The 71,750-nt window shown below is 39.1% G+C and overlaps 3 protein-coding genes and 1 non-coding gene across 8 annotated transcripts; 3 read left to right on the plus strand and 1 right to left on the minus strand.

Annotated features, from left to right (window-relative positions):
* Positions 1–14,487: 14,487 nt before the first annotated feature.
* On the plus strand, positions 14,488–30,935 carry LOC131320990 (uncharacterized). Of its 4 annotated transcripts, none has more exons than XR_009198428.1 (16): positions 14,489–14,797; positions 19,679–19,724; positions 19,816–19,985; positions 20,165–20,282; positions 20,393–20,475; positions 21,522–21,581; positions 21,778–22,035; positions 23,117–23,213; positions 25,610–25,660; positions 25,826–25,906; positions 26,244–26,315; positions 26,776–26,838; positions 28,562–28,714; positions 29,737–29,828; positions 30,095–30,152; positions 30,244–30,297. XR_009198428.1 is itself a non-coding variant. In XM_058351953.1 (16 exons), the coding sequence occupies exons 1-16, from the start codon at positions 14,697–14,699 to the stop codon at positions 30,477–30,479; spliced, it is 1,542 nt and encodes a 513-aa protein (XP_058207936.1). In that variant the 5' UTR covers positions 14,491–14,696; the 3' UTR covers positions 30,480–30,935. The 4 variants fall into 4 exon arrangements, 3 of the variants coding, with proteins under 3 accessions (XP_058207939.1, XP_058207938.1, XP_058207936.1); XM_058351953.1 differs by lacking the exon at positions 29,737–29,828 and adding an exon at positions 30,402–30,935 and having other exon boundaries at positions 14,491–14,797; positions 30,244–30,296; XM_058351956.1 differs by lacking the exons at positions 28,562–28,714; positions 29,737–29,828 and adding an exon at positions 30,402–30,935 and having other exon boundaries at positions 14,488–14,797; positions 30,244–30,296.
* On the plus strand, positions 23,917–24,021 carry LOC131321474 (small nucleolar RNA snoR100). The gene has a single exon (XR_009198519.1). It is a non-coding gene; the product is annotated as a small nucleolar RNA snoR100 (small nucleolar RNA).
* Positions 30,936–37,248: 6,313 nt separating the features above from the next.
* On the plus strand, positions 37,249–43,128 carry LOC131320992 (thioredoxin-like 3-3). Of its 2 annotated transcripts, none has more exons than XM_058351958.1 (5): positions 37,249–37,431; positions 37,777–37,945; positions 38,765–39,743; positions 40,453–40,478; positions 42,766–43,128. In XM_058351958.1, exons 3-5 carry the CDS (start codon positions 39,597–39,599, stop codon positions 42,983–42,985), a joined length of 393 nt encoding a protein of 130 aa, XP_058207941.1. In that variant the 5' UTR covers positions 37,249–37,431; positions 37,777–37,945; positions 38,765–39,596; the 3' UTR covers positions 42,986–43,128. The 2 variants fall into 2 exon arrangements, with proteins under 2 accessions (XP_058207941.1, XP_058207942.1); XM_058351959.1 differs by having other exon boundaries at positions 37,290–37,431; positions 37,833–37,945.
* Positions 43,129–43,477: 349 nt separating this feature from the next.
* Positions 43,478–47,243, minus strand: LOC131320991 (S-adenosylmethionine synthase 3). The gene is made up of 2 exons (XM_058351957.1): positions 47,013–47,243; positions 43,478–44,970 (listed from the first exon to the last, which is right to left on the minus strand). The coding sequence occupies exon 2, from the start codon at positions 44,966–44,968 to the stop codon at positions 43,796–43,798; it is 1,173 nt and encodes a 390-aa protein (XP_058207940.1). The 5' UTR covers positions 44,969–44,970; positions 47,013–47,243; the 3' UTR covers positions 43,478–43,795.
* Positions 47,244–71,750: the final 24,507 nt, after the last annotated feature.

Genomic DNA, 71,750 nt, shown 5'->3' on the forward strand with positions numbered 1-71,750 from the left:
GCAGACCCCACTTGGCGGGGCAACATAGTGCTATCCTTAATTTTGAGGGGGCAACACGCACCCTAGATCCGTCTAAATAACGGTATTGAGACACGCAACGATAGTGGCATGTGGTACCAGGAATAAGGGTCATCATTTAGCCCAAAGCCAGCCCGGCCTGCTCGGCTTTTACCTAGCCCGAGCCCGTAAAACGGGCGGGCTAGCCCGGCCCGTAGTTTGTAATAGGCGGGCTCGGGCCTATGAATTTTTACTCGGCCCGCCCGTAGGCCCGGCCCATGAGCCCGCCCAAAAGCCCGTCAACTGGCCCACCTATTAGCCCAAAATCCCACAAAACCCTTTCTTTTTTCCCGTGGTTTAGTTTTGCCCAAGTAAATTTAAGCTCGCCTGGTTTTTGGCCTGCCGGCCTGACAATTGGGCTAGCCCGTGGGCCGAGCGTGGACTTCAATTTATTGTAGATAGCCCAGCCCGTCCGGCCCGCCAAAAAGAAAAGCCCGATCGGCCCGGCCCATGAGCGGGCTTAGGCAGCGACTTGGCAGGCTGGCCCGGCCCGGCCCGGCCCAACCTGATGATGACCCTTAACCAGGAGTATGAAACGATTTGTAGCGAAAATCTATTGTAGCGATTGTAAAATTTTAAAATCATTTTTGACAAAGTTCATTTAAAGCGCCTTTTCACCCGGTAACAGTCGAGTATTAGCCATAAACCGGTCTATGAATGGAAACGGACCGATAGACTAAGAGAACCGGCTGATACCCTGCCACGATATATTTGGTGCAACAGTACGGAAAAGCCCAAAAGACCGTTATTTATGAGAAATTTTTCGGTGACGGTGGGTATATCCCACGTGGTATCCGCTCGGCATATCCGGGCCGTTCAATACACTTTTAAACAGCTCGGATTGAAACTCTCTCTCCTCTCACCCCAACCCTTTCTCTCTCATTTTCTCTCTTCAAATCCGAGTCGTCAAAAAACGCAATGTATGGCTCAAATGCGCTGAGCGGCCAGACACCATGTGGTACCCACCCAGCACTGAAAAAATTTCCGTTATCTATACGCTATCTAGGTCATGGCTGCCATTAAAAACCTTGACATGCAGTACTATGGGTGTAAATAAGATTTAGGAGTTTGATAGCAAAATTGTGGACAAAATAGAAAGTACTAAATTTAATGGTTTTCATCTCAGCTACTTTCTTCTTCTTTTTTCCCCTCTTTATGAGAAAAGCTGTGTAATAGTTTTGGTTGCATGGGCAGAAAAGCTAAAGAAGGTGAGATGCGCAAGGGGTAGATGTGTATCTATTTAATAGTACCGGCTATGTTTCGCCGGGGCCCAGCCGAGTTTGGTTGAGTTCATCGGAGAAGGTTCTGGGTGCCAGACGGGTACCACACACATGGGTATTCTGTCGGCGATTTCAGCCGTCCAAATGTATTTTGGATGGTCTAGATTTTAGAGAGAGAAAGAGAGGAAAAAGAATGGTCGGGTGAGAGGAGAAAGAGAGAGAACAAATCTAGGCCGTCCAAAACACGTTTGGACGCCTGAGATTACTGATGGGTACCGCCACGTGGTACCCACTCAACATTCAAAAATTTCTCAGTTCATCGAGTTGGTGGTTATAAAAAATAGTTGGATAAGATACTTATGGATGTATAATCGAAGCACATTTATTCGCATAATTCATTTTTGAAATCAAATATGACGTTTTTTTTCCCTGACGTGATATAAATGATGAGAATCATGAAATTATCAATGTAGCATCAGTTTAATTTTTTTATTGGCGATTCGCGCGATGAATCGAATGAAATGAATGGCTTGTAGAAGCTTTATTTTTATGTGATGATGATGACAATAGACAAGATCATGTACACCTGAAAGTCCCAACTCCCTTTATCATTGTATATATTGTATGCACAACTTGGTAAAAATTCTACAATTATAAATCTTGAGACTCAGGATTGAGGCACCATGGCTTCTTGGGACAGTATAATCCTGTGCTAGCTAGGTTTATACATGTGATGACACGATCAGAATCCTCCGCCTGTTGGTTGCAGTTTTTGTCCAATCACCTATCCTCGGGTCATCTAGTTTTGATACTTGTGTCACAGAGATAATTTGAACCTCTCATCTCTTAGACCAAGCAAAGAAGTAATCCATGAAAAAAAAAAAAAAAAACTTGAAAACTATTCACACTTTACAAGAAAAAGGACGGACCAAAGTGATCTCACTGATCTGAAAGATAAACCATATTTTACGTCGCAAAAGTATGCATCAACATAGCTATGGTTGTCTGGTCAAACCGATTTACACACAAAGTCAGTACTTCTTTGCTCGGTCTATGAGATGAACATTTTAGTAGATCATATTCGACGGTCCAATACAGGCTTACCAAAAAACCAGAGGAGATGGAGAATAGGTGATTGGATGGGATTCACGGAAGCAGCTGGATCGATATACTGATTGGCAAAATGAAAATGCATTATTAGTACAAAAACAGAGATACTACTATTAACGCATGATTCATGCCTTTTGCTGCTTGCTAATAAGGGCCCCTGAATTGTATCACTGAAAGCAACATGCATTTCTTTTGCAGTTCCATCTTTGAAATTTACCCCCAAGTAAGGTGTTTTTTCACCTCGACACCTTTCTGTAGTTCGTGTGTCAGATTCAGGCCATATGGGTTAGATTCTTGTTCAATTTCGCCAATCAAGATCTGAGCACTCATCAATATTGCATTTCAACTTTCAAACAATCCGGACACACAAAATTGTGTCCGGAATCGTTCAATGTATGTGGGTATATTACGTGCATTCAACGGCTTCGAACTCAATTGTATCCGGAGTTTCGTTTGAAGTCGTGTCCGTATATAGCATTGCGCGTAAAGTGATGGGGTAGGTCTTGTGGTACGCAAAATACTTTTTAATTTTCTTAGGCTTGCTTTTAATATAAGCAGACAAGACAAGATCACATTATTTAGCCTTTCTGAAATGGACTATTGTGAGGATAAGAAATGTGACAGATACGTACGTACTTTACAATAAGTCATGACTGATGAGACTCTGAAATATTTCGGTACTGTGCGTATAATTTTGATGATGCAATTAGTATTGATGTTATGGGTGGGGACATGGCGTGGGTTCAAATGACAGAAATCAATTCCTAAAAAATAAAATAACAGATTCAACTAGTATTAAGTATGAGGTGTAGAAATTATCCCTGTTATATTTTCAATACTTCGGTTTGGGTTTTGGGGTCGGTCTATATACTGAGTTTGGCAAGTAGGCGGTGGAATTTGGCTCCAAGATTAGTCGATGTGTGTAAGCTAGCTTTAGCCCGGACACCTGAATTATCGAAAAACGATTCATCAGAATTACTTGACACATTTCTCAGCTGCAAGCGATAACTGGCTATAATTCATAAGATCCAATCCAGTCAGTTCCTTTCACCGAATTTCACAGAAAACAAAAACAAAAAGCAAAAAATGACAATAAAAGTATCTTTTAGTTGGATGTAGAAAGAAAACTCTGATGTTCTTTTCCAACAGTATGTACATATGGACGAATTACAAGAGATTTTTTGGGCCAAAGCATTATGGTCAAACTTTTGGAACATTATATAAAATTTGATTGTTATGGTTGATATTGATCCTTGAATAGGACAAGTACGACGACAGCAACAACAACAGAATTCATCTAATCTTTAATTATTGGGGAGCATTGGAGATAGACTTAATATTTGGCAATACATGTATAAAGTGGCCCCATGTACCTCCAAGAACCGAGGAGCAAAAAAGACGTTTTGCTGCTGAATCATGTCCCCAAATTAAAGCCGAAAGACATTAGAAAAGACAGGTCTAGAGATCCAAATCAAGTTATGTTCACATTGCTTCTTTTATTGATAGTTCAGAGCATCGGAAAACACAACGAAGAGGACAAGTACGAATTGGGCTTAAAAATAGATCCCATTTTAAAGTCTCGTGGAGCAAACCCCTTATTGAAGTCCAATATGTTATGGGGGCGACTATTCGCAGCCCCGTATTTCCTCCCTTAGCCCACTACATTTTGGTAAATAGTTGTTGAAAATCATACATAACATTTCGGTAAATAGTTGTTGAAAACAAGATTATATTTCGGTAACTACATGTCAAAAATATGTTCAACCTTCTGTAAACAACTGCCGAATATACATTTTCGGTAAATAGCAGTTGAAAAAAATATTATATTTTGGTAATTGTATGCTGAAAATGTATTTTAATTTATGTAACTAATTGTCGAGTATAATTGAAAATTTTTAACGGGCTAAGGAAAAAAATACGGGGCTGCGAATAGCCGCCCCCTATGTTATAGAGCAAATTGAAGAAGGCGAAAGTACATAAACACACCCTCAACTATCACTTTTTTCACAGAGACCCTCTCACATTTAAAATAGCCCATACAGACCCCCTCAACTAATCTCCGTTACCCAAGTGACACCCTCTCGTCTCAAAACCATTTGTGATGAACCCCCTCATCCATAAATCAGACAAAAATACCCTTGTTACATTACATACATACACCCTATATAACCCTTCTCTTTCTCCCCTCTACAAATAACCTCCAATCAAAACCCAAAACTAGCACAAGTAATCTCTCCTCCTCCTTCTTAACCACGGGTAATCTCTCCCTCTTCATCTAAGTTATTCTCTCTCTATACCCTCACCGACTAACCACTGGTTTCGTCCCACTCTGGTGACCTTTTCTCTCTCCTCCAATACATACTCTCTCTGTCTCTGTCTCTCTAAAGAACCCAAACAAATTACAAAAAAAGGAGATGGAAAAAGCAACGCAGCAGTCGCCATGGCAGCTGCCGATTGCCACTACCATTCTCCTCCACTTCTCTTCTTCCACACCTCTCTCTTTCCCCTCTTCTTCTTCCCTTCTCAGCAAAAGAATCACCGCGGCACCTGCAGCCTCGGCGCCATGGTTTTCACGCTACTTTTTGTGGAATCCAATCTTTTATGGATGAAATAAGTGAAGATGCAATTTTAGGGTTATATACAGAAGGTTCTCTTTTAAAATGATTGATGTAAGGAAAAAAGAAATTGTATAAAATGAAAAAAATGATTAGAACAATGATTGATAGAATAAGGGTATAATCTAAATGTTACGGGTCTCCGTGGAATAAAGTGATACTTGATAAAGTGTTTATGTACTTTTGCCTTTTAAAAAAGGGTATCTTAGTCATTTCCTCCATTCCGTTAATGGAGTTATCATTTTTTGTCGTTTCCAGTAGTTGAGGGGGTCTGTATGAGCGATTTTAAATGTGAGAAAATTTCTATGGGAAGAAGTGATAGTTGAGGGAGTGTTTATGGACTTTCGCCATTGAAGAAAGTTTTCAAGCTAGATAGAAGAAAATCTATGCATCATGTGTAAAATTACGAAATATTTACAAATTACCGATGTCCAATGAACCCGACGATGTGAATATTTATGTCGAAGTACTTGACCTGAGGTGGGTCTTTTTTTGCTGCATAATATTAGGTCTCCAAGTTTTGAAAATGGTTCATTGAAAAGCTCCACTTACAAGTTCGTGAGCTCCACGTGAATACACCCAATACTTAAGGGAAATTTTATTTATTTTTTTAAATCGGCACCGAATACTTAAGTTTCGGGGGGTATATATGGAATTCAACGTCACGTGACACAAGTAAAACCTATGCCCCTTGAGTTATAGGACTGACGCCCTTTGAGTAGCTGGCACACTTCATTACTCTATTTTCCAGTGATCTTATTTTTTCCAGCTTGTTATAATTGTGTTTTCCTGAGTAAAAAACATTGCATATAGGAGTATTAAACATTTGAACCTATATACATTTCTTTTTTTTTGGTAAGTTAAGATTTCTTAAAAAAAAAACAAAAGAACATGGATCACCGGGGCATACCCCTGAAACATTGCATAATACATTTGAACCTATATACATGTTTTAAATTTTTTTTTTTTTTGGGTAAGTAACCTATATACATGTTATTGTCGTCATAAATGAAATCTTAGAATTAAATTGTAACTGTTGTGCGGAAGTGTAAACAAACTTAGAAATGGACGTGATTAATTGCTTTGTAATTGAACAAACCACAGAAGAGAAAGAGAGAGAGAGAGAGAGAGAGCAATCACAAAGAACACAGAGATATACGTGGTTTGGTAATAAATATCTACTCCACGGGCAGTCAGACGATCGAGGGTTTCACTATACGGAAGTAACCGGAAACCCAAAGGGCTACAGATGAGATCTCTCAGAGTTCCTCTATTTGCCTCTCACAGAAAAGCTGCTGTGAATGCAATACAATAAGCAAAAAACCCTAAAATATGCTTATATACTAATCTGTCCTAACCACGCTGGTCCGGACAAAGTGTGCGCTGGTCCAGACCAAAAAATCAACAAGCACCAGAAACGTAGAACACGTGCTGGTCGGAACCACCAAGGCCTTGGTCCAGACCATGGATGCCAAGAAGTCCACAACGAGCCAAAAACTACAGTAACCACTTCTTTTTTAGACCAAAACGTGAATGATTCGAGGGATTGTTGTACTGTTCACTAGTGTTGTGTCGGCCATACCAGAGAGAGAGAGAGAGAGAGAGAGAGAGAGAGAGAGAGAGAGGGCCCAGCTAAATAAGCCGACGAAGAATAAGGGAGCCTATCGGGGGGGGGAGGGCCGTCCATTCGTGTTGGTGCCTTTAATAATTGTTGTCTATATTAGATTTTGTATTCAAATCATATGATCATATTTATGATGGATCTTGGCAGCTACAACAAATATATATGTCTTCAGTGGTTTTGCACACATTAAAAAGTGCTTAAATAAATAAATAAACAAGTGCTTAGATCATATATAATATTCCATTCCACAAAATGACGATTATGATTTGATGGCCTATGTCGAGAAATATTCTACCTACAATGTACTCTTTAGTAGGAGTAATTATTTAGGGTCTTTTAAATTTTACTATTGTTACATTAATTCAAGCTTGTTCTTCTTTACTCGATTATGGAAATGCTCATATAATGTCAACAGAGTAGGAATTTCACTACACGTAACATATATTGTTTTCCATTTATACATTTCGATGCACTTTTCATAGACGTTCATGCATTTTTACATTCACCGCCTGCCCTAAGTGCAGTATTACATGTTTCATACTTTATTAATTACCTCTGTGTGTGTGTGTGTGTGTATATATATATATATATATATATATATCTACTTCCAGTAAGGATCACTTTAACTTAATAAAATGCGGACCTCCCTTTCCCGATCGAAAGTCGATAATCCGAGCCACTCAATGTGTTCAGAACGTGATTTTAAAGGTACTCGCGGGAAATCAAAAAAAAAAAAAGACCGGGAAGGGCTTCATCCGAGCAGTTTTTGTTTATTTTTTTATCGAACAGTTCAAATAAAAACTGCTCGGATGAAACTCTTCCCGTTCATTTTTTTTGCCGATTTCTCGCAAGTACTCTTAAATCACGTTCTGTATACATTTAGCGGCTTAGATCATCGAAGTTCAATCGAGAAATGGAAAGGTCCTTATTTTAACTAAAATAAGAACATCTTCATTTGAAAATGACTGTATGTATGTGTGTGTGTGTATATATATAGTCCCCTTATTCTAAGAACTACCTTAACTTAATAAAATAAGGATCTTCCTTTCCTGATAGAATTTTGATGATCCAAGCCGCTTAATGTGTTCAGAATGTAATTTTAATGATACCCGCGAGAAATCAGCAAAAAAAATGACCGGAAAGGCTTCATCCGAATAGTTTTTGTTTGTTTTTTATCGAACGGTTCAAATAAAAACCACTCGGATGAAGCCCTTTCCGGTTATTTTTTTGACTGATTTCTCGCGGGTACTCTTAAAATCACGTTCTGAATACATTGAGCGGCTCGAATTATTGTAATTCGAACGGTAGATTGGAGAAATGGAGAGGTTCTTATTTTAACTAAATTAAGAACCTCCTCATTTAAAAATGACTATATATATATAATAACATGTCATGACATATGGAAGAGGATAATGATATTCACAACCCACTTTCTTTTTAAATGAAATAGTATTTTCCAATGAAAGCAACAAAATGGGAATTTGGTGGAACAAGAGGGAAGGAAAAGTTTTTTTAGTACTAGTAGTTGGGAGATGACACAAGGAAATATTAAATGGGTATGGTGACTTCTGTGAAGTACCTTAAATTTTGGTTTTGAATAAAAGCTTTGGATCGATAGTCAATAATCAATAGATGGACTCTTCTACAACTTCGAAATGATTGAATATGAAGTGAGAGAGAGAGCTAGAGAGAGAGAGAGAGAGAGAGAGAGAGAGAGGGGGGGTTCTGCCGACACTAAAATAGGCCCCCAAAGCCAAAGCGACGGTGGATCAGAGGTAAAAGTTGTGAGAAAGTGAAGGTTATGTGTCGATATTTATTCAATATTTAACTTCAAAAGATTACCGTGGCTCATGAGAAGAAGAGAAGGGAAGGGAGCATTTTGCATGGAGAAAGGCCAATCCAAGTTGCTATTCAAAAAATGGAAAGGAGAATCAAAAGGATATATAAACAGGAAAAGAAAAAAAGAAAAAGCTTCTTCAAGAGTACTTTAGAATTAAGGCTGACAAGTTATTGGACAGGGATAGAAAGATTCCCTCTTCTTCTCTATCTTCCGATGATATTCGGAACAGAAATTCCATTTTGAAAAAATTTGTTGAATTGGAGGAAGAGCGTTTAACGGAAAGGATTCATGCCCTCGACGTTTTGGAGGAAGATGATTTATTTTTCAGAGGAAGTTAATGATTTCGAGGAAGGTGGTTCACTTTCGTTGGCATTTTAATTCCATCGTTTTAGAGGTTTTTTCAGTTTTGTTTCATTTGGGTTGTTTCTCCGTATTTCTTGGTGTTGTTTAGGTTGTTTTGGGAGTTTTCGTTGCTAGTTTGTTTCGGGCGCTTTGTCTCTTTGTGTTGTGTTTTCAGTTGTTTTTTGCCTTCTATGGGTTTTGGTTCTCGGATAGCGTTTTTTCGACGGTGTGCTCATGATCCGTTTAATCTTTGTAATCTCTTCAAAGATTAATAAAATCTTTTTGCTTAGAAAAAAACAAAAAAACAAAACTGGCGGTGGTTTTTTTTGAATACAGTACTTTCGGTCCCTTTCGGAGATGTGTTATGAAATACTAGTAAACCAGACAAGGCCTTTAATTCATGAGTTGCCCTTGGAATCAAGGACGGTGGTCCAACTAATGGGAAACAAATAAGAACAAAGATTTTCATCTCTTTCTTTTGTAGCTAACATTCCTCATTTGACGAACCCTGGCCTTCACCAGAAAGAGTTATGTAACTGTACAACATATATTGGTAGGATAATAGAAGGGGGAAAAAAAAAAAAAAAACATCGGTAGGATGTGCTTCACTAGCATATTCACAGTAAGTGAAATAACGCACTTAATTTCTTGCTATCGTACCCCTTTGCTATAAAAAGTGAGAACGTGAGGGGTATTGGTTACGACTACTGCAAATTATGTCTTCTTTGATCTCCGAAGTTCTTCGATCTATTCAGCACAATTATAAGTAACTTTGAAAATAGAAGTATACGAAATACAGAGTAGTTGTTTAGAAGCTTGATATTTTTAATTTGACTTCTTTTTTTTTTTTATAATAAGATTTTACCTTAAGTTCAGTGTATCGAATCATATATGGAAAACAATGTGGTGTCTAGTTTATCTACATTTACTTTTATACTCTTGCTAGTGTCTTACCAGTTCGATGCACGGCTACTGGAAAAAATATATGAGCTAGTGCTTTTTTCTTGCTGTCTTGTACATCAGTGTGTCGGCATATATGGCTCTTAGAATTTAAAATTAGGAAAATTTCACAATAATAAAAAAAAAGATATAAAGAAAGACGATATGTTCATGCAAAATAAAGACTTTTTTTTGTATGTTATTGATGAACTTAGTTTCATTTTTAAGCAACTATTACGAGTATATATTTTACATCTCGTCAGAAGCGTTGAATAATTTTGAATAAAAAGATGAAAAATTGAGAAAATTCCATGCAGGAGAGAGAGTTAAGGACAGAGCTTCCTTTTATTTTAGGTAATTTTTTTTATGTCATTGATGAACTTAGTTTCATTTTCAAGCAACTAAGTACCAGTATATATTTTACATTTCGTAAAAAGCGCAAAATAAAGAATAAAAAGATGAAAATTTGAGAAAATTTCATGTAGGAGAGAGAGTTAAGAATTGAGCTTCAATTCCTTTTACTTTAAATAACTCCATTCTTATAGTATATAGTAAGATAAGATAGATTTCTTTTTCGTGCTAACTTTTAAGTTACGACGATATTATTGTAATAAGTGTTAATTCAACCCATCCTTTCCCATACTTTTGCAACTCTTTGAATCTGACTTTAGTAACCCTTTTGTGCAAACGAGTTTCAATCCGACTTTTGTACCCCTTTTGTGTTGACGAATCGATCTAGCTAGTGGGTGTTGCAAACGAGTTTCAATCCGACTTTAGTACCCCTTTTGTGTTGACGAGTCGATCTAGTTAGTGGGTGTGCTGCTAGCCTAGATTTAATTTCTACCAACTGTTAACGACATCTTTCTTTTTCTTTATTATCCAATTTTTATCATTATTCGATCATATATACGAGTTCCACCCACGATCATAGTGTTATGATCTTACATCTTTTTCTATATCTCGCCATTCATGAAGATCAATAAATCAAATTTTGATCAATGGAATGTCTGAATATTTCTTGCATATTACTGCACTAACTTTGCCCTTTTAGTCCACATTGTTGGATAACTTTCTCAATGGACATTCTGTAACTTTCTCTTGGATAAGAATGTGCCCTGAACTAGCATTCATTTTATTTTTGTTTGGGCCTTGTAGGAGCAGAAAATAAGGTTAGGTTACCCTGGTGGGCTGAAAAAAGGAACCCACTGGATCTGAAAAAACCTGTCCAAGTTCTAACATGAACAAATCCATGTAATTCTGGCCTACAGTAAGATCTGCATTTGGAATTGAGGGAGAGAGAGAGAGAGAGCGCGCGCGGGGTGCAGACGTCGAGGAACTCTCGTTCTATATACTATCCGTCCGTGTTTTAAAAAGATTGTCCGATTTGCAAAACGAGTACTTAAAAATAATACATTTTTATCGAAAAAATTTAAACTTTTTACTACTCTAGTTAGTACTAAATATCAATGAGTTTTTTTAATTTATCACAAAGTGTTTGCATTTTTCTTGATAACAATGCATTTTTATTAAGTTTTCGGTTTGTAGACTGTACAATCTTTTTGAGACGGAGGGAGTGTAATTTTAATCTATTATGGAAGTCATACTATTTTTCACGTAAAAGAGTATAAAACATTTTGATGCCTAGTTACAATTTTTCCGTACCATTTTAGAGAATTTCTTGAAAAATGTAAAAATTAGTGCAAAAAAAGTTTCAAAAAATTACGAATGGAAGCGCTTTATCTTTTTATTCAAAAAAATAAACACGCTCAAGCTCGAGTTTTTGGCTCGGTTAGTAAACGAGCCGAGTGGAGGCTCGACTCGATTGAATTCAGCTCATTTAGTAAATAGCTAAGCTCAGCTCGTCAAGGGCTCGGCTTGTTAAGGCTCAAGTCGAGCTTGTGCTCAAACTTTTGACTCGTTTAGCAAACGAGCGGAGCCCTTCATGGAAGTAATGAGGCAGAAGGTAGTCATGTTGGTTCCAACTTCCAAGTCAGCCAAACAAATACTAAAAATGAGCTAACCATTTTCGTTTTTTTCATGATAAAAGCGTGATATGGAATCCGCCAAACTGAAATTTCTCTGAAATTGAAGAAGTCATTGAAGAAAAGTACACAAATCAGTTAGCCATAGGAAGGAAAAAACCAGTTGATGGATAAAAAGACTGCTGATCTAAGTCAATTCAAATTTGTGATTGTGGTCTAAAATTCTCTGAATAATTTTCTCAGCATCTTATCCTTATATTCCTTGTTCTTTTTCTTCACGGAAGTTTATTCGTTCTCTCGCTAGGAATGCCGATAAGAGTCTTTTACAATTGGTGCAAACTTAACTTTCAGAATCTAAAACATTATGGATTTTCACTATCAAGGGATCTTCTCCTCAAATACTATAATTTTCATCTACCCATCATCATAATAAGTATAGCAAATTATGTTGAATACATTCAATCCAGAAACACCACCACCAACACTTGCATGCGGTGTTTGAAACCTAATAACATGTGTGACACAATTATGTTAAATGGTTTCCAATTGGCCCCAAGAAACGACTATTTCGGGTTACTAACGATCAGGCAAACCCCTTGTAATCCTAGAGTTTTTAGCCGGTAGTGGAAATTAAGCTTGCGAGCATGAGGGAAACGAAGCAAAGTTGGATGTTTAGCCTAAATTTTGAAGCAAAGTATGATGTTTCGTAAACGCCCTTACCGATATTAGATGTAGTTCATTTTCTACAAGGGCCCTAAACGTAATATTTTGGACAAAATGAGCGGGTTCAATCATTTTTGTGGCCCCGAAACGGATCCAAAAATTGCGCTGTCGTTTGATGCACTCATAGCAGCTCTCATGTTAATATTAACAATCCTTAAATGAATAATCAAAAGATTAAATAGCAAATTTTGATTATTCAATTTTGGTTACGCCATACAAAGTCTGATTATTCAAACATGCTAGTATTAACATACAAAGATACCCTTACACACACAGCATGTCCAAGAACGTTAACTACCAAAACATTTTTCTGCAGATATTCTCAACAGAAAGTCTACTCACACAGCAGATCTGTGCACAGATTGTGCACAGATTTTGTTGTGGGTCCCACTACGGGTCCCACACAAATCATCCAAACCGTTCATTAAATGTAAAACATTTTTTCAAATGTCCCCGTAAAAAATAAGCTCAATCCAATACCTATAGGTGCTCGATCCAACCATATAACTTTTCATTATCCGAAAATCTGAATGAAAAGTTAAATGGTTGGATGAAGCACCTATTGGTATCGGATTGAGCTTATTTTTTACGGGGACCCTTGAAAAAATGTTTTACATTTAATGAACGGTTCGGATGATTTGTGTGGGACCCGTGGTGGGCCCCACAACAAAATCTATGCACAATCTGTGCACAGATCTGCTGTGCATGTAGCAGGACTCTATTCTCAATATCAATATCAATATAATAATGAAAAGAAAGATAACCAATCAGTGGCACACAAAGAGCACAAATTTATACCCCCAATTGCACGAACCCGTCTACGGGAACCCACAAGAAGTGCACAAATGCTATGTGCGGCCCATTTTCGTATTCCACCCAAATGATCCAAATCATTCATTAATTTTGAGATATTTGTTCAAGGGGACCAGTGAGAATAAAGCTCCATCAAATTACTCAAATTGCTTAATCCATATCAATCTATCATTCAAGATATCAAATTCTGAATGAAAATTTGGTTCATTAAATCAAGCACTTGCAACTATTTTATTGGGTTGATTTCCATTAGAGGGCTACTTGAAAAAATATTTCAAAATTAATAAACGATTTAAATCATTTGTGCAAAACACAAACAAAAATGCTACAGGGACCGATTGTGGGGGGACCGAATTCGGACCGACGGCCGCCGGCGGGCCGTCTCCGGCCACCGGACGGCCGATCCGAGCCGTCCAAAAATTTTAAAAAAAAAAACCGAGGGGCCCTACGCGGGAATCAACGTCATCCGAGGTGTGTAGGGTGCTTGATCGGAGCACCCCTTTTCGTGTGTATATGTTATACATATACACACGAAAAGGGGTGCTCCGATCAAGCACCCTACACACCTCGGATGACGTTGATTCCCGCGTAGGGCCCCTCGGTTTTTTTTTTTAAAATTTTTGGACGGCTCGGATCGGCCGTCCGGTGGCCGGAGACGGCCCGCCGGCGGCCGTCGGTCCGAATTCGGTCCCCCCAATCGGTCCCTGTAGCAACACTCAAACACAAAATAGGCCTTGCGTGCCGATCTGTACCATCGGTGATCGGTGCACTTCTAGTCAGTTTCCACAGGATTTTCGCCATCGAGTAATGCTACATGCACAGCAAATGTGCACAGATTTTGTGCACAGATTTTTTATGGGGTCCACTACGGGTCCCACACAAATAATCCGATCCGTTCATTAAATGTAAAACATTTTTTTAAGGACATCCGCAAAAAATCAGCTTAATCCAATATCTATAAGTGTTTGATTTAATCATTTAACTTTTCATTACCCTGATATTCGAATGAAAAGTTAAATGATTGAATCAAGCATCTATGAGTATCGGATTGAGCTGATTTTTTGCGGGGGCCCTTGAAAAAATATTTTACATTTAATGAACGGCTTGGATTATTTGTGTGGGATCCGTAGTGAGCCCCACAAAAAATATGTGCACAAAATCTGTGCGCATTTGCTGTGCGTGTAGCATTACTGTTCGCGATCAATGGATACGTTCAAGAATCAGCACCTTTAGAAAAGGGAAAAAATTACGAAAAGAAAGAAAGAACGTAAAAAAGGAAAAATCTTCCTATATTTTTGTGCCGGCGCCCCTCTTCTCTAACATTTGTGATTTGAAAACCGAAAACCCATTTGCCTTGGTTTCCCTGCAATCTCTCTCTATCCCCCCTTTTGCGCTTGGATAGCAAGACATATTTTTTTACAGTAATAAGGGATGGAGATCGATAAAGCTATCAGAGAAAGCGACGACCGAAGGTTGAAAACCAAGTACAACAACGCCATCTATGTCATTCAACGAGCTCTCGCTCTCTACTCGTGAGTTCTATTCCTTTTTTTTATTCCCCTGCTGATTAATTTTCCAGGTGTTGACTGTACACCTCTGCTTTATTTTTTTATGAATTGGGTCTTGACCCATTTGGGTTTTCCAGGTTTTAAGATTTATTTGTTTGGAATGCCATGATGAAGTGTACAGAATGCTTTATTGTGTGGTTTTTTTTTTTTTTTTTTTCGGGGGGGGGGGGGGGGGGGGTGGGTGGGTTATGTTATCTGATGCTTTCGTTAACTAGTTTTCCATTAGCAATTGTATAGAATGATGCTTTATTTTCATCGAATTGGGCCATCTGCCTTTTGGGTTTTGTGGGGTTTAAATGTTGTATTTGCTTTTCTTCTTGGAATTTTACGAATTCACCCTCCACTCTCTTTTTTGTTTTTAATCCGTCTTAATTTTGTGTTGGGCTGTAAATCTTCCAGGCTAAGGGTTTGTTAGATATTTCTGGTTCTTTCTATCGAAGTTTTTTGAGGCAAAAGCGCTAGGCGAGGCTGTTGAACTCTCATGAGGCGAGTCGTAAGCCTCAAGGCGTTGAGGCATAAGCCTTTGGAGTTTCTTCTTTGGGCTATGCCTTGCCTTGAGGTGAGCCCTAAAATGGCGTTTCAAAGCATTGCTTTTCTATTGCATCTGTAGGTGGCTAGGTTTTGTGCCCCTGAATGACCCTCCTTTTTGGATTTAAATCTCTGCCTGCAAAATAAAGAACTTGTCACAGACAAACCGGCCAGAGTGTCCTTTGTTGGTTAAGTCAGGAACTGAATGAGAACCTTAGGTTGAGTCTAACTTAGCCGAGCACAATACGAGAACAAAGACTCTTTAATGAGGAAGTTGTAGAGGGAGAGAGTATTGAGAGGATATTACTCACAGTTCAATGCCTCTTCTTTGCTCCTCCTATTTATGGGCCAAGGGTCCTAACCCAACCGAGGCTGGTTACCAACTTTCTGAACTATGGTCAATGGTCCTCGTCACTATCTTTCTGAGATCTTTGCGTGTAGCTTTGGGCAAATCCAGGCGGCTGCCTGTGTCAAATTCCTTACTCCTAATTGGGGACCCTTGATGATCATTTTGGAGCCGCACGCCCTTCCGTTTGATGACCGTGAAAGTTCTACCTATACTTTGTTTTCTTGCCGGAGAAGACAAGGTCCTTATTGGATTAGAGCTTTGTCGCCCCCCAATGGCCTGGTTCTTCTGACTTTGGACACTTTCTGTGTTGAGCTAATCTTGTCATCGGGCACTCTAGTTTCTGAGATTTTGTACCTTCGGACACTTCTTTGTGACGAGCTGATTGCCTCTTCAGGCATTACATGCTCCCAGCATATATGGTGTTGGCTGCTACATGTCTTGTGTATTGGCTTCCTTTGTAAATGTCCCCTTTAATTCTCCGTGGTTTCTAATTCATAATTACCAATAATTAATGAAGATAATTTCACCTCCCAAAACATCTTTACGATGTTGAAGATTTATAAATTTAATAGTGAAGATCAATCTCGAGGGTTGGTTAATTTCTTGAGTATTTTTCCATAAAGGGTTCTTATTTTTCAAGAAATCAATCCATGAATTTCCAATTTCGCCCTGGTGATAAATTGGTGTCTTCGCAGTTTTAGCATGCATTTGTTCTGTCAAAATCAGTGGCGAAGCTATTGTGTGCCGGAGGGCCCTGGCCTCACCTGCCTTTTTTTTAATTTATAAAAAGTATAGTTCGCATAATTTTGGTAGACATTTATTAGTAAACTAATAATATTTGAACCATAATTAAAAGTAGGAACAATCTTCATGAATTAGGGTGAATGAAGTGTTAATGGTACTGGGTGTTGTTGAATGACATGATAACAATAATACTCAAGACTAATTCTTCAAGTTATCAAAATCGTTCCATATAAACTCAAATGATTGGATTTAATCTTGAGAAATCATCTTACCAAATTTGTTTCATAGTTCGGCCCCTTTCAACTTCGATTCCTGGCTCTACCAATGGTCAAAATGGGAATCTCTTGTTTGCCATTCTGTTCAAAGCACAGAAGTTATTGTTGTGAGAGGGGGTTTAAATGTCTGTTATCATTGAAGAATCTATTCAGGAAAATAAAAATCACTCCAGGAATTAGTTCAGCATATTCTTAAAGTATTTGGATGTAACTGTTTAATGTATTATGTTGATCTGATGTCCCAAGTTCCACATTCCACATTATACTTTGACTGCATGTCTTGCCTGTGGTTTTGGCATGTTGTACTGTCCTATGGTTTGCCTATGTTTGATAATAGATTTGGGAAATCTCAGAAATAGCTGTGTCTTTGGCTATTGTGGGCATTCTTCTTCTCTTTTTGAGCCTTTGAGGAGATTTATATGTCAAAAGTATGAATTGCGTATGGTATTTAAAATTCCCGCGATGGACAACAAATATTCAGAGGAAAGGGTCGAATGCACATATGAGGACTTCTCCTCAAGAAAAGAAGGAGGAAGACAGAGCATATTGAGGACGATTTGCAGAACATGAGAGGCTAGTTTTCTCTAGATTAATCAGCTGCCAACAAAACTGTGTTATGTAATACCTTTTAACAAAGAAGAGGGTTTTAGAGTTTTCTCTGGAAAATCATCAAATTGAAATTCCCTTGATTAAGAGAAGATAATTACTTTTATGGGAATCAAGCCAAATATATGGTCCTATTAAAATGCAAATCCCCTTGAAATATTAGTATATTCGCAGACCTGCTCATGACTTTACTTGGTGGAATAGAAGCTTGGGTTGTGGGTTGCCAAGTTCAAGATATGGACTTCAGTATAAGAGCAGGTACTTACAATTAGTGTAATTAAGAAGCACATACATGTCTCCAGGCCTTTCGTATCCATATCGTAGACACGGACACACTCTGACATGTTCCCGACACGTGAAAGTATGTTTACAACTATTTTTAGTTATTTGTTATGAGTGGGACACGTTTTCGACACACTCCGATGTACTGGACACATAACGTACACAATCTTCTATTCTCATTTTTTTTCCATTGGATTTTTTTAATCTTTAATTTGGAAAAATAATATCCTAATGTAACATATGAATTTTATATGTATAGCATATCTATATATACAAATTTTCATTTACTTAGAGGGGGGTGATTTTGGCACTCCCCAAATTGATAACCACACTCCCCTTTAATTTGGGGAGTGCCAAAATCAATTCCCTTACTTATATATTTAACATTTCCCCAACATGTCTGTGTCCTAGTTTTTTGGAAAAATCACTTGTCCGAGTATCCTTGTCGTGTTGTGTTGTGTTGGTGTCCCGTATCTGTATCCATGCTTCTCTACGTATCATAGTTCGGTTTGTTTCCGTCCCTTTTGTTTTCCCTGTAAGGGTGGGGATGAAAAGGCAATGCATATGCCAATTTTTTACTGATCCTGTCATCGTTATATCTGCACAAATTGACGTTCTTTTCTTTGTTTATGACAATCTTAGCCTTCCGAAGTGCTTTTACATTTGCTGTTTTGGCTATGCAAGGACTAGAATTTCACAAACCAATCACCAACATCTAATGAAGTACATTTTCTGGATGGTTTTGGAGAGTGATTTTGGCCTTTTTTTGTTCCCTATTTTTTATTTGTCTGTTGGCCCTCACCCATCTGTTTAGGAGAATAAGAACTTAACTCATTGGTCCCAAAGGAAAAAACTTCATTGATTGGTATGTAGTTTGTAATTAGATGGTAGCTAGCATGGCTGATACCATCTAACAGAATGCCCAAGCGGACTCGAGGCTATTTTAATGCAAGCAGAATGCCTTCATGAAATGGCTTCGAAAGTAGCTGCTTCAGCTTTAGCCGCTCGAATTTTGGATATTCCCTTTAAGGTCTCAATGAACAATGTCATATTTGTCTGGAATCCTAGCTCTTCTTAGCATGATAGTGGGAAATCTGATTGCGATTGAGAATAAGATTGCTTGAGCTTAAGAGCTGCCACTTCCTGTTAATAAGGTCGGTTTTAGGTATGTAGTTTGTGGCTCCTCCCCACCTAGCATTTCACTGGTGCTGTTGTATAGTAATGCCTTCCTCTTGTTGTAACGGATTGTGGTTTATAATTAGGTATATCATTTAACGATAGGTCATGGTGTTTGAAATTGGTTCATCCCAATTGGTTAGTGAGCTGCCATTGGTGACCATGCAGATTGGATGCCTGCTTTTTTAATGAAAGCAAGAAGATTACTGATTGTGGAAAGGCTAGGCAGGGAAGACTGAAATTGACATGGGTTGCTGTGTTAAAAATGATATCAACTTAGGAAGGTTAACTGAACACAGCTCTTGGCAGAGCAGAATAGTGAAAAAAAGGTTTCAAGTTGCAGACCCCAATAGATTGGGATAGAAGGGCTTAGTTTGGTTTGGTAAAGGATCAGTTATTTTCGGGACTAGATATAAACTTGAAGATATTTGATGTATCATTTTCTATCTACTTAAAATGATAGAACAAGTGAATAAGTGACGAGTTGATTAAAGAACGATTGTCAATATTTCAGTCTAAGTATGCACTTGTTATTCTGGAATCTTACAATCATGGCACATCTTACACTTGGTATTAGTTTGTTTGGTTTGCCGTTGTGACATTCTCCTGTTTGCCTACTTCAATCAAGAAAGATATGGACGTCTAAGGAGTACTGGTTTCATAAGTTGTGGAGCATGTATTGAATATCGATGTCATATTGGCAGCAGACAGGTTTTCGATTGAACTCATTATCTTCTGTGGTCAGAATCTTGAGGAGAACAAACACATTATATTGTTTTTCTGAACTTTCTAAATATTTGAGTTTTGTCCCATGATGATAGTTTTCTTTGTTCTTATCCAAGTGTGGCCATGTAAGGGGATTACTGAAATTGTTTTCTTTAACAGTATTGAAGAGGTCGCCTTTAGCTTCAATGGAGGAAAGGATTCAACTGTATGCTCTCATACCTTTTCTTCTTGAGTAGCCTCTCAAAATTTTGTTTAGTTATTTATTCTTTTTTCAGCATCTTTTCATCTGTGTGTAGGTTTTGTTACATCTGCTCCGAGCTGGTTATTTTTTGCATCAAGCTGAACAAACACAGTGCAATGGGGATCTCAGTGATCGCGAATTCAAATTTCCTATACGGACAATATATTTTGAGAGCTCTTCTGCTTTTCCTGAAATTAACTCATTCACATATGAAACAGCCTCAACGTAAGAGAGGCTATTTTCTTTTTTGTATATCTCTTTGCCCTTTTTGATTTATTTTGATTTTGTTTGTTTCCCCCTCGTGTCCTGTTTTATTACGCAATCATGAGAACTATTTGTGTTCTAGGTATGTTCAATTTTGAAGCATTTAGGTGTACTGATGAAACCCATTTCTCATTGAGCAGTTATGGTTTGCAACTGGATATCCTTCGCCAAGATTTCAAGTCTGGGTTGGAGGCTCTCCTAAAGGCTAAACCTATAAGAGCTATTTTTCTAGGTGTTCGCATTGGCGATCCTACTGCGGTATACATGTGGTTTCTCTCTACTTACTAAATTCTTGCAAAATTTTGAAGAGTTCCTTTAAAGGCTTGAAAGCAAGATTGCACTGTTTAGATCTCTCAATTATCTTGCAGGTGGGTCAAGAACAATTCTCTCCTAGTTCGCCTGGATGGCCACCTTTCATGAGAGTGAATCCAATCTTAGATTGGTCATACAGGTATTTTCATGTACTATAAGGTTGACTGCCTTATCGATAAATGCACAAAGATCATTTGATTCTTCTCCTTCTCCTCCTTCTGCTTCTCCTTCTCCTTCTCCTTCTCCTTTGGCAGCAAACAATTTGGACTCTTTTGGGAGTAGAGTTACCCATTTACTCATTTTCCTTAGGAAGTCCAGTTTCTTCTTCTTCTTCTTCTTTTGGCAGCAAACGGTTTGGACTCTTTTGGGAGTAGAGTTACCCATTTACTTATTTTCCTTGGGAAGTCCAGTTGTCCAATTATGGTAACGTCAGTAATCTGAGCAATTTTCCTTTACACTTAAAATAGTAAAAACAGTACTGTATGATGTTCAGTGTCTCAAAACCGTTGTATGTGGATATTGAGTGCTGAAATTGGTGAATTAATAACAATGCCAAGCTTTTAAAAGCAATTGAGAAAACCTTCATGCCAAGTACGAGCATTTCTGTAGTAAGCTTGGGAAATTATCACATCAAGTGTGCTAATATATGAGTTTGGGTGGTCTCTCCACTCATAGGTAAACGGTTTTGAGTTGGATGCATCAGAGCTAGGAATTCAGAGGCTTTTGGGAAAGTTTGCTCTTTTCTCCTTTTCTGCTGGATTCTTGCTTTCCCCCCCTTTCTTTGTAGAATATATCTTTTCCTGCATAATCATTTAGTATTTTATACTTGTGTTAGGCAGTGAATAACGTTTCTCCCAGCTTTTCATTATCTGTTTTGGTTACTCCTTGGGCTTTGCCTTTATGGGCACCTATTTGTAGTTGTTGAACTGGAACTGCTGTGTTTCTCAATACCAAAAAAAAGAAGAAAGAAACTGGAACTGCTGTTAATTTGGTACCATAATTGCTTCAATCTATGAATGTTGTAGCAGGCATTTCAGTGTTGTTAGGGACCTTTATAATCCTTTTTAGTGAATTGTTGTTGTCCATGTATGCATTCATGCACTGGTTCTGGAGTTTGGAGATGTTATTTGGTCCACTTTGTTTTTATCCTCATCATGGAGTAACTTTTTTCTGCTAATGTTACAGAGACGTATGGGCATTTCTCTTAACTTGCAAGGTCCGATACTGCAGTCTGTATGATCAAGGGTAATCATTCATTTGGATAGCTTGGAAACATCTTCTACAGGATTGTAGTCTTTTGTCTTTTTATGCTTGAATCCTTTTAAGTTGTGCTTGTTTGATCTGCGATGTTTGCATTTCCTTCTTGAAGTCAAACTGTGATCTACTTTCTGCTTCATATTAAAGTTATTGTTTTTTTTTCTTATTTTCTTTGTGTTCACAGATATACTTCAATTGGGAGCATTCACGACACAGTTCCAAATGCATTATTGGGCGTCAACAACTCGGATAATAGCAAAGAAAAATTTAGACCTGCATATCTGCTTCCAGACGGAAGACTAGAAAGGGCAGGAAGAGCAAAAAAGTGTTCGCCTCCTGTTTCTGGATGTTTTTCTTCCGTTAGCAATGGCTTGAAAAGTGTTGATTTGCACAAAAATGGCATGCTCAAAGCCTTGGTCATTGCTGTGGGAGACGAGATTCTGTAAGATCCTTATTATTGCACTGTTTATTAGTAGTTTACATGCTAGGTTACCTAGTCGAATCACTTGTTGTATTGTCTACTGTTCTTTATTGTTTTTCCGCATGTAGGCATGAGATTCTGTAGCGGAGATATCCCTTCCTTTTGTCCTACTGTTGTAACAGAATCGGTCTTCGTGTTGGTTTACATTTTCTAAGCCACTTCTTCTGCTATCGTGAATAGCATTGGAGATGCTGTGCTTTTGTCTAATCCTATGTTTATGTGATCCATAAATTCCATCATTGAATCATTGGGGGTTTTGGGTCCGGTTTTGAACACTTGTAATGTTTCACATTTCTGACTATTGTAATCTGTTCCTTATTGGTCTCTCTATCCGTTTAGGTACTTGGTTAATATTACTACACTTGCTGTTTTGGAGTTTTCCAAACTTGGTTATATTTGAAAGTATTTCATCATTTTTATGACTGAAGATTCACTTCCTTCTGAATGCCATTTGAAAAAAATGAGTATTAGCTCTTTTAACTTGTTCTTTTTTGGCTTCGGTGCTGTTCTTTTTTCGCTATACAACTTTGTGCTGTTCGCACATTTGACAATGACAGCCATGGATTGTAGGGTTGCTGTTTTGGGGTTTTCCAAACACGGTTATATTTTTGGCGTAATTCATCTTTTTTATAACCTAGCATTCACTTCTCAATTTTCTTTGACATCAATGAGTATTAGCTCTTAAACGTGTTTTCAAGGCTTTGATGGTTGTCTTTCGGTCTACAATTTAGTGCTGTTCACAAATTTGACAATGACATAGCCATGGACGTAGGTTTTCAGACGTATAGAAGTGTTTGGCATGTTATCTTGACTATTCTATGTCCTGTTGAAGTTGAACATTGACATGAGGGTGCCAGATGTAGTCAAATATTTTTCATCATGTCAGAGGATCATAAATATGCCTAGTTTTTTAGAGTTCATTAACTTCAATTTCAAACTTCAATGAATACCTTCAGTTACTGTGACTCATGTGTTCATGTATCAATCCCGCCTTCGTTGTTACTGTAGTATCTGATGTTTTCCTATTGGTTCCATAGCTCAGGTTTGGCAGCATTGCAGACCAATTGGGACCATCCTTGTGTAGAAAGCTCTGTTCTATAGGTTGGACAGTATCACAAATTGCTGTGGTCCGAAATGATGTAAGTCATTTTGAGACAATTTTTGATATAGATGTCTTAGTAATTTGTGGCATTATAACTTTGACGTAAGCATGAGCACTTAATAGTATATCCCATTCCTTTTGTCCTGGCATGCAGTATATCTACATTTGATGGCTTATGCTGACCTGCTATTGTCCTTTATTGGACCCACATACATAATTACTACTTTTAGCTTGGTGTTATGCACATTGGTAAATTGCTTCCTCCTCAAGTACCTCTCAATCGATCTTCAAGTTCCTAAGAGAGCTCATCATTTTATGTGCCCTTTTTAAAGTTATGATTTAGTTTCTCTGAGCCAAGTAAAATTATCTTCTTTCTCTGGCTCATCTTCTTCAGATTAGTTAACTAGATGTATGAGTGCCAGTTAAATTGACTTCTCTCTGGAAAGAGTGGTAGTTCAAGTGGCCTGTTATTGGCCCAAGTGTCATATCACGATGCTGGCAGGGGATACTGTGACCTGTAGTCGTACTGGAGATGACGTGGATGGTCCAAATCTTCTTGGCAAAGTCTTCTTGCTTGTCTCCCTGCCTAAACTTTGCTAAAGTTTGCCCTATCACTGTGCAGGGGTGGTTGAAGAGTTTTATGATTAATATTGGTCCACTATTCCGCAGCTATGAAAAATAAGCATCAACAATCGTAGAACCGTTTTGACCATATGTTGATTTTCCTTGGAGAGGTCTTGCCATAAATGCATGGTAACGTGCACAGAAATTGATTTGGGTCTTTAGGCCTGCCCTCTCTAATGCCTTTCGGCTTTGATTTGGGGGCATGGTGTGAATATATATTTAGTGTTTTGCGCGTCTGTTATTTTATATTATTTATGAGGGTAGTTTTGGTCATAATGTTCATTAGGGTTTTCTAGCCTTTTTCTATTTACTCTAGTTTAGCTTGTACTCATTGTATCAATCTTTTCCACATTATGCAATATAGATGTTACCTTCTATTTGCAAGTTAACATGGTATCAGAGCTAGGTACCAGAGATGGGTAAGGTGCGTGTCTCTCGCCTGCATGCGGCAGGTAGAGGTGTCGAATGGGCCATGCCTTGCTGGCCCAGCCCATTTTTACCCATGCATAGCGTGCTTCGTGTCATGCTATGTGGGCCCATTTAATAATCATGGCGTGTTGTTTTAGAATATCCTCGGCCCAGCTTGGTCCACGGCCCACCACAATCCGTGCCGTGCCGTGTCATGCCTTACCGATTCCAATGTTTGTGCACCTATGTTGCAAAAACACGGACACGGACACGGGAATTCTAAAAAAAGGGGCTACGGACATGGCGGGGGACATACCATGTGTATGTGTGTGTGTGTATATATATAATATAAAATATTTAATTGATAATTAAACTTTGTAATACAGTGAATGAAATTATAAATAAGAAATGCATCACTATAGTTCGAATACATCTCAACTAGGTTGGCACCTACTTAACTATTAATCCTTTGCATTTCGTAAAATAAACAAAATACAATTCCCAATTGGCATAAAATTATTATTTTTTGGATGTTTCTTACTAGTATTTTTTATGGAAAAAAAAAATCTTGATTGTGTTGTGCCCTTATATGTGCCCATACCTTCATGCCGTGCCCCGTGCCTAACGTGCCCGTGTTGTGGGCTTCAAAACAATTGCCTAGCCTGGCCCACCTTAGTGTTCGTGCCGTGCTGACCCGGCCCGTTCGACACCTCTAGCGGCAGGTGCTGTCAAGTAACTGAGTGAGCACGCGAAGTCCCACATCTCCTGGGCACCAAAGTAATATGAAGGGCACCCTCACTTCTCTTTGCAAGTTAATGCATGGTTCCACAGCAAAATGTCCGTTTTAACTCTTACGGTTCTTGGAGGTAGAGGGAGGCCACTGTCTCAATGTCTGAGAGCAGCCACTTTGTGCATATATTGCAAATGTTAGATTTGTCTCCAATCCTCCGCTGCTCATGCCTCCAATGATTGGGGACTAGATGGGTTCTGCTCTTGCTATTGTTGTAGGTCTTGCCCTAAATGCAATGCGCATTAGATATTTTTCCACTATAGAGTTCGAGATGCTTTCGTACCTGAGAGCCTAGAGAAGAATAAATAATAATTGCCTGAAGAGGCTGGGTGTTCTACTTGCTTCCTCCGGCTTGGTTCTACCAATCAAGTAGTGAATCAGCATTGGCCCATATGCCATTAGAAAACATTGGCTGAACACATCTTGACATTAGCAGTTCATTAAGAGAAATGTTCCAACTTCTGCTATTGTTTAGCAAACTGTAACAATATATTCCTGCTAATGATAGTGAGCATTTTATTTTCTTGAATGATGACCTTAGATTCTATCACATTCCCATTTATTGACTTCTTTTATAAGTTCATTCCTTATGATGGTCTTACCGAATCCAGGTAGATTCTGTTGCTGAAGAAGTTGAACGGCGGAAGTCTGAAAATGATATGGTAAATGCAGTTTGTTTTAGATTTCTTCGTCTTTATAAACCAAAACGGAAATTAAAGAAAGAAAAGAACACTTGACAAGTATTGTCTGCATGAATTAAGTTCTTGGTTTCTGGATGTCTAACACTGGATTCTTTCTGTGGACCAAAATTGAGCTGGTCATTGCAGGTTTTCATATATGGAGGTGTTGGCCCATTGCACTCTGATGTTACTGTTGCAGGCGTTGCAAAAGCGTTTGGGGTTCGCGTGGTGAGTCGTGTGTGTGTGTGTGTGTGTGTGTGTTGTTGTTGTAAGCATGTGTGTGTATAGAGGAGACCGTTGTTTAAGATTGATAAGTTGGATTTTAGTTGCATAGAGAGTGATTATTGATTTTCAATGAAAGTGTCCATGTTTCAACATGCAAACCTGATCACATCTTGTCAATGTACCAGTAAATGAACAAATTTCGAACTTGTCCCTCACTTCTATTGTTATGCTGACTAGTAGTAAGCGATTTAAAGAGGGGAAATCTGTACGTTTGAGTTTGCAGATTTATAGCACCACCAAGACACTACTGTATGCTAATATCTTTAATTTTCTAATACAGGCTCCTGATGAAGAATTTGAAGAATATCTTAGACATCTTATCAGTGACAAATGTACTGGGGATCGGAATGAGGTAATATATCAACATCTGTTTTTGAAAGTCAATATATCCCGTCAGTTTTCGCAATAATTGTCCAATAATGATAAGGGAATATCCATCTTTCCACTGAATAAGATTTAATTGAACTCTTAATTTGTGGGATACCTTTTCCATGAAAGTGAATCTGACAATTATAAGTCAATGGCTCCTAGGTTTTTAATCATTGTATATTTAAGGTCCAGTTTTGGTATGTGATCACTGTGACTTGGACTCGAAGTTGATCGATCATTTGATCTGCCATTTAGCTGCAGAAGCGAACTAGATTTACTTGCATGTAGATTTGTACAAGGCATACATTATTTAAAACAGATAGTATTTTAGATGCGCTAGTAACTGCTGAAACATTGTGTTGGATAGAGACAACTATTCAGTTCATGGTGGTCTTGCGGCGGATAGAGGCCTATTTCTAACTAGTCTTTTTCTTTTCTTTCAGATGGCTCAGTTGCCTGAGGGTATCACTGAACTATTGCATCACGAAAAACTTCCTGTGCCTTTGGTATGTTTTGGGAACTGACATGTTAGAGTCTTGTTTTCCACTTTCTAAAGTGTGCTATGTGTTTTTGTGTGTGTCTGTGTGTGGTTATTAGTACTTAGATTAAGCATCAGCCAGCAGTAAATTTATTGGTAACAATTTGCTGCAACTTCAATTGGTCGTTCTTGATTTTAATGATGCTTAGTAAATTACACATTCTTAATTCTTGATAATTACTCCTTCCGTCCCACTTTAAATGTCCACCACGGGAATCCATGCATTTTCAAACCCCCCAAAAAATATATTTCTATATTTTATTTTTTACACCAAATTGAAGTATTCAATGAGTACTATAATTTGGTTTAAAATTTTTTTGGAGTTTGAAAATGCACGGATTCCCGTAGGGGACATTTAAAGTGGGACGGAGGGAGTATGAGGTTTTGGTATTATAAAAGAGGAAGTATTGGTTCTCTGGACAGGTCTCTTGTAATAATTTCTGCAAATTCTTCTTTCACCCATCGGAAACATCCCCCTTTATTTCAGTTTCTTTAAGTAGCGTTTTGGAGTATTCTTTAAGGACTGTGACTTCAAAATGTTACAGCCTGTTTGGAACAAATGGAAAAGAAGGGAAAATAAACAAATTTTCTCTTTCATTGTTTGGTTTGTAGGGAAAGGCGGAAGAAAATCTCAAAATCAATTATTGAGCTTAGTGAATTTTCCGCTGCACTTTCTTGACATTTTCCTTCATAATGATTTTCCTTTTCCTCAAAACCAAACAGAGCCTTCAGCTACCAATTATGAGATTCAAAATCAGTTTAAGAAATGAGTATTGTCTATATTCAAGCTGTGCCTATATGATATAGGGCATTTGTTCTTGCATAAAATGTCTTATCGTGAGTACTTTCATTGTCAAGAATTTTAGTTTGCGTGGTCAACCTTTTCTCACTGCAGCTCCACGTGTTGCTTCACAGATCACCCGCTTCTTTAATCCTCAAGTGCCGTATGAACTTTGGTTGAAGATTATCTTTCCATTTATTACTATCAGAGGACAGATCCTACTATTTAGGGCGGCTAGATTTACAGTGGGGCTTATTTCCTTATAACAATTTAAATTTGTTGGGACAATTTGTGACGTATATATGGTATCAGAGCCTTTGTAAATATCTCCTTGTGGAGATTCGACTATGCTCAAACCTTTTTGAATCCCTTAAGCACTTGAAACTACCTTTAGTTACACAAAAGAAATCACCTTCCACAATTAAGAAGCCCTAGAACATTTAGTTAAAGATCTGATTTGGATTATATTCTACACCGTTGGATTCATTTATTGGATTTGTTTTCTTTTCTGTTTATGTGCCAGAACTATTTTCTTAAAGTTGGATGTATTATTTTATTGAAAGCAAAGATGTTATTTGGTTAAAACTCATAATGAAGCATGCTAGGCGATGCATCCGTGTAGGACCACACATAGCCAAGAGTTGCTGAGCTGAGTGCAGTGGTCAGGCATGTAGTGGTTAGGCATAAAAATGGATCGTATTAGCTGAAAGCTATATCTATCTTCATCACATTTGCTGTGGGTGCCGTAATTTTAGCCTGTTTGCTGCAGCATATATTCAGGTTGTGAGTCAATGAATGCCGTAATTCGTGTTTTAGTTTTTGTCCTTGACAAAATCATGTATGTCCATATACGTTTGATTTATTCCATGAATGGTGGAATTAACCAACATCTATTGTTGTTGTTTTGTAGATTAAATGTCAAAATGTAATAATTCTAAGTGCAACAAACATTATCGAGCTGGACAGGGAGTGGGATTGTCTGATTGAACTAACAAGATCTAGTGGCTTTCTAGCATTGGTGGGAGCATTTGTGTCAAAGCACTTGAGAACGACTCTATCAGATGTATGTGTCGACTTTCAATTTCTTGACTTCTTATTGTTGGGAACTTTTTCCAGGATTTTTTTTTCTTGCTCTAGGCTTATCAGAGCAATAATTTCTTAGTGGTTTAGCTAAATCCTATGACCTCAAGTAAATATTGTCTACAACATGGGGCCTAGATATACTGCCTTCAAAAAGGGAATAATCGAGGGGCTTTGTTGTGTTGATGTGATTGCTTGTTGCCATTTCTAATAATCGAGGGAACATGTGTGAAGGATTAAGTTCCACATTGGATAAATAGAAAAATGGTTGGACCTTAATACACAATTGGGTGGCTCACCACTTACAAGGCATGGTCTTTTAAGTGGATATGGGACATTCAATGTATATTGGGTCCGAGTGATGTGGTGTGCATTCCATGGATACTCCCCAACGGATTGGGCCTACGTGCACATGGGAAAACCTCAGGCGGATCAGACTCCCAACAAATCTTTAAGCCTGGATGTGAGCTGTAAGGAGATTTCTGAAACTAGGATAGGTACTATTAGAATCTGGAATCTGGGCAGGTGACATCCAAGAAAGTAAGGTGCTACTCTGGTTAGATGTTTGCTGGGATTGAACTTTGGAATCAAGATGTCACTTAGGGTACTTGATAGAACGAATACAGGCATAGACAACATAATGTAAGCTGTTTCAGTTTGCAAAGATTTCTTCATCTTCTTGTAACTGTATTTCTAGAAAAAGAAGCAACAACGAAAGGTATCATTACTGCGGTGATGAATAGTACATATGGGTTATAACAGAATTTCTTAGACGTTTAGGCTTTGTTTGGATCCTTTGGAAAAGAACGGAAAAGAAGGGAAAATAATTTTCCCTTGTTTGGTTTGAGAGGAAACAAAAAGGAAAATAACAAAACAAAGACGAATTTTCCTCCCCACTTTCCTTTCCTTTCCTTTCTTTTCTTTTCTCTAAGTTCCAAACAGGCCCTTAGTGTAGCTGGAATCAGAGTATTAAGATCAATGAGTGTTAGTTCACTTGTTATTGAGAGAAAATGAATGCACCATGGGAAGAGGTCGCAAGGGTGGAAGGTGAAATGAGAGCATGCTGTTTGTGAGGACATGAACGTAATGTATGAGTGGTCAGTATGGCCTCAAATGGAAATGTTGCAACTTATTTTTCTTTTTGTTTTTTTGCTTGGCTGAAATGTTGCGATTTTGTCACTAAAATTTCTTGAATTGTAACTCTTATTTTAACTATTGTGCTTTATCTGTTGTTTGTGGCCAATATGGCATACTTTGGAAATGTTAAAAAATTTCTCGCCAAGTTTTTCTCAATTCAAACAATTGTGCAATCTCTTTTGCTTGTGGCACCACCCATTCATTCTTTTTGTTCTATGCAACACAGGTAGAAACAGCTCAACCTCTATCAAAACTTGGTCTCGACTTTCCGGATCTGTCCATAGGTGAGTGTCTTTAGTATTATCTGGTAATGCAGGAGCAATAATATCTTATTTCTTTGTCATCCAATTGTCTAATTTTCTTTGAAACATCTAGGATGTTATCGTGAATCCAGATATGGTTCTCTTGTTATCAGTTTTCGAGGCAAGGTACGCGAGAATTCTTGTATGAGGATGTCATTTATTTTGAAAGACTATAACCTTAATGGTAAGTTGTTTTTTTATCGATAATAACCTTCAAATAATTTGCCATAGGATGAAGCAAGAATAGAAGCAGCCGCGGAAGCACTACGCAAGAAGTTTCATCCGGGTGCTTTCAATGAAATCAACTGATTCGTGTTTGAACCGGTCTTTCTTGAAGCATAGCCTATTCACGCATTGAATGAGCTTTCTTGTTGCGTACTGGCGGCCTTCTCCAATTACATGGTCAAGAGGCAGCCTTTCTATCTGGGACTGAAAGGGGAGAAGATGGGTGCCGGGAATGCACCGAGGTGGATAGAAGGGGGGGAAAAATGAGGAAAAACAATATAAAGCAAAATTATGACAACAGTTCTATGACTGTAAAAACCTAGATTCTTATGAATGGCAACATTCTTGCTAAGTCCCATACTAATTTTCAACATTTCAATTATCCGTAATTATACTCTTGAGCTAACATTATGGAATGCCATTGTTTGCAACACCAAACAACGTACCGATGAGGATTCCAGAATTTGCATCTCATATCGACTTCCCGGATAAAAATGTTGTTTCCGCAATGAATAAGAGAATGTTATGGTTTCTTGTCAATGTGATGTTCGTTGGTAATTGCGATCTGAAATGACCGTTGTTTGTAAATGTTAACACTGTTGTTGGTACGATGGGTCCTTATAAATATGACTAGGTGTGCTTAAGAAAATAGAAGCAATCAGTAAACCTATCTGATCTGAACCAAACCGTTCTATTTGGTTTAGTGGTTCGGTAGTTTGATAATGATTTCTGGAAATATGCTCATGTAGTATTAGTTTGGTTTTTGGTTCTTCAATCATGGTTAGAATAAACCCTAACCAATTTAGTGTCACCGCAGGATTCGGCTATGATGCCTCAGTTCAGATTTGGGGCATTTATGCCCCATTTTCCCTCAACCGTTAGAGTGAGTGTTCACGCTGAATTAAGACTGAAACTGCTTTTGTTTTTTCTGCAATTTTTTCTTCCTTTTTGGGTGGAGTGTTCAAGCCTGAATTATTTGACTGTCCAAATCAGCAGTCAAAGTCTAGCAACAATTGTATTATAACCAAGAAAATCACACCGACAAAGAAGTCAACAATAAAACCATAAAGTTGTGATACAAGTATATCCCATGCTTACGACGGAGGAGTGAAAAAGCCTAATCCGATCAATGATGGATTTGGAGACCCTGCAGTGCACCCCGGTTCCATCAATGATATGAATGTACATCATTAAGAGATGACTTTTTCTCTCCTATCGTGCGCAAAAGGAAACAAGACCCTGTGATGCCTTCGATTCAGGTCTCGTCCCGAACTTGAAAATAGGATCCAAATCAAATTTTTTTTTTAAACCTTGAAGTCTGTAATAACTCGGTAAAAAATCAAATCAAGCGGATGCGATTGTGCATTCAAAAATACACGGCAAGAATATATGATTCGATGAGTATGTTATTGATGCCCGATTAACTTGATTTTTATGTAGTTGTTCTGTATAGCTCTAAACAATGAGCAATTGAGATTACGTTTTCGAGCACGAGATGAGACCTGAATCGAAGGCACATAACACACCCTGGGCAAAGCAAGGCCCCCGTTCCTTGAGAAAAAAGGTGTATTTGTTCCATATTATGTTTCCAGTCAAGACTAGGTTATTACTAATATTTTCTATTACCATAGGTTTTGTTGTCAAGCATATATTTGTAGTTCACCTACCTTTTTTTTTTTTTTTTTTTTTCCGACTATAAGCGGTAGGAGAATAAAAAAAAAAATCAAAATTACATTAAACTAGAAAGCTAAGAGCATCCACAGTGGAATAAGCAAAATCAAAAGATTGTTAAAGTTAACAATGTTTGTTCAAAAAAGTGCTCACATTAGAATAACCAAACTTAGCAACCTCTTAGCAACTCATCAAATTTTGGCCTTCAAATAATTAAAATTAGCAACCTTTTGCCAATAACCAAATTTATTGATTCCCATATTTTCTCAATCAAGTAAACTCATTATTACACAAAAATTCTCTCTCTTTCTCTCACTCTCAACAATGTTTTCAAAGAATAATTTCAAGAAACTATTTTTTTCAGAAACTTTTTAAAAAAACTGTTTTTTTTTTTTACACAATTTTTTTTTCATAACCTATTTTTTTATAGAACTGTTTTTAACTTAAACTGTTTTTTTTCCCTTCCAAAAACTGTTTTTCCCCCTTCTATCCCCTTCTCTTTCTCCCCCTCCCTTTCCTTGATGTACCTATCATCGAGTTTCTCATTAATAATAGTTTTGCTGTTTCAAAAAAAAAACATAAACTATTTTTTCAAAAACTAGTTTTTCAAAAAAAAAAAACGTGAAATGAAGGGGAAAACTTTGGAGGAAACTAGGGAAGGAACCAATGGGCCCATTGGTTTTGATTATGAGCAAAAAATAACCAGTATGGGATTTAACATTGCTAACTTTAGCAACCTCTAAATGGATAATCAGAATCTAACGTGACATATTTTGATTATTTACTTTTGCTTATTGCAGCTGGTTGAAATTCATTATATATTCCTTTTCTTTTTCCCAACTCCCCGATGTGGGACTTTTTGGGACCTTGGGGTGTCACAACTTAAGCGTGAGAGATGTTAATTAGTATAGTATCAGTAATATAATGTTACCATAGTTGGTGATTTTTTAAATACATTTCTTGTTTAGACTAGAATATCATTCATATTTTGTAGTCAGTCTACGTTTTCTGATCAATGTTTTTTTTAGTTCGTTTAGTTTTCCACTAAGTTTTGTAACTAGAATAAATTAAGGCATGTTAATTCTATTATTCAATATACGAATGAAAGTTAGGTTCTTAACAATTTTGATTTTTAACATGGTATCAGAGCATTTAACACTTGTATCAGGTTGATAAACGAACCAAGTCACTCAAAGCTTATTCTATATTGCTTTGCAACATAATAAACTAAACTAGCTTGGTGTAGTTATTTTTGAATCTCATTAAGAATTCAAACCATGCAAGACGATGTATTACTCGGGTTGATAAGGTCATTTACGGCAAGCCTGACAAACAAATATTAAAATCTAAACTTATGTTTAAAACTCATTAAGCTTACAAATCAAACTTGTAATCATGTGCGCGACTCGTGGACTCATTTACCAGCCCTATCATTGTGCAATTCATTAACTACAAATTCAAGGAGATGTCTACAATTTGTGCACCATGGCAATCATTTGTAGTGTTCTGAATTTCAAAAATTTTAGCCACCTCATAAAATACAAAAGCTCGAGAGTGAGATGGCCCAGATTCTAGTATCTCCTAAAACATCCAAAACCAAAAAGGATTAAAAAAGAAGAAGAAAGTAATCCCACTAGAATTTGATAAGGATGAAAATTAGTTAGTGATGATTGTAACACTGGTGATGTTAGAGCATCTCCAACCCTTGACATCAAATTGGGGATGTCAATTTTTTTTTGAAGGCTGATGTGGCATTTTGACATCTCCAATTTGACATCAAAACATCCTCTCCAACCCTTATGTCAAATTCTATTTATTTGACATCAAATTATGTCACTCCAACCCTTATGTCAAAATACAAATGGTCATTTTTTGAAATTTGGCATGGAGGAGGGAGGTTGTCAAAGTTGACATGAGAAGACTTGCCTTCAAATCCACGTAGGAATTGGCATCAAAGAACGCTGTTGGATTGGATTGAATTTTGGTGTCAAATTTTACCGTTAACATGTCCACGTAGGATTTGACATCTCCCATTGGAGATGCTCTTATATACTACCAACCATTAGGTCGTAGGGTCGTCACAGTGGTATATATATTTCTCTAGTAGTGTTTTTTTTTTTCTTTTTTCCTTTTCTTCCCTTTTTTCTTTTTGGGTACTACTTGTTAACACCCATTTTTGACACTTTTGGAAAAAGCCAATGATTGAGTGCCACATGGCAAGTAGCCCAAACTCATGGTCAACAAAGAGTCAAAATCAAGTGGGCCCGCTTGGTTGGTCAACGAGAAAGTCAAAGTCGATCAAGTCCAAGTGCGAAAGGATCAACGGTTGAAGAACCAATCCCAAAATGACAAGAGTACGCTAGATTTTCCCTACCCTAATATTCAGCAACAAACTCCAACTTTTCAGGATAGTTGAGATTTTTCAGGGTCTAATTGCATTCACAAGCAAATTCTCAGGGAATATTCGTTCATTTCCCCAGATTTTAAGCATTAAAAAGGTTAAATACGTGAGGATCAGTCATGAATGCCATGTGACACTTAATGAAGCACGTTTCAGTTAAATATGGTCACTGGTCAGTGGAATGAGCTAAATCAGGAAATAGTCCCTGAAAAATTGAAGTTTTGCTAGTTTTTTACCTATTCCAAGGGCCACATGGCAACCTATCAGGGAATTTCAGTTTTTAATCGACGTCTACAATCAATTTGAGTTCAAAGGAAGTAGTTTAGAGACATGGGACACGTGTCGCATTCTCAGGGCCTAAATTCAAGGGACAGTTGACAGCTTATCAGGGCATATTCAGGGAATAGTCCTCCACTATGACGGTTACTTGGAAGTTATTGCTACATCGAGCGTGAGCGAGTCATGTTTATAGCAGAAATGGCTCGTGCATGCTTGAAAGTGGGAAAAGGCCTTGAAAAATACAAGTTATGTCACTTTTTGACCGATTCAAAGGGTCATGTGGCATCAGTCAGGGGAGTTACCGCTAATATCAATAGTGGTACATATTTTTAGCTTTTTAGAATAAGTTATGTCACAGTTTTGCAGAGGACACGTAGAGCACTTTCAGGGCCTTATCTACCGTTTTTCAGGATCTTTACTGCTATAAATAGGGGAAAATAGGGTAGGCCCAAGGCTCTTGCCTCATCATTCAATACCAGTATTTTTGCTTCTCAACACTTTATTATTTTTCAACATTTTCATGAAAGACTTGTAATTTTGATATTACTAAGTCTCTATCTTTTCTTTTCTTTACTTTTCATGTACTCTTTTACTTTATTCACGGTAATATAAGTGGTTTTGTTTGTTTCTTGTTTTATTTTGTTATTCACTAAATATTAAGTCCTTCACGAGTAAGGCAAATCCGAACCAACTTTCACGGCCTTTCTCAAAACGTTGTGGAGCAATCGCTTGAACGAAGAAGTAAGATCAGGGTACCACGACTTCCTAATCTGTTTGGACCACACACGGTCTTGGCACGCTCGCATCACTCACACTCAACATTCCCTGATTGCAGGGTACACTCTGTGATGTTTTTGGAGCAAACACTGCTTGGGGATTGTTTGGAGGCTGATTTAGTGGTTATTATCAGGCAATGGAATGCTTGGTTGAGACAGTTGCAATGGAGGCAAAGGGTGACCGTCGATTAAAGCATTTGGGTGGTGTTTGGCAGTGGCTCAAGCTTTTGTTTGTGAAGTTAGCTCTTTGCTAACTGCATTTTCAAAAGGCAGAAAGATATATAGGTTGAGAATTTGAAGTAGTAGTAGTAGGAAAGTATTGTGCATCTCAAATTTTTGATAATGTGTTTAACTCTGTGTGGACCTTTGATGCTGCCAAGCAGCACTCTGCAAAGCGGCTGATCTGATGGCTCATTTTGACAATCGATGACTCAGATCTTAACCGAGCAATAAACGATTCAGATTTGTATGTGATTTGTATATGCTTAGATTTGATCCGAACTGTTTGTGCCGAGATGAATAGCTGAATCGATCGTTCTGCACCCGCTAGACAGGGATCCCGAGGTTTGTGTGGTTTAAGTGCTTTCCTTTTTCTTTTCCTTTTCTGGTGGGACAAGGGAACATCCTCCAAGACGATAAAAGATGCATTTTGCATGTGTTTTTTTTTGGAAAGAGAAGGTAAGATACGGCTTTACTTCACTTTAATTTTTGATATTTTGGCCTAAAAATTATTCATGCATTATTGACTGTTTTCGAAGAAAGGAAAATAAAAATTTATTATCAAAATCTTAAAAATGTTTACTAAGGACAAAAATAATTCAAATCAGACAAATTTTTTTTTTTTTTTTGGGTCTTTGTTCAATATTTTTAGTTTGGTTCATATATATTTTTATTTTCTACTTCCGCCCTGCTTCCTCTTTTCGAAATAAACCAATAATTTACATAAAATTAATGCAAAACAAGAACAAAAAAAATCCAAAAAATTATTTAGCCAAAATACCCTTATGGTCCTTGCTTTTTTTTTTTTTGGGGTGGGGGGGAGGCGGTGTTCAGTGAGTGTAAACTGAATTATTGGATTGTTCAAGTCTGCAGCCAAAAGTCTAGCAACAATTATGTAATACTGCCAAGAAAAATCACCCACCCCGACAATGAACTCAATGATGAACCCATAAAGTTTTGAGAATAATAGTACTATATGCTTAGTGGAAAATTAGCTGATCAATCCAATAGATGGTACGAACAGAGGAAAATGCTAAAAACAGTTCATTAGACTGTTAAGGTTGATAAGTGTAACAATATTGTGTGACAAGTGAATTGAAAAGCATAAGCTATATCGGAGTTTGATTTTTGTTCTTTTTCTTTAGCTTATCGACAACTCAGTAGATTGTCAATAAAAGAACCCGGCCATGAATACACATCACTAAGAGATCTCTCCTACGTACCATGAGGAAAAAAAATATTTTAGGAGTATCTACTAATTTAAGTTACTCCAGTTTGAGTTTGTACTCAATTCGTTAAAAGCCTATGCAATTTTTGTTTTAACATATTTTGTGAAGCTTGTTAAAAAGTTTCTAAACCAAATTGAACAACCTAGTATTTAACTCGACAAGCTTATGATGTTTAAAAAATTATACCGATTCTAGCTTAGCATGCGATCGGCTCGATTAAAGCTCGTTTGTCTCTAACTTACATAATAACAAACTCATATTCTTTTTTTCCTAGCACTTGCTATTTATACCCATGTGCAAGCCTCAAGTAGAACCTACAAAGCCACTCTTTAACTTCTTCTTCTTCTTCTTCTTCTTCTTCTGTTCTACATGTTATCAATGGCTCAATCAGTTAGCTTCATGGCCAAGACCTTCCTCTTAATGCCCACTCCCAAACCCTATCATCTCAGAAACATTTTTATGTAAGTTGACCCTCTGTTGTACTACTAAACAACATCTTTTTCTTTTTCTTTTCTTTTTTTTTCTTTTTCTTTTTTTGCAAAAGTAATACGATCTTGCTTTTGCTTTTACTTTTTGGTGTCATAAATTGAAACAAATAGGGGTTAATTTGATTCTTTGAACTATTCAAAAACAAATACCAGGACCATAATTACATGTTTGAAACTACAAATAGTTGTTTCCATTTGTTGTTGTTGTTGTTTCGTAACTTGTGAGTTGTGAAAAAACTGTGGTGTTTCACTTCAACAATAATTTGTTTAGCATAGTAAGCCTAATATTTTTATGTCTCTCTTATTTTGGATTGCAAGATGTGCTAAAGCGAGCCAAAACGTTGTCAGTAATCCGGTGCCCGTTATAAATCCAGGTAGCGGTCCACAAACCAACAACACTGTAAACAGTAACTCGGATGCTGGAGGAGATAAAAGTGGAAAAACTCAAGGAGACGATTTGAAAATAGTGAAGAGTGACAAGGGCAAGGTTCAGGGACGCGGGGGCTCTGCTGCCCACCGTGGGCAGCAGCCCCTACCCACACTCACACACGGCACCGTTTTATCAAATGAAAAAAAAACAAATTCTTCCGCTTGCAATCCTGTAGATCAGAAACGTGATTATAAGAGCCCTAGAGTTAAAATTTAATTATGTCTCTTTAGAATAATATGATCAGAATAATAAGATCTTCACGTCAATTCAAACGGATTGAAAATTGAAGCACTTAATTTTTTAATTATATTTTTTAATATATAAACGGTCTAAAAAATTAAGTGTGCCACTTTTTAATTCGTTTGAACAAATACGAATATCTTATTATTCTAATCATATTATTCTAAAGCATCATAATTAATTTTTGTCTCTAAGACTCTCATAATTAAGTATCTGCTCTTTATTTAAGATCCAGTAGATCAGAAACGTGATTATGAGAGTCCTATAGACAAAAGTTAATTATATCTCTTTAGAATAATATGATTAGAATAATAAGATATTCGTACTTGTTCAAACGAATTAAAAAGTGGCACACTTAATTTTTTAGACCGTTTATATATTAAAAAATATGATTAAAAAATTAAGTGTTCCAATTTTCAATCCGTTTGAATTGACGTGAAGATCTTATTATTCTGATCATATTATTCTAAAGAGACATAATTAAATTTTAACTCTAGGGCTCTTATAATCACGTTTCTGATCTACAGGATTGCAAGCGGAAGAATTTGTTTTTTTTTCATTTGATAAAACGGTGCCGTGTGTGAGTGTGGGTAGGGGCTGCTGCCCATGGTGGGCAGCAGAGCCCCCGCGTCCAAGGTTCAGTGACAAAATTTGTTAGTGATCACGGTTGTGGCAGTCCTGTTGATGTAATATAATGGTCATCAGGTTGTAATGGTTTAGTGTTGTGACTGTGTTATATTTTTCTAGTCGTCTTTTTATTTTTTTCCTCCTGTTTTTTTTTTTTTAATAAGTTTGTCTATCTATCGCTTCCAATTGTAAGATTTGTTACATAAACATATATTAATGTTTGTGATTATTGCACCTTCTTATGTACGCAGGGGAGTTTTCCCTGCAGTAAAAAATGTCATGCATGAACTCGTATTTTATTCCCTCCTTTGGGCTAGAGCAATGATCTCATATTTTATATTTCCGTTTGAAAAAAAAAAATTCCCGTATTTTCTTTTCCGGGTGGAAAATAGCCGGCAGGGCTTTCGCTCCACCTAATGTAACAAAGTCCCAGAAACAGAAACTGATGAGCCTAACCAAAAGAAAAGAAAAATTAGTGAAAAGTAGTCGATTTCTAAAAGAAAAGGGAAACCGGTGGATGGCTTGGATCGTTTGTGGAGATCCCGTGGTGGGCTTTACGGATCGGTCTATGCACAACAGTGCTACGTGCACATATCATGCACATACATTTTTGTGGGATCCATATTGGGGTTCCACAAAATGATCCGAATTGTTCATCTTTTTAAAAATATTTTTTGAAAGACTCCTGTAAAAAATCAAACTCTAACGGATATCAGCAAAAGGTTTTTCAGAAATCATAGGACCTAACATTGAAACGATTGGGCTGGGCTGGGCTGCACAGCGGCGCTTGTATGAAACGACAACCCAAACAGAAAAAAGGGGAGAGAAAAAAAAAAAAACAATGGAGAAAGAAGAGAAGGGAAAGAAGAAAGGGTTGGAGGGGAGTGGTCTGGATTTGCCCTTAAACCGCCACGGTAATCTCATCAGTGCTTCCAGTGATGAAAACCTCAAGGATGTCTTTCACCAAATCAGAACTTCCAAAAACCCTGTAAGCATTTCAAACACATATGAAAGAAACTTACTACCCTTTTCAATTCAGCTCAGTTTAAGAATCCTTGTTAAGTTCCAAGTCCCTTTTATTTGGTTTTCTCCTTTTGGGTTCGGTGGGTTTTTGTAAATGTGTGAGTTTTGTACTTGCTCGTGGAGCGTGTAGACCAGGTTACTGATGAAATGACTGTTTTTCTTCATATTGATATATGACTTGGGTTATTTGAGAGCAATTTTGTTCACCCTCGCTTTGTTCACCTCAGGCGAGGGTGTGCTTATTCTGTATCTCACCAATCAAAACCGTTCAGTTTTTCTACATTCATTTTCTAGGAGACCCTAACAAAATTCAGCTCAATCAAATATTGATAAGTGCTTCATCAAGGAGGTTATAAATTTTGTTTGAGATTCTTGATTGAAAAATTCTAACTTGTAGATCAAGTACTCACCAATAACTAATTAAGCTGAATTTTTGCGTAGTCTCCTAATAAATGAATTTGGATAAAATGAACGGTTTTGATTATCGTAGTGAAACACAGAATGAGCATACACCCTCGCGAGGGTGAACAAAATTGCTCTCGGGTTTTTTGGTTTGCTGATTTTTTATCCGGCTTGAGGCATTTGTGTGCGCCTGTGTATAATGGTTTAGTACGTTCTGTTTATATATTTTAATTGACTGGAACTGATTCATGTTTTTGAAAATCTGTTTGCAGGCAGTAATCAATTATGGTGCATCTTGGTATGTGAACTGCCTCTTTCAAATCTTGCTTTGATGCTTGCTCAGTTGATTTCCACTTCTGAAACGTGCTAAATTGTTTAACTGGATCCATATACTTTCAAGTATTGGTTCTCTTTTTAATGTCATGTGGTTAGATAGTTATGACATGGAGAACTAAACTAGAGCTGCAAGTCATTTATGCATGCCATATGTGAACACCTTTTTTTTTTGTTGGTAAATACCATACTTGAACACTTGAATGCAACTTACATAGTAAGCTGCCTATAAGAAAAGAACAAGTTATTTCATGGCAGAATATCATTCCTAAAATAAACGTGGGAAACTTCTTGGGACATATTTTAGTTCGCACTCAAATATAATGCATTTGTTGTTCTGTAGTTTGACTCAGCGGCTTGTTTGCTTTCCTTTTATTTTCCTGACTTTCTCATTTTTGTTGTTGGGGTTCACTGCTGTGTTCAAGTTTGACTTGGATGTAGGAAGATCATCTCAACTAAGAACGTCTCTGTCCATGATGTAGGAGGCGTGAAAACTAACACTTTAGTTGCCTGATCATCTTGGACTTAGTTGCATGAAGCGTGAGCGAAAGCGTGGGAGCGGGGGAATATAGAAGCTCCCAATGTTGGGAGCGTGAAAGGAACTTGTACATATATTACCGAAATAACGTAGCATAGAATATACACTTTAAAACTACAATCACTTTAGTGAGTAAAAAATATGGGCCAAGTCTACCTCAAGTGTAAGAAATGGGCTACTATTAGAATGTATGGTTTTCTTTTCAAGATATCAAGACTTGGGCTATATATGAGCTAAATCGAACACCAATTTACAAAGCTAAGTAATAAATTACTGTTTTTCTATACCAGTATCATACAAAAGCTCCCATCTCAATACATCCTTCGTTGGGAGCACTGAATCACGCTCCTAAGGTGGCAGTGGCACCTCTTTAGGAGCTCCCTGCAACTAAGATCTAGGAGCTCATTTGAAATAAAATAAGAAATCAGTTGTGTTTCTGAGGTGATTGAGGACCAAAGCATTGAGTTGGCCTGTTTTGCAGCTTCTGGAGAATCTGGTTAAAATTTTGCCTTCCAAGTGTATGTCTTGTTAGGATCTTAACTTTGTGCTTTCTTGAGTCAGGATGGACAAGACTATTCAATTCATATATTTTGCAGAGTGCATTTTTCCCCTTCTGTGAGTATAGGTAGTGAAGGGGCCAGTGCCCATTGCCTCGGTGGTTAAAATGGGTTTTCAACCTTGAGGTTGTGAAAGCAGCCATTTTATTCACATAGTGTCAAAGGTCAGGTCCGTACCAAATCTACCCCAAGACTTGCATTAAAGAGACTACACTGGTGTACTGGGGTGTTTATAGCAGATAAATAGTAAGCAAGGGTGAATCTCACCTTTCTCATGGTCTCTATTTAAGTTCTTAGGGACAATACTTTGTTTCTACCGGTAGCATTGACCATACCTCATGTCATAAGCTAATATAATTCAATTATTAGACACTCATAGCCAATACCATTCTATTTGGATGCTTGTACAGATTATTACCTGCTACATGAAATTGGCCACCGTCCTATTTATCCTTTTCAACTGGACCACATTGTAAATTAACAAAGACCACGTTGAAATTTGACAGATATCTTGTCTTCCTATGTTATGTTGATGGAAAGTACTCGTCAAAGAACACTCTCAGATCTTTCATTTAGAAGATATCTCCAATTAAAAAGATCTCTGCATGCTTGCAAATGGTACTGTAGTACTAGTTCCCTTGAACTTCAGCAATTTTCATTTTGATGAAGGGTTTGGGTGCTATTTGACGATGTATTATTGCTCTGGTTGTAATGTTGAAAAGCATATTGGGTGCCGAACAAGATCGTAATGTGTAGTAGAACCATTCCACTGATCTGGGTTTTTCGATACTGGATGACGTCAGAGGAAATAAATCCTAAACTCATCTGCTTTGAAACCAAGATCTTGATTTTGATGTTAGCTATGCTACAGAGGATTGCATTGTGATTCCTCTGAATATAAATGTCTACTCATCAGATTGAGAACAAAAACATCGCAATGGCTTTTGAACAATGTGCTTGAACTCTTCTCTGAAAGCTGTCAACTCAATCTCACATATTTGTTGATCTTGTAGTTGTGGGGTGCTTTTCTTGTTGAGCAATTTTTGGTTATTATAGCATCATAATCAACACATTACTTAGAATGCTACAGTTTGGCAAAATATTTTGGCATGTCACAAAGTACATATCCGTCTAAAGTGTATCATTTACTATTGCAGGTGTAGGGTTTGTGGCCAGATCCTACCAGCATTTTGCCAGTTAAGTAACAAGTTCCCAAAGCTCTCATTTGTATACGCTGATATTGATGAATGCCCGGAAACAACTCAGAATATACGTTATACGCCTACTTTTCATTTCTACCGAGATGGTGAAAGGGTTGATGAGATGTTTGGTGGTGGAGAAGAGCGACTACATGATCGTCTGTGGTTGCACTCCTGAAGATATGTCCTGCTGTAAAGATTCGGTTCATGGGATTATGTATAACTGTGTAGTGATCAGTGTATCTCCAAATTCCTATATGCTTTTCTTATCAGTAAGAGTTTTGCGCAACAATTTCAAAATTACAGTTCAGAGTTTCTTAACATCTGATTCTTTGAATTTTTATTTCGTCTTTTTAGCGTTTGTAGTGTGCTCTTTGCTGGTGGCCAACAATTAGGGATAATCGACGCGTCTCGATGGAGTAATGAAAAATAAGACCATATTCGAAGAATGCTCAAAAGGACAAATAAACCAAAATAAGCAACGAAAATTTGAATTACTTCCGTTGTGATTTTTGTTGTAAATTTTTTTGTCACATTTGTAACTTGTAGAATTCCTCTTCGAGAGACGAACTTTTAGTCCAGAAAGACATTTGACTCGAAACCGAAAAAAGTTTAGATAAACAAAAAAAAGAGTACTGGATGAATCACAAATTTAGCAGATTGTCTGTAATCAATGGAAAATGAAAGAAATTTAATTGATTAAATGCTCAAAAACGAGAACCATTGTTCACATCTTCCTTATATGAAAATCAACAAACAAATTACATTCCAAAAGTTGGACAAAGAAAAGGGGAGAAAAGAGAAGCAACAAACTATTTGCTCCCAACAATCTATGATACCCATCCCACTGCAGATGGGCCTTGAACTAATAATCACCTCCCAATATTTGATGTGTACGGAATAAAATCTTTATTCTTTGCCAAACAGAATGATCACAACAAGAAATATATTAGCAGAAAAGAGGATTATTTCCTGGTAAGATTCGAATTCAAGCTTTAGGCTTGAGGGTCTTGACAGTCTCCCAAGTGAAATCGGGGTCGTCGCGGCCAAAATGTCCATAAGCAGCAGTCTTCTGGTACCTGAAATTGCCTCCTCTCTTGAGATCAAGATTAATGGCAATCATTCCAGGCCTAAAATCGAAATTTTCCTTGATCAGAGCCAGTATATCCTTGTCCGGAATCTTCCCTGTTTTATAAGTATCAACAAACACAGACAGCGGTTCAGCCACACCAATTGCATAAGAAACCTGCACAATGCAGCGGCGAGCTAGTCCAGAAGCCACCACACTTTTCGCAGCCTGCCTTACGATATACGCACCGCTCCTGTCCACCTTAGTTGGGTCCTTCCCTGAAAAAGCTCCTCCACCATGAGCACCCCACCCGCCATAGGTGTCAATAATAATCTTCCGGCCAGTGAGTCCAGCGTCACCATGGGGTCCACCGATGACGAACCGGCCTGATGGGTTGAGGTGGAAGATGGTCTTGTCATCCATGTACTGGGCAGGGACGACCGGTTTGATCACGTGGTCTTTCAAGTCCCTTGCAATCTCTTCATTGGTAACAGTCTCATCGTGCTGGGTCGAGATGAGGACGGTGTGAACCCTAACGGGGACCATGGCCCCATTGTCATTTTTGTACTCGATGGTCACCTGGGTCTTGCCATCGGGCCTTAGCCAGGGGCAAGTCTTGTTCTTCCTCACCTCAGTCAGCTTTGCACCAATTTTGGTTGCGAGAACGTGAGTTAGAGGCATCAATTCGGCCGTTTCATCGGTGGCGTAGCCAAACATGTGGCCTTGGTCTCCTGCTCCAATTTCCTCCGGCTTTTTGGTTAAATGACCGTGGACCCCCTGGGCAATGTCGGGGCTTTGTTGTTCAATGTTGACAAGGACCTTGCAGTTGTCAGCATCAAGGCCAACATCTGGCGACGTGAACCCAATGCCTCTGCAAGTGTCTCGGACAATCTTCTCGTAGTTTACCTTGGCCTTGGTTGTGATCTCACCAAAGACCATGACCATGTTAGTTTTTGTGCAAGTCTCACAGGCGACTTTGCTTTCAGGATCTTGTTCAAGGCAAGCATCCAGGATGGCATCGGAGACTTGGTCACAGAGTTTGTCCGGGTGGCCTTCGTTGACGGATTCAGAGGTGAAGAGGAATGTATCCATCTCTAGACAAGTACAGAATCACAGATAATCAAGTGATGTGTTAGTTATTTGTCATTCGGCATGAAATCACTACATTTTGAAGAATGGATTTCACATGATATGCTAAAGTTACATTTCTACAGATTGTAGGGAGAAAAACAAAATGCAAATTTAGAATTCAAATTTCATTGCTTTCTGGTCGGAAAAAAAACCCAGAACCCTATTCAGTAACTTTGCCACCTATTTCATTTCAGTTTAAAAGCAAGGTAGCTAAAACTGACAAAAACATACAAAGAAAATGAAAGCAGAGCATGTAATTCATCACATTTAAAAGAACAACGTGTTATTTGTTTCCTTTATGCAGCCCTTTCCTTTCAGCGTGTCTCCTAATCAAAACGCACAGCCCACTGCAAATTTGTCTTCTTTTTGTCTTGCAATTATAAACAAATTGAATCAAACTCGCGAGCACAAAGATGCCATGTCACAAAGGATAAGAAATTATTGCCTACTAAGATTCATCTTCTAGTTGTCGATTGGGGTTACATAATGTGTCTGGTCTTTTTATTTACTCGAATTGCATATGGTACTATATTCTGTAACATAGTCTGGGACGCAAAATTTTCTAACGCCATCAAAGGAAGCTATAAAAACAAGTATAGCTCTTGAAAACAACACAAATACCTCGTAAGCAAAAGGTATTACATAATGTACCATTAACGCGTTACAAAAGTACGGTTCTTGTGAATAAAGATACGGTATCACAATATCAATAACTAAAAATATGCAGATTTAGGTAAGAGTTAGTATATCCAATGTCATCTCACTTCAAGGCATTATTATGTCCTCCTACATAACTTACCCTCTAAACATTTCTCACTCTTAGCAATTGTATAGCTGCTATAGCATCATGCTATGGGAATTGTCTGAAAGCACCATTGAGTTCTAATAATTACTACTAATTTCTGACTTTTACGTTCTCAAAACATTTTGTCGCGGGTGAGAATGTTAAAGCTTGTTGATGTAGATGGGCATGAGTCAATTGGTAATCGCATAAGATCTTCAACATCAAGCGAGCATCTATGTGTGATTCTGGGAAGGAGATAAACATGACCATTATGGAGGAACTTGTGGTACAATTTTGACAAATATTTGCATAATCTAATCAAAATAATTCGTAGCTAGCACCAATTATGTTTTTAATTAGCCGATATACTTCGTCACATGTATGTGCATTCTGTACCAACCGATTCATAATAGACTAGAATCATTCATAACGAACACCATAAAAAGTTGTGACAAACGAACCAAAAAATACGTAACAAATCAAAGTATAAAAATGCACAACACACAAACCATAAAATTCATACCCAACATAAATTGCAATCACCATAACTATGGATAACTCTACTTGTCTACAGTACACGCCTATTCGTAGTTCTGCGAAAAATATGCGTAACATAAACAAAACCAAAAAAAAAACGTAATATTGATCAGCTTTGTCCAACAATTTTCCTATTTGACAATAATGAAGCTCTCTAATAATATCGATCTACACGAAACTAAGATTCAATTAATCTTTCAAAAAACCGAGCATCGATTTGTTAGCTGTGATATAACTAACAAAAAATGACCTTCAAAATGAGAAATCAAAACATGCAATGCAGTTCAGCCGACGTATTTGCGATCACGGATCTGGATCTTAAAACGAAATCCTCCAATCCCCCCACTTTTTTTTTTTTAAAGAAAAAGATCGATGCCATTGTCATTAAACACATACGGGGCGAGCACCCGATACAAACACTGACACCTCCGTAAACAACCCCGGAAAACAACTAAAGCATACTCAACAACGAACTGCCTACACGGCGGCGAATGTTCTTCAACCGTAACGGGCACGTTGTCATTTCTCAGACATTACTATCCCAACATAATACTACGATCTAAGAATCACCCACCCGAAAAGGCAACCGCTACGTCCTACAAATGCCTTCCGATACCAAAATCGAAAAGAAAACAACGGAAATGATCAGAATACGATAAAAACGAACCGGGAATCAGTGCGTACCTTTGTACGAGTCTAGGAATCGAAATTGAGAAGCAGGAATGTTGGAGAGAATGGGAGAAGTTATTAATGGATGAGAGAATGTGTGGTGGTGTTGGTGTGAATATATAGGCGGTGGTATCGCAAGACTCGCTCCGCTGTCTCTGTTTGCCGGTGAGAGACTATAACTACTCCCTACCCTCCCTTTTCCATTTTGGGATCATCTACAAAGCAGCACAACGTGATCCGGTAGTCGCACCAGTAAGGGTCGCTGATGAACCGAGCTGGTCGCGAGTAGCTCCTTAATGCTTGATCCTACTCGACTCGTTTAGCAATCGAGCAGAGTCTAAAGTTGAGTTTTAAGCTTGTTTATCAATAAACGAGCCGAGCTCAATGCTAAAAAGCTTGGCTCGGCCCAGAAAAACTTGGCTCGTTTAGAGAGATTCGTTAAGAAAATTAGTCAAGCTCAATTTGTTAAGATCTCAGCTCGCATACAAAAGAGCCTAACTTAAGCTCGAACTCTTTGAACTCGGTCGGCTCGACTCGACTCCTTTGCGACTCCTGGCTAGCAGCATCCTTAAAATGGACGGCTATGATAAGAGAAATTCTAGGTTGGTGAGTGTAGTGGGGTCCATATGTTGCCTTCTGCAAAAAGGTACGGGGTGGTTCTAGGTCTAGGTTAGCAATTTTTTTCACATCATAGAAGGTATTTCTCACAATCAAGCGAGATGAGATTAATCCATTCAAAGCCGGCCGTAGAGAACCAATATCCGCAAAAAGCAGCTAGAATCAACTAGGAGGAGGACTTTGGACGCGTTTACAAGGCCACTCATATAAACTTTTACTTCCTAACTAGGTGGCTTACCCTCAAGAATCAAACTCGCACCTCCCGTGTGGAAGCAAACTCCCCAACCCTCGTTGGGGTAGGTTAGCATCTTCTAATGGACGGATAAGATAAGAGAAAATCTAGGTTTGTGAGTGTGGGGTCCATATGTTGGCTTTTTAATTTTTTTGGTCCAAGGGCTCGGAGCTAGCAATGCATTGTATAGGGTGGTTCGAGGTGTAGGTTAACTATCGAAACCTTTTTTTTAATCCAAAAAGAAAATTTTGTTAATTAGAACTCGATAGAGTACATCGGTCGGCGAAGAATTTTTTATAGTGGAGATTGAACATGACAACATATGTGTCTGGGATCCAACGTTAAGATAGGCCAGGATGCAACGTGAAGATTATATAAAAGCATTAGAGGCGATCAGTAGCGGATTCAAGAATTTTTTTATAGAGGGGTAACTCCTTTAAGACAATCATATATGTTTCAAAGTCGTAGATAAATTCACATCAATTTTTATTATTTAATTCAAAAATGAATGTATATATACGTGAAAGTACTTGTTAGTGGTAGTTGATGTTGAGCTTGTAAAAAAAATGTTAAAGAAAATACATATTTATTTTATTTTATGTGGAACTTAGAATTATAGTAATTGATTTGTGTAGGAAATTATATTATTGTAAATGACTTTGTGGTACCAATGCTACACGAGATAGTTTACGTTTGAGTTTGAAAGTCTGCACACTCAAAAAAATGAAGAGGTGTGTGTTTTAACCAATTTTTTTTTTGAAAGAGAGTTTTAACCATTTAAACACAAAAAAATGGAGGATGTAGGCGCCAAGATTCAGACTTGCGTCACACCTGTGGATAGGCAGATTCCTACCACTGGAACAATCAAGCTAATGCAGAAATATTCGGGATATTTAAGTATATATTCCGAACTTAGACTCGGGGGCCTTCTTTGGGGCACAATTTTATGGGGATCACGTGCCTACACTAGATCCACCCCTGGAGGTGACAGACAGAGACCTTAGAACCGGAAGAAATTGGAGCACGCAAAAAGATTTGCCAAGTTTATGAGTGAAGTAGCTAGAATATGATAAATACGAAGAAGGCCATTAAGCTGCGTACTTGTAAACTTACAAGTCTGCAACTTATTTCGATAATTTTTACTTTCGTAACTTTTTAGTCAGCTTTTCGTCATAATTTTGGGGTTTCATTGTTCGTCTCGACAAGACGAATCGGAACAGTATAAAAATATGAATCGATGTTGAAAAAATTCAAATAAGACGACACTTTACACAAATAAGACAGCTGTTTGATATTTTTTTGTCCTTGATAAACTTTTTTTGTTTGTTTTCGGTCATAATTTTATACTTTAAAACTCCTCTTGTTGAGACAGATTAATCCACAAAATATCGTACGAATCTAACAAAAATTCAGAAAAAATGAATAAAACCCATAAAATGAAAAAAAAAATTAAGTTGACAAGAATGGAGCCTAACTTTTGTTTTTTTTGCCACTAAGGCAAGTCGGGCAAGTTGACTCATTCATAAAAAAAAGAAAAAGAAAAAGAAAAGAAAAGAAAAGATCATTCATAAAAAAAAAGAAAAGAAAAGAGTAACCTTTTAACAAAACCAAACCTGCAATATTTGCATGAAAATAAAATAAATAAATAAATAAACCATTTTATATGATGACCAGTATTGAGCAAGTGATGCAGAGCACATGTCCTGTTATAAAGTTGGTGACACTTGGTGGTCCCATTGAAAAGTTGGTAATAAAACTATAGTCACAAAGTTGGTAGGAGATTGGAACGTGTATAAAGGTTCAGGATTCGGAGATGGTGCTGGCCGAAGATGATGTGCTTAATCTCAACCGTTCAAAATTGTTTCAGATGATTCGTATTTTGAAAAAATTCTTGCAAGGATGGACAATTCGGATTAAGCGCTTGGGGACAGCACCGTGCATAGCAGCTTCAGCCCAAGGTGAGTCTAAAGGTTAAATAAACTAGCCCAACCGGGTTGGGTTCAAGGCCCAAATTTGACCTGAGTTCTGGTTCAATCAACACCTAAGCCCACTGGGCATCAACCTTTCCCTTTTTTTTCCTATGATGACCTTCAAGTTGGGCATCAACCTTCCATTTTGAAGCCTGGTCATCAAATGGATCTCCCAAATAACACGTCAAAGTCTTGAATCCTTCATCTCGAAATTCGGAAATCCGTACGAACAACTTATAAAAACCCATTATGGTTGATCGTCGAAGTCATGAATCTTAGTATATATAGAAGATAAAAATTTTGAAAATGGACCGGAGCCGAAGCCCGAGCTTTTTGCTTTAGCCCAAGTGCAGGGCCGGCTCTGGGCTAAGGCCCAAGAGGCCAGCACCTTAAGCCCCCTAAGAATGTGTAAAAACTTAGGCTTTCTATTATTTTGGGTACCCATTATATATGTCCAATCTTTTTGGATATAGCAACACTAGAGGCCAATTTTAATACCCAAACCACCTATTTTACACTTAAGAGACACAGGCCCAAGGGTTGGGCCCAACTTGACTTGCTCAATCAAAGGAAACAAAAAAGGAAAAAGAAAATGCAGATCACGAGCGGCTATCATCATGTAGAGCCCCTTGGAAAATGATCCCATGTGGTGGGTTTCTATATAAGTTTTATGCATATTCTACCCTTAACAGCTTTAATCTTCTGAACACACAATAAAATGGAAGAAGATGAATTAGAGATCAAAGAAGAGAAAACATGATCAGAAATTAGTATTTGTATGGGTTTTTTCCTTGTCGAATACATGCATTTGGCTTTGAAAAAATCATTTAACTACTTGTTATTTTATTGTCGTAAATTTTATTAAGGGCCTCATTGTCTACCTCCGTCTTAGGCCTCCAAAATCTCAGAGCTGGCCCTGCCCAAGTGTCATTGGGTTCCATGGTTGGTGGTGGGCCTGGATGGTTTGCCCAATTCCCCTTCAGGAATGGTTAGTCACTTGATTGGTGAGAGAGGTATTGAAGCCAGTGAATTGGGTCCTATGTATTATGGGACATGGAGCTTGCTTAAACTATTTTTCTTTTTGCTCCAAAAGAATACACTCCAAGGGCATTTGATGTAGAAATCTCTCCCATTAGAAGAGGGAGTGGGTTCTTTTTGTCTTATTTTTCAGTACCTTTTAGTAATTCTTTGTACACAGCATTTAACTTTGTTAAGCCAATTTAATAGAGTTGGATTAGTAAATTTTTGAGTTGATTTGGTCTTCTTTTCACATGGTTGGGAAATTCTAAGTCCTTTACATTAAGGTAAGAACACGAACCATCGTATGGTTCAATCCCTAGGCCGTACACTTTCACATGAATATGAAGTTAGATCGACTAATTGAGGCATTTATGCCTACACACATTGGACGACGACATAGGTGTTTTGGGGTTGGGAAACTCGACCGTTATGTAAGTTGGTTAAAATACCTCACTATTTTAAACAAATGAAAATTATACAACTGAGTATGTATGTATTAAAAATATATATATTTTTTATCGTTTGCCCAGACAATACGTGCCTAATTGTATACAATCGTCTCCTTAGGTTTTTATATCTGTTTTTTGTTGAGCACATACGCAGTGGAAGAAACACAAACTTTATTACATTCAAAAAAAAAAAAACACAAACCTTATTACAATTATAAATGTTACATACATACACAATATACACTTGGATGGTACTCCCCCACTTTGGGGTCTGAGTCTCCCTACCACACCAAAGGGAGGTTATGTCACCACTATTACCACATTAGTGGTACTTCCTTACCACACCGACAAATGAGGCATTTCACCCGTTATACTTATACAGGTGTGCACTATTTTCTTCTACATTCTATTCTAGAATGCACACCCTTAATAAAATGAGGCCTTCCACCCTTCCATCATATTCTAGAAGACTCCACACATATTTATAGTCTTCTTAAATCTTCCGGAGTCTTCTAATTTCCTCAAGGCTCTTGTCATATTCTAAAATGTTCCAAGACATTCTAGATCCTTCTAAAACTCTCCATAACTTTCTAGAGTATTATAGAACATTTTAGATACTTTCAGATCTCTATGAACTTTTTTAGAGTATTCTATACGCTTTTGGCCATTCATTAGATGTTGTTAACTAATTTTATACACGTGTTATAAAAATGGTATAAAATTGTTATGAAATACACAATAAAATTATAAATTTCTATACAAAATTTTGTGAATTTACAGTGATTCAATTGGATGCATATTATTCACATCTAAATAAGAGGGTCCGTTCTAGTATTTCTCGTTATTATAATTAGCAAGTTAGCATGCAACAAATTTGATTGGTGTGGCATTAACAAATTTAAAAGAAATTTGATTGGGGTTGGGTTCGAGTAGGCTTGCCAATTAGATATCATCTTCAAGGAATACAGTTAAAAAAAAAAAAGCGCTTCGGTGCTTAATTATTATTTCCAGAACTTCACAACAGAGCAGGTTCAAAAAGACCATTTTTTTTATCTGCCCAAAAAAAGTGATGATGTTTGTGTTGGGATTTTGGTGTTTTTAGAGCAGTTATTCCAATAGTTTGTTTATGCGAATAGCATGACATTTTGGAGATTATATATAATTAAACACACAACTAAAGTTGTGGAAAGACAATCGTCCTTACTTGTATCGACTTAAAAATATTAAGAGTCAACACTTACTCTCCATAGTTCAAGAATATTATAGAGAGTTCTTGAAGATTCTGAAATATTCTAGAATTTTTTCTATTACTAGTTCCAATGGTTGAAAAGGCACTAGTACGAAGATTCTAGATTTCTAAAAGACTATTGTTGCTATTAAATTCAGGAATAGGGATCATTTGGCTTGTCACTCTTCGTATGTCACCTGAGGACACCATACTTCCACTGGAGCTTCGACGGGAAGAATGAAGCATCAACATTCATCTTAATGAAATATGAAACCACAATTGGAAACCACACTAGGTGAGGTGCAAACAATAAGTAGACACAATTGGAAACCACCCCTAGTTATTGTGTCTACTTCTTCTCTCTTCACATTTCTGCTCTGTTTCACCCTTTCTTTCTTGCGACCCCTAGCTCATCAGGTCTTGGCAGGTAAGGTACTTCAGCCAGCCGCCGAGTGGTATGGTTTTTGCGACCTCGACTGCCTTCTCCAAGTACAGTGAAGGCAGGATGAGCCAGGATGAGCGAGGTTTAGGCCGCGCCCACACCCTCCACCCGAGGTGGGCTTGAGGTAACCATCCCAATCACTTTCGCGTTGACAGATGGCACCGGGGCCCCAAAAAATCTGGCTCCAGCCGACAAATCGGCCTCAATCCAGGTGTAGTCCTCCAGAGGATCCTTCAAATTAACATCTAGATCCTCGAACTTGATGCCTAGCCTTGAAACAACAATGATTCGTAAACTTTATTCTTGGCTCGCCAACCATGAAACAAACAGTCTGTTTCAAGGCTATGCATCAAGTCCGAGGACAAACCCATCCCAGAATGGGAATCCATCCCAATTCCAGCAAGAACTCATAATACTACTATGAGAAGCGGTAAGAAGAGAAAGAAGAGTTGTCCCCAAATCCTAGTCAAAGGACAAGGAACTGAATGCGGGCGTGGTTGAGGAGGGTTTCAGAGGCTATAGAATAGGGATCGAATGTCGATCTCTGATACCATTGGGATCGACACATTCGGAGGCGAGAATAACAAGAGCTGCATCGAGATCCAAAAAGCTGGACGATGACAATGACTTGGTGAAATTAGTCATGACCCCAGCAAATCCAATTGAGATATGTGATCTTTCCCTCATTCTAGTTTCCTCTGAATCACCATTTTCCCTATCCCATAAAATCGATGGTGGTGCTGGTTTATATAATTGAATTGAATTGATGAAGGATAGATTATAAAGATTGAAAGGGGAGGCTATGGGGAGGAAGGGAGAGAAAGTTGAATGGAATTTTGGGGAGAGATTAGGAAAGGGTAGAGAAAATGGCGAGGATGGCTGAGAGAGAGAGAGAGAGAGAGAGAGTATTAAATGATGTATTTGGACAAATTATAAAAAGTAGTAGGCCCGGAAAAAATTGGATATTTTTTACTTGCGCAACTTTTTAGTTAGCTTATAAGTCTGCAACGTATAAGCTAATAAGTCTAATTACTCCTAATAGGTTTGCTTCTTAATTTGGTCCCGCCCATTGGTTTAATCGTTTATTTCAGAGACCTTAGGTCATCCACAGTAGTATAATAAAAAATAGATAACCAAAAGTTGACATATCAGCTTTTGATTATTCACTTAAGAGATTGTTAAGCTTAATAATATTGAGGTCCACAATGGTCATTTCTAGTCCATAACCAAAATAAGGGGTCCACTACAATCTCTCTCTCTCTCTCTCTCTCTCTCTCTCTCTCTCTCTCTCTCTCTCTCTCTCTCTCTCTCTCTCCTCCATTACATTTTTTTTGGGCAAAAATATATCGAACATATGGTGTTCTTTATCAAAACAACACTGAAACTTTTTTTTTCTTCCTATTCATGTAGTCTATCTAACCAAACTAATATCACAAATCCATCACTCTCTTAATCTTCCAAAAAAAAAAATTCAAATGTGTTCTTAAATTTGGAAAAGAATGCAAGGTTCTTCATGTACTCAACCATAGGGGGAGGAATGAAAAAAGAATAAAATAGAAATGAAAAAGAAGAGTGAAATACTTTAATCCGGCAATATTGATGGGTTAGATTGTATATGATTGAGAGATATGAGCTTCACTTTTGGAGAGAAAGAAAAAGAAGCAGTTTGTGGTGAAGTGAAGAAGATATTGAGCAGGCGAAGAAGAGAAGAAGAAAATACTAGTTGAAACTCGTGTGTACACAAAATTTGAAACCAGTTAACTTATATGGTGTGAAGTTTACAAATTTTAATTATTGAAAAAGGTTACTAGTTTTGGTTATCCAAAGCCCAAAATTTGATTATTTCTAAGGATGTTGCTAAGTTTGATTATACCAATGTGAGCCATCTTTTGCACCAATATTGTTAACTTTAACATCAATTGACTTTTGATTATGCCACTGTGAATGGCCTTAGGACCTGAAAAAATTGGAGCACGCAAAAAGATTTTCCAAGTTTATGAGTGAAGTAGAATATGATAAATACGAAGAAGGCCATTAAGCTGCGTACTTGTAAACTTATAAGTCTGCAACGTATTTCGATATTTTTTACTTGCGCAACTTTTTAGTTAGCTATTCGTCATAATTTTGGGGGTTCATCGTTCATCTCGACAAGACGAATGGAAAAAGTATAAAAATATGGACCAATGTTGAAAAAATTCAAATAAGATGCCACTTTAGACAAATAAGACAGTTGTTTGATATTTTTGTCCTTCTTGAACATTTTTTTGTTTTTGGTCATAATTTTCTATTTTTAAGACTTCTCTTGTCGAGACGGATTAATCCAAAAAATATCATACGAATCTAATAAAAATTCAAAAAACAAAAAAAAACTCATAAAATGGAAAAAAAAAAAATTGACAAGAATGGAGCCTAACTCTTGTTTTTTGCCACTAACGCAAGTCAGGCAAGTTGACTCATTCATAAATAAATAAATAAATAAAAGTAACCTTTTAACAAAACCAAACCTGCAATATTTGCATGGAAATAAAAAAAAAAACCATTTTATATGATGACCAGTATTGAGGAAGTGATGCAGAGCACGTCCTGTTATAAAGTTGATAACACTTGGTGGTCCCATTGAGAAGTTGGTAATAAAACTATAGTCACAAAGTTGGTGGGAGATTGGAATGTGTATAAAGGTTCAGAATTCGGAGATGGAGCTGGGCCGAAGATGATGTGCTTAATCTCAACTTTTCAAAAGTGTTTCAGATTGTCCGTATTTTAAAAAAATTCTTGCAAGGACGGACGGTCCAAATTAAGCACTTGGGGGATAAGCACTGTGCACAGCAACTTCGGCCCAGGGTGAGTCTAAAGGTTAAATAAGCTTGCCCAACTGGGTTGGGTTCAAGGCCCAAATCTGGCCTGAGTTCTTTGTGGTTCAATCAAGGGCTTCTTACTGGCCGGTGATTAGCACCCAAGATCGTATGATCTTGGGGCTTTAATCCTCTAATTTGTACTCCCTCCGTCCCTTTTTAAATGTTCTACTTCGTAACTCCAATTTATTAAAAAAATATCATCATTATACCTTTCACATCAACTTTTTCCTCAACTTTTCCTACTTACCCATCATCATTACACTTTTTACTTTCTAACTTTTCAAAATGGAATTTACTTTTAGGGACAAAATAGACAATGTACCAACTTTTACCCACTAACTTTACCAAATGGACACTTATTAAGGGACAGCCCAAAATGGAATACTGGACTATAATAAAGGGACGGAGGGAGTAGCTTTTATTTGTTTAAAGTTGTTATTTCTATATGATATCGCACGTAAGGTATTTTTGGGTGAATTTCAAGTTAAACGTGTTTTTAAGGCGGTTTTGAATACCAATCAACGTTCTAGGATGAACCAAGTGTCCAAATGCCTACCGGTACTCATTTCATTGCCACCGAAGCCTAACGGTGACACAAGAAGCCTCGGAGATCGGCTGGAGGTCAAGGTTTGCAAGGAACGTGCCAAAGTGGTTCAAGCGAGTCTAATGCATCGAGGATGGTTCTCAAGGGTATCCGAGAGTCCAAGTGCCCATGGCATATGTCCGCCAAGTCTCGGTGATCAAGAAATCAAGCAATGAAAGACCGTCGGGACACCACAAGGCTTGGTGAACCAAGCTGAAGCTGTTCTGCAGTTTCAAAGCAGAGGTACCGGTACCTCAAAAATATGGTACCGGTACCAATGCCCTTCGACCAGCTTTTTGTGCTGAATGTTTCAACCTTCTATTTATGAAAAATTTCTACTTTAGGCATGTTTTTGGGATATTTTGGGGGCCTTTTGGTCCATTGTATGACTGATTGTTTAGCCTTATAAATAGCCTTTTATGCCATATTTGGCCATTATGCAACTTTCTACACTTTAAGTCTTTTTGTTTTTGAGAGCTCCATAGTTATTGTCTTCCAAGCTTTGTCTTTAATTCCTTAACAACTCAAGTAAGTAGTGGTTGTATGTTTAATTCTCAAGAGTTAATGTTATAGCTACTTGTTGGATCTACTCATAAATCAAGTTTATTTCTGTTTTTATCGGTTAGTCATGTTTACCTTTCGAAGTATAATTTCTAGTCTTTTTGTTATGTGTGAGTAGTTGATTAGGCTTGGCCACGAAGTAATTAACGTCATGTGACTTATGTTAATCTTACCTTTCTCAACTAAATACTTGAGGTTCGGTATGGAAAATGAGCGTGGTTCGCTTTTTAAGTAACAAAACTTGTCGATGTTAACCTCCGGTGACCATATGCTTGCACATATGGTTCCGTGAGCTATGTCTCGCCTCGTGTTTGCCAAGAGAATAAAAGAGCTCGCTTGTTCTCCATACTTAATTTCTAGTCTTTAATGGTTTCATAGAAAAATCTTCCGGTTGATAGCCTATGCCGTGCGATTCAACCGTGTTTTTGTTGAGAATGGTTAGTTGGCCTAAGTTACGGGCGTTATGAACTTCTACGCCTTGCCGCCTGTTAAATTAAGTCTAACTCATTCTCTAGTCGTTTTCATAAGTGTTTATCACCATTCAAAGCAAAATCAAAAGTTGGCCGTCTAAACGCCGCAAATCCTTACATCTAAAAATCCTAGCAAGCTATAAAGACCATCTATGTGGGAACGATTCCGGACTTCCGGATATTATGCTGACAATGACCTAGCCCACTCGAAGTAATTCAACCTATTTCTACGGTTAGGTTTGGACGAAGCAGCCGGCCCCTTTTTGACTCCACATACCCGTCCAGCCCCAACCCATGTCAAATCTGTAGGGGGATGAAAACAATTGACGCTTCGGATCAACTGGATTGCAACGGCTTATTCGTGCCTCTTCACCGGAACCCTAGCTCGACGTCTGAACCCTAATCTGCAAAATAGACAGGGGGTGAGTGCACCTTTGCCTCTCGTGGCAAAGGCCCTCCGATGCTTTTGTTAGTATCACGTACTAGAAAACTCAGCCCTAATTATCAGTAGGAAAGCAATAATAATGCAGTATTGCGTACCTCTCACCTCTAGGTTTTCCTCATATTTATAGATTTATGGATGCTTGCTGTCCAAGCATCCTTATTGCCATAGGATTCCTAACTCGTATAGGAAACCCAGGATATCAAGGAGTCTCGTTTCCTTTATCAGTTTATGGAAAAGAGTCCTTTTAGGATTCTTTTCCTTTAAGAGCCGAACATCCCATACTCGTTGGGTATCTTTCTCAGATCCTATATTCTTGGGATCTTTATCCCTATATGAGACATGACTATTCTGGAATCTTCCAGAGTATTCTCTCTGCTCCTACTCTCGATTGGAGTTCCATCTTTGTTCGGCCGTCTCATAGCCGAACAGACGTCTTGGACCAGTTAACTCACATGTAACTGGTCCTTGAGCCCGTACAACCTTCCTGGACCATTGACTTCTCATGTCACTGGTCCATATTGCCGAACACTTGTTTAGCATGATGACTGTCCTGTCTATATTCAAACTATGGTCCCACGTACCATTTATTCGGATATCGATTGCATTGCTTTCAACCCGTGATCACTCGTATCACGTGCTAGGTTCTTTACATCATCTGTTCGGCTGTATCATAACCGAACAGTCTATTTATAGCCATGACTTCTCATATCACTGGTCCATATCGCTGTTCACCGAACTACTCGGCGGTAAGTCTAGTCGTATTTACCACGTGTTCCTAGACATCACGTGTTCGATAACTAAATGTACCTGCTCGGGAATACCTCCCTACAATTGCTCCCCAGCTTCATATATTTACCACTGTTCGGGGGCAATATATGATGCTTAGAAACAGAATTCTATCTAGACCAAACTCTTTTGATCCCGTGCAGTAATAATTTCGATATCTTATTGATGCCTTTTGGCGCCTATGTCATTATACCATTTCGGGGTAAACGACTCCACGTGGCACGTTTCATATGCCTAGCATTAACTTCGAACTGACGTTCTATGAAACGGCGTCAGAACGGTTTCTGCTTTCCGTTACTTTTTCCTGTAACGGCGTGAGAGGAGACGTTTCGTCTCCGTCTCTTACCCTTAAACCCCTGAAAGGGCTCTCTTTGGTTTTTCATCCAAAACATTCAAACTTTCAGTTTTTCTCCGTAAAGCTTTCCGCCATTGCCGCCGCCTGCAAACTCGATTGGATTCCAGGGAATCGTCACAATATTCTCGTAAGATTCTTGCTCTCATTCCCCTTCTTCTTCTTAGGTTTCTATCTGAGATCTCATTCTCAGATTTGGTGGGTCGTTTCTAGGGTTTCAATTCGTACCCATTTCCATCTTTTCTTCTTTTCTGAATATACTCATGGCGGATGACAACCCTCCTAGACCCAGTAAGTTTAGGAAGCTTTGTGATACCCCTGCTGCCATGGCGGCATTTAGAGAAAAATACAATATCCCTGAAAACGTAGGGCTTGAACTCGCTCCATTAGGAGCGGATAGGGATGCTGGATCGTGGGATAGAATGTGTATCCCAATCGTGTCCATTGTCGAAGGCGGGGTCCGTTTCCCCCTTCATCCACTCCTCCGCCAGATTTTAAGCTGGTACCGTCTTACACCCATGCAAGTTTCTACGAACGTTTTTAGACTGATAATGGGGACTATAGCCCTAAATGGGATTCTAGAAACCAATTTAGGAATCTGGGACATCCAGTGGTGGTATAGTATAGTACTAAACCCTGAGTACAATACTTACTACTTCAAAGTTAGGAGGGCAGAGAAGCGCTTCGTGCTCAATCTGCCAGATTCTGCTCGTGACCATGAGATCGACTTCCTCTATGTAACTGGAGCATTCGAGCCTTTAGGGGAAGATGGCCAAGTGCTGGGGCTCCATTGCCCCCACATATGGGGCTATCCACGTATGCTCTTGATTTTCCTCTTTTACAATTCTTCATTTACTGCTTTCTCGTAGCTTTTCTCATGGACTAAATTTGGTTTTTCAATTTGAATTTTGCAGCTGAAAACGTTAATCATCGTCCCAGACGTACACCAAGCAACATCCGAACAGAGGACATTAACAAAGTTCTGAAATATAAAGGCGTGCCTGGTACCCGAACAGCTGGTCGGGGTCATGACGCTGACGTGCTTCTGGGATACGATCCTGCGTACAGAGGTGTCATCGACAGGAGGCTCGCTCATCCTAGCACCAGCGCTGCCTCTACATCGACTGCTCCTCAGCCTAGGAGCACAAGAGCTAACGCAGGAGTAACTGTAGCTGGTCAATTGGGTGAAATCCCTATTTCCGAAGGTGTTCCATTACCTCGAGTTAGAGTTCGAAGATCCAGACAGGTCATTCCTCTTCAACCCGAACAGCCAGTATTGAATCTTGACACCAGTCAATCATCCTCTTCAGGTTATTCTCAATTTTCTCCTAACTCAAGCACCATGACACGTCAGCCTTTAAACCTCAGCTCCCTCCTCACCGTCTCTTCTCGGGGACGGGGATCTAGTCGGGTAGCTTCCACAGGGAACGCCCCCCCTGCACCCCGTCGCAACAGAGGAGGTTCGAACCGCTCCACTTCATCTCGTGAAGTGGAGACTACCATAGAGGCCAGTGATGCTCACAGAGACAAACGGCCTAGATCAGAAGACCCAACTGGTACTGCGTCCCAAGCAGATACCGAAACACATCACCCCGTTTCACCAACTACCCAAGTACTTCCTCAAACATGGACTCCTCTATTCACTAGAGGAGACCGTCCCGTTCACCAAAAAGGCATCCTTTGAAGATGGTTATCAGAAGGGTTTCGACGCCACAACATCAAGTTACGTCGAGCAGATGCCTGATATTCAAGATCAAATCTGGGTTGCCTGCTGGGAGGCATGCCTTACAAAGGCAGGAGTTGCTGAGGACTCTCCCCTATGGGTTGAGAATGATCTACCAAGTCGCCAAGTTGCAGCTCAAGCAGATGATGTTGATCAACAGATTGACAATTTTGCAGATGTTGATGAAGATATACAAGTTGAATCACAAAATGACGTGCAACCATCTGTTCAGGAAATGACCACTGAGATAGTTATCCCAGAGGTACAAACTGCTGCTGCTGTTGCTGAGGCTGCCGTCCCTCCTGAGGTTCAGGACCTAGATTAAGATAAATCATCCGGCTGGTCTTGCATGACCATAGCCTTCTTTACCCTGCGTGGTAGCAGTACTATCAATACTTTATTTTAAAACAGGTATTCGGCCCTTCGTGGCATAACTTTTTTTGCTCGGCTTCCATGTTTGCTGCATCTGTTCGTATGCAATTTCAATCTAAGTATTTCGTACTGTTTAAGCATCGTTTATGTGCATAAGTATTCGTACTTTAAGCAAATCTTACAAACATGCTTATTTTGTATTGAGTCTAAGTTTCACGTACTTAAAAACATTTGTTTCCCAGTGTCTCGTACTGTTTTAAGTTTAGTACTTTACAAGTGTATTCATACTTGTTAAGTATCACGTACTTTCACAAAATCCCTTAAGTATCACGTATTTAGAACATCACACAAGTATTTCGTACTTGTGTTTAAGTTTCACGTACTTAATGTTTTGAAAATCTTACAAGTGTTTCATACTTGAAAATTTTACAAGTATACTTGTGTCTCAGTTTCACGTACTGAACTAAATGTGGCTTACATTTAAGTCAAGCCAATATAGGTTCTCAAGTATCACGTACTTAAAACACCATATAAGTATCTCGTACTTTGAACGTCCATACAAGTATTTCGTACTTGTATTTGTTAAAAGAAAACACACAAGTATTTTCATACTTGCTAAGTATCACGTACTTTAAGAAAATACATACAAGTGTGTTCATACTTGCATTCAAATGTATACCCAGGTTTCACATACTTGGGATTCTATACAAGTGTTTCGTACTTGTATTTGTTAAGTGCCACGTACTTAAAAATTTATAAAACTTTTAAGTTTCACATACTCAAAAGGTATACCCTGCTCCCCAATACGAATAAGGAGAACCAAACTCGTAGTTCGTATTTAAATACCACAACAGTTATTCGAAAGAAGTGATTTTATTCATAATCTGTAAAACGCAAGAGGGCGTTACTCGTACCCTTGTTTTAAAAAATAATCAAAACTAGAACAAAGGAATTATATTCGTAATTCCCACACAATCACGTAGTGTAAATCCAAAACAGGATTTAATACTTCTAAACAAAGAACTTTCGTAAATTATGAACATTCCAAGGCCTTGGAATTGGATCACCATCCAAATCTGCCAATCGATAGGCTCCTATGCCTATAATCTCAGTTACTCTATATGGGCCCTCCCAGTTGGCCCCCAGCTTGCCTTCGTTAACCACCTTGGTGTTGCCGAGCACTTTTCGTAGCACAAGGTCCCCAACACCAAATTCTCGAGGGTGAACATGCTTGTTGTAGCTTTTCATCAGCTGTTCTTGGTAAGAAGCAAGATGTACCAAGGCTTTTTCTCTCCTCTCCTCGGCAAGGTCAAGCTCGATTTGAAGGGCCCTGTCATTGCCTCCACTCTCAACCAAAGCTGTCCTGTTGGTCGGCAGACCCACTTCCAGAGGTATAACAGCCTCTGTTCCAAATGCCAACGAATAGGGGGTCTCTCCCGTAGACCTCCTAGGCGTTGTTCGGTGAGCCCACAAAACTAACGGTAACTCATCAGGCCATTTTCCCTTTGCTTTGTCCAACCTCTTCTTTATCCCATCTAGGATAGTTTTATTGGATGCCTCTGCTTGCCCATTACTCTGAGGGTAGGCTGGGGTGGAATAAAAATTTCTTATTCCATATTGGGCACAAAAAGTCTTGAATTTCTTCTGAAATTGGGATCCATTGTCTGTAATCAATGAATAAGGAACCCCAAAACGAGTGATGATGCTTTTCCACACGAACCTTTCTATCATAGGCTCAGTGATTTTGGCCAGTGGTTCTGCCTCAATCCACTTTGTAAAATAGTCAGTTGCAACAAGCAGGAATTTTCGATTCCCAGTTGCTTTGTGCAATGGACCCACGATATCCATCCCCCATTGAGCAAAAGGCCAGGGACTTGTTAATGGCACCAGATCTTCGGCGGGTGTTCGAATCATTGGTGAGAACTTTTGACATTTCTCACAAATCTTTACATACACCTTTGCATCTTCTTGCATGTGTGGCCACCAGTAGCCTTGAGTAATTGCTCGGTGGGCAATAGATCTGCCTCCAGCATGGCTCCCACATGTTCCCTCGTGGATTTCATGAAGGAACTTCTGTACCATCTCAGGATGTACGCATAGCAAATAGGGACCCGTAAAGGATTTCCTATACAACTTACCCTCTGGGGACAGCCAAAACCTAGCAGATTTGACTCTTATCTTGTGGGCCTCCTTTTTATCAGAAGGGAGTATCTCGTCTCGTAAGAACTCCATTATTGGGTCCATCCAACTTGGTCCTTGGTTCACGTCCAAGACCAAGTCTACACTCCTCCCAATGCTCGGCTCATTGAGGTATTCTACTGCCACCCTTCTTTTAAACTCTGTTGGTACTGCTGCAGCCAACCAAGCTAAAGAGTCTGCATGAGCATTCTGTCCAGAACTTATTTGCTCAATATATACCCTCTCGAAGGTATCAAGCAAGTCTTTTGCTGCCTGCACGTAGGCTACCATCTTTTCATTCCGAGTCTCGTACTCTCCGGACAGTTGATTCACAACAAGCTGGGAATCACAATACACCCTGACCCGTTCTGCTTTAAGGGTCTTCGCACTTCTTAACCCAGCCAAGAGTGCTTCATATTCAGCCACATTATTCGATGCACTGAATCCAAGCCGAACAGAGAGTTCAATGAGAACTCCTTGAGGAGGAAAGAGGACAACTCCAATTCCAGAACCAGTATTGCACGCTGATCCATCAACGAATAACTTCCATTCTTTGGGATCCTGTTCGGCTACGGGTTGATCCTTCAAGGATGATGTCTTAGCTGCCTGTTCCTTTCTCGTAGGAGGCAAAGGAGCAACAGTGGGGGAAAACTCTGCCACAAAATCAGCCAATACCTGGCCTTTAATTGCTGTACGTGGCTGATACTCGAGATCATACTGACTTAACTCTACGGACCATGTCGAGATCCGTCCCGAGAAATCTGCCTTTCGAAGCAGTGATTTTAATGGATACTCAGTATAAACCACAACCTTATGGCTTTGGAAGTAGTGTGGCAATTTCCTGGTTGCTGTCCTAAGTGCCAGGACAAGTTTTTCTAAAGGCAGATATCTCGTCTCTGCATTCAACAACGTCTTGTTAACATAATAGATGGGGATTTGTTCGATCCCCAAGTCCTTCAACAAGACTGCACTTACTGCATGCTCGGAAACAGCTAAGTACAGAATTAAAGACTCACCAGGCTGTGGAGTTGACAACAGTGGGGGCTCGGCCAGGTACTTCTTCAGGTCCTGGAAAGCTTGTTCACATTCTGCTCCCCATTCAAATCCCTCCCTTTTTTTCAATAACTGAAAAAAGGGTCTGCATTTGTCGCTTGACCTGCTGATGAATCTGTTAAGTGCTGCTGCCATCCCAGTCAGCCTTTGGACTTCCTTGGTAGTTTTGGGACTCTGTAATCTTTGTAAGGCATCAATCTGATCGGGATTTGCCTCTATCCCTCTCAAAGTTACCAAATGACCCAGGAATTTTCCTGAGCCAACTCCAAACGCACACTTCGAGGCGTTGAGCTTTAATTTATACTTCCTCAGGATTTCGAACACTTCCTTTAGATCAGAAATATGCCCTCCCTTTTCTCGACTCTTTACCACCATATCATCTATGTAAACTTCCAAAGTCTTCCCGATGAGCTTCTTGAACATAATGGTTGCAAGTCTTTGGTATGTAGCCCCAGCATTCCTCAGCCCAAACGGCATGACACTGTAACAGTATAACCCTCGTGGTGTGATGAACGAAGTCTTCTCTTGATCAGGTTCGAACATAGCAATCTGATGATATCCTCGATATGCATCGAGAAAACTCATTCGCTCGTAGCCAGATGTTGCATCAACCAATTGGTCAATCCTAGGCAAAGGAAAACTGTCCTTAGGACATGCTTTGTTCAAGTCTGTGAAGTCCACGCAGACACGCCACTTTCCGTTCTTCTTCTTTACCACAACAGTGTTGGATAACCACTCTGGGTAATAGACTTCACGTATTGCCTTGGCCTCTAATAAACGATCGACCTCTTCAATCACTGCATCTACATGCTGCGCGGCAGCCCTTCGTTTTTTCTGAATGATCGGCTTGTGTTGAGGGTCAATGTTTAAATGATGACAGATCACGTCTGCATCCACCCCTGGCATTTCCTCTGGCACCCATGCAAAAACATCAATATATTCCTTTAGAAATCTTATTGACTCAGCCTTTTCGTTTGCTGATAATGATTTCCCAATCAAAAAATATCTTTCAGGATCAATCTCGTTGATCTGAATCTTCTCCAGGCACTCAACCACTTTTTCAGCCGGGCTTCTCCCAACATCCTCGATGATTGGTTGATCTGGTACTTCTAGTGTGTGAACATGGTGGACCTTCGGGGCTGTTTTGATGATGGAAATCAAGCATTGCTGTGCCACCTTCTGGTTTCCTTTAAGGACTTCAATCCCATTTGATCCTGGAAATTTCACCATCTGGTGATAAGTCGAGGAGACTGCTCTCATTTTGTGCAACCACGTCCTCCCTATAATCGCGTTATAGGAAGATGGGACATCGACTACCAAAAAGTCTGTTCTTAACACTACTGATCCAGCCCGAACAGGTAGAGTCACCCTTCCCAGGGGCCAAACTGCTCCTGCACCGAACCCAATTAGAGGTGTTGTTGATTGTTCCAAGTCCGATTGGGCCAGGCCCAGCTTCTTGAATGCATCATAGTACAACACCTCTGTACAGCTCCCCGAGTCCACTAGAATTCTTTCGATGTCGTATTCCCCAACTCGTAGGGTTACGACCAATGCATCATTGTGGGGTATTTGGACCTCCGCCAAGTCATCGTCACTGAATGCCATGCTCTCGTTGCATGCATTAGTCTCTCGCCCTCTCTTGTTTCCCAACCGCATCACGTGCTGATCATGCTTGACCTGTCTTTGCAACAGCCTCACCTCACTCCTCGTATAAGGTGCAGCCAACCCATGTATCATATGGATCACGCCTTTAGGGTGTTGCTCGTAACCCAGTTCCATGACCTTCCCTTTCTCTTTAGGGTCCTCCTGGATAAACTCCTTGAGATAGCCTCGAGAGACCAAATCATCAAGGTGCCTCTTGTATACCTCACAATCCTCGGTCATATGGCCCCAATCCTTGTGATAACTGCAGTGCTGATTCGTAGCACGTTTTGCATCTTTATCTCCACCTAGACTTGGGGGCCATTTAAAATATGGCTGATTCTTTATTCGATAAAGAATCCTGTATATTGGCTCCTTCCAAACCGTAGTGATAGAGAAGAAGGACTTGGGGTCAGGAGCTTGCTTGTCTTTGTATGGCTCTTTCTTAGCCTGTCCGTACTCCCTTCTGTCTTTGTAAGACTTGGGTTCAGGCTTATCCACCTTTTTGGCAGGTGTCTGCTGCTGTTCGGCAACCGTCCTGCCATCCTCACGGAGTATGTCATCCTCCATTCTGGCGTGTTGCTCTATCCGTTCCATCAATTTAGCCAAGGTGGCTACTGGATGTTTATTCAATGAACGGCGCAGCTCTCCCCGAACAGGCAAACCAGTTTTGAACGTAGCAATTGCGTACTCTTCACTGCAACTTTCAATCTCGTTGAAAGTTTCCCAGTACTTCTTTGCATAATCCCTGATCTGCTCGTTCTCCTCCTGCTTCATGGTAGAAAGACTCTCAAAAGTCTTTGGGGCCTTTCTGCTTGTTAAAAACCGAGCAGTGAATTCCTCCGCCAACTGCCTCCATCCTCGTATGGATCGTGGGGCCAACTTATGAAACCAGGATAAAGCCACCTTGCCAAGACTGGAGGGAAACATCTTGCACAAGATGGAATCATCCCCCTCATGCATAAACATGGCCTGTTGGTAATGTTGTATGTGAGCTACGGGATCCGTATTTGTCTCGTAAAGTACGAATGCACCGTGCTTCACTCTGCTCGGCGACCTTGCTTCTTGTAGCCTCCTTGTAAAGGGGGAGGCTGCAATATTACTCAGGGCCTTGCGTGCTGCTTCTCGTGCAGTTACTGTCCCATCCTCTTGCTCCTTTGACTTATGGGCCGAGGTCTTGACCCAATCAGCATCAGGTCTCTCGTACCTGTCTCGATGATGCTTTCTCGTGTCCTCTTCCTCGGGGGTAGAACTCCGGTCTCTGCTCTTCCTTTTTCGTGAAGAAGTCCTTCTCTCCGGTGTTCGGCTTCTACTTTTTCTTCCCCTTTTTCGTGGAGAAACTTCATGACGCCCTCTAACAGGACTTCTGCTCCCGCTTCTGCTCCTTCTTCCTCGTGAAGGAGCTTTTCTGTATGGTACCACAGCATACCTATTGCCTCTAGAATTTCTTCGAGACAGGCCAGAATCCTCCGGATGATCCCTAATTCTTTCCAATTCTCTGATCTCATGCTCTCGTTTTTTAATCAGACGAGCATACTCCTCGACTTCTTGCCTCTTCCTATCAAGAACGTCGTCACTATGGTGCACACTCCTGGAGTGCGCGATCGATTCATCCCTTTGATGGGATTTACTCCTTCTCGTGGATCTCGAAGCCGTCTCTCCATCTCCTCTATTTTTGGAGTTATGATGCACGGTAAGGGGGCGGTCCTTACTCGTGTTCCTTCTGTGCCCACCCTGGGGCTTTCTCGGAGCCCCAGGTGGTGATTTGTCCCTTCCCTCATCTAACACATCTTTTGGTTCATGCGGCGTTGCTGGAGTTACTTCCACCATGGTCGTATTTCAAAAGGGAATTCTTTCGTTTCCCACAGACGGCGCCAATTGTAGGGGGATGAAAACAATTGACGCTTCGGATCAACTGGATTGCAACGGCTTATTCGTGCCTCTTCACCGGAACCCTAGCTCGACGTCTGAACCCTAATCTGCAAAATAGACAGGGGGTGAGTGCACCTTTGCCTCTCGTGGCAAAGGCCCTCCGATGCTTTTGTTAGTATCACGTACTAGAAAACTCAGCCCTAATTATCAGTAGGAAAGCAATAATAATGCAGTATTGCGTACCTCTCACCTCTAGGTTTTCCTCATATTTATAGATTTATGGATGCTTGCTGTCCAAGCATCCTTATTGCCATAGGATTCCTAACTCGTATAGGAAACCCAGGATATCAAGGAGTCTCGTTTCCTTTATCAGTTTATGGAAAAGAGTCCTTTTAGGATTCTTTTCCTTTAAGAGCCGAACATCCCATACTCGTTGGGTATCTTTCTCAGATCCTATATTCTTGGGATCTTTATCCCTATATGAGACATGACTATTCTGGAATCTTCCAGAGTATTCTCTCTGCTCCTACTCTCGATTGGAGTTCCATCTTTGTTCGGCCGTCTCATAGCCGAACAGACGTCTTGGACCAGTTAACTCACATGTAACTGGTCCTTGAGCCCGTACAACCTTCCTGGACCATTGACTTCTCATGTCACTGGTCCATATTGCCGAACACTTGTTTAGCATGATGACTGTCCTGTCTATATTCAAACTATGGTCCCACGTACCATTTATTCGGATATCGATTGCATTGCTTTCAACCCGTGATCACTCGTATCACGTGCTAGGTTCTTTACATCATCTGTTCGGCTGTATCATAACCGAACAGTCTATTTATAGCCATGACTTCTCATATCACTGGTCCATATCGCTGTTCACCGAACTACTCGGCGGTAAGTCTAGTCGTATTTACCACGTGTTCCTAGACATCACGTGTTCGATAACTAAATGTACCTGCTCGGGAATACCTCCCTACAAAATCTTTTCCCCACAAACCCTGTTTTAAGTGATGTACCCAAAATATCCCTCACCCGTCTGTTCCATCAAGGGTTTTTTAAAAATGGAGAAAAAACAGGTCTTCTTCTCCGCTCTAAAAGACGAGGTGTTTCGAGGCCTGTCCTAGGCGAGGTCGCTGCCAAGAGCCTCGCTCGGAGCAAGTCGTCAATGTTGTGGCGGAGCAGCAAGCAGTGGCAGAGTCTCGTGGCGATTGGGAGGTAAGGGATCGTCGACGAGACACTGACGCCGTCGATGGAGGGTCCGGATCCCAACAACGCTGGGGTCAGGGACTCGAAGCGACACGGTTTGGGTAGTAGATCGTCGTGACCGATTGCAGGTGAAGCAACAAAAGAAGAGCAACAACCAGTGGATCTGCGTGGTCTGCAACAAGTAGTCCGGGCAAAAGGTGTTTGCCCAAGGTTTCATGGTCAAAGTCGTTCCCAAATTTGTTTAGACCTTTAACATGTCCCGCTGCCAAATCGAACAACAACGCATAAACGAAACCCTAGATCCGGTTTTGGAACATACTGACGACCAGCCACGGAACAGCAATGACAAGAAGTGAAATTCATGTTACGAGTAATTTGCTTTCGTATATGGATTTCCGCTGTCTGTCTGCGTAATTTTGGAGTAAAGTTTTGATTGTTGAATATTTCTTATGAATTTAATTTGAGGTGCATAAGATGGTGTGAATTCACCCCTCCATGATAACATTTATTTTATTTTATTTTAATTCAGATTAAATGTTTATTTGTTTGTGAATTATTTTAGAGGGGTGTGAATTCTAGATTTAAGGTTGTGAATTGTGTAATTTGAGTAAGTGTGAATGGTGTGAATTCTGCAAAAGGAGGTAAATTCTGTAGGTGTGAATTTTGAAAAGGAGTGTGAATTTTTGAAAAGGGGTGCACGGAAAAGGGTGTGAATTCTTAATTTGGAGATGTGAATTATGCAGATGGGGTGTGAATTGTGTAATTAGGTGGGTGTGAATTGTGCAGATGAGTTGCGAATTCTACGTTTAGGGGTGAATTCCAAAAAATAAGTGTGAATTCTAGAAAGAGATGTGAATTCTGGGAGTATGAATAGTGCAAATGGGGCGTGAATTCTAAAAAATAATATGTGAATTTTAAGGGTGTGAATTCCGCAAAGGTGTGAATTTTACAAAGGGGTGTGAATTCTGAGATGTGTGAATTCTTGGGGTTGTGAATTCTGGGAGGTGTGAATTCTCGAGGGTGTGAATTCCTGGGGGTGTGAATTCTAGGAGGTGTGAATTCTCGGGGGTGTGAATTTTGTGAGTTGTGAATTCTGTGAGGTGTGAATTCTTGGGGGTGTGAATTCTAGGAGGTGTGAATTATCGGGAGTGTGAATTCTGGGAGGTGTGAATTCTTAGAGTATGAAAAGTGATAGGGGCAAAATAGTAAAACATCTTTAAAAAGGATCTAGATGGGATAACACTTTAAAAAATGGTTTGCATGAAACCCCATGTAAAATGGGATTCTTACTGGCCGACCCTATTTTGTCAGCTCATATCCGTCCAAGTCCACCGTTTGTCAAACACATTCCGCATAAGCCCCATTTTTAAGTGATCTACCCAATATACCCCCGCTCAACAGTTCCATTCCTTCGGCTTCTTCTCCACGTTCACATGCCTCAGCTGCTGCTGGCTCATCTTGCAGCACGTGTCGAAGTTGTTGGTCTTCTTCTGGCCAGCCTTGGTGGTGGCGCTGCGGAGGCGGAGGAGGAGGTGGAGCGTTGGGTAGCGCTAGTGAGAAGTTTCCAATTATCATCTCCAAATCGCCATGGCCGATAAGGCCACTGGCATCGAGAAGCTCTACGCGATCGTCTCAGCGAAGCCAAAGACAAGAATATAAAGCCCAATTACATGGGTGATGGCTTTGAGGGAAAATGACATCTTCCTCGGTTCTGTAGTTATATTTCACTAATCTTCGTTTTGAGAGAGAGATAGAGCGGAAGGCCAAGGGAAGGTTTTTTCGTAATGAGTGTTGCTACAGGGACCGAATTGGGGGGACCGAATTCGGACCGACGGCCGCCGGCGGGCCGTCTCCGGCCACCGGGCGGCCGATCCGAGCATTATACATATACACACGAAAAGGGGTGCTCCGATCAAGCACCCTACACACCTCGGATGACGTTGATTCCCGCGTGGGGCCCCTCGGTTTTTTTTTTTAGAATTTTTGGACGGCTCGGATCGGCCGCCCGGTGGCCGGAGACGGCCCGCCGGCGGCCGTCGGTCCGAATTCGGTCCCCCCAATTCGGTCCCTGTAGCATTTTTGTTTCGTAATAGCTACTGTGCCCCTATTCTTATTCTTTGCATTATTTTTACGGAAAAAGAATTCACAGCCCTTTTTGTTTTTTGGTGGTGTAAATTTTGGGGGTGCGATTCTTCATTTGGGTGTGAATTCTGCAAAAGGATGTAAATTGTGTAATTCTTGAAGTGTGAATTCTTTATGGATATGCATTGTGTCTTTTTTGAAGGTGTGAATTCTGGGAATATGCAAACGAGTGTGAACAATTCACACCCTTCAAAATGAAAGAATTCACACGTCTCAAAATGTAGAATTCACACATCACTACTCACTCTCTGCTTGACGATTTTCTAGTCCTAAAATAATGGGTTGCCCCAAGCGTAAGACTGAAACCGACGTAGCACAATATCCGGTAGGTCCGGAGTCGAATCCACAGAGACGGTGATGTGTGCTGACTAAAAACTCGGGTTGTTACTCATTAAAACTGGCTCTTAGGTAGCCACCCATTGTCGTTTGATTGAGATTTAATTAAAACCTAGAAATTGATTGTACTTTTCAAATAATTAAAAGAAAGATACATTCGTAGGGTTCATAGCACTCGCAACCAGCCCGGGTTAACCTGCTCCATTCGGTGTTTTTAAA

This window comes from Rhododendron vialii, chromosome 3a (genome assembly GCF_030253575.1).
Source record: "Rhododendron vialii isolate Sample 1 chromosome 3a, ASM3025357v1".
NCBI lineage: Eukaryota > Viridiplantae > Streptophyta > Magnoliopsida > Ericales > Ericaceae > Rhododendron > Rhododendron vialii.

Bases quoted from the DNA above. Each gene is read 5' to 3' on its own strand.
- LOC131320990 (XM_058351953.1), top strand. From the start codon at position 14,697: ATGGAGATCGATAAAGCTATCAGAGAAAGCGACGACCGAAGGTTGAAA. The intron at 19,986-20,164 runs GTAAGAGAGGCT...CTCATTGAGCAG, and splicing joins ACATATGAAACAGCCTCAAC to TTATGGTTTGCAACTGGATA. The intron at 25,907-26,243 runs GTGAGTCGTGTG...TTTCTAATACAG, and splicing joins AAGCGTTTGGGGTTCGCGTG to GCTCCTGATGAAGAATTTGA.
- LOC131320992 (XM_058351958.1), top strand. From the start codon at position 39,597: ATGGAGAAAGAAGAGAAGGGAAAGAAGAAAGGGTTGGAGGGGAGTGGT. The intron at 39,744-40,452 runs GTAAGCATTTCA...ATCTGTTTGCAG, and splicing joins TCAGAACTTCCAAAAACCCT to GCAGTAATCAATTATGGTGC. The intron at 40,479-42,765 runs GTATGTGAACTG...TTACTATTGCAG, and splicing joins ATCAATTATGGTGCATCTTG to GTGTAGGGTTTGTGGCCAGA.
- LOC131320991 (XM_058351957.1), bottom strand. From the start codon at position 44,968: ATGGATACATTCCTCTTCACCTCTGAATCCGTCAACGAAGGCCACCCG.